Source organism: Trifolium pratense, linkage group LG3, assembly GCF_020283565.1.
Source record: "Trifolium pratense cultivar HEN17-A07 linkage group LG3, ARS_RC_1.1, whole genome shotgun sequence".
Classification (NCBI taxonomy): Eukaryota; Viridiplantae; Streptophyta; class Magnoliopsida; order Fabales; family Fabaceae; genus Trifolium; species Trifolium pratense.
The window spans coordinates 37,794,247-37,866,335 of record NC_060061.1 but is presented as its reverse complement, the minus strand read 5'-3'; the positions used below and the strand labels follow the sequence as shown (position 1 = coordinate 37,866,335).

Sequence of the window (72,089 nt, the reverse complement as noted above, 5' to 3'; positions counted from 1 at the left end):
TGGCTGACTCTTGTATTGTCCTGTTCTTCCTCTCAACAACACCATTTTGTTGAGGTGTGATTGGAGCTGAGAATTCATGCTTGATTCCTTCAGAGATGCAGAATTCAAGAAAGCTTGCATTCTCAAACTCTTTACCATGATCACTTCGTATCCTAACAATAGCAGAGTTCTTTTCTCTTTGGAGTTGAAGACAAAGTTCTTTGAATGCATCAAAACTTTCAGATTTGTCTTTTAGAAATTCAATCCATGTGAACCTTGAAAAATCATCTACCATGACAAACGCGTACCTTTTTCCTCCAAGGCTCTCTACTTGCATTGGCCCCATCAGGTCTATGTGCAGTAATTCTAGAACCCTTGTTGTGGTAAGATGTTGCAACTTTGGATGCGACATCTTTGTCTGCTTTCCTATTTGACATTCTCCACATATACTTCCTTCCTCAATTTTGAGTTTTGGAAGACCTCTGATTGCCTCTTTAGCTATTGCCTTCTTCATGCCTTTGAGGTGTAGGTGGCCAAGTTTTTGATGCCACAACTTTACCTCATCTTCTTTACTAATAAGACATGTTGGTACCTCTTCTTCTTTAGGAATCCAGAGATAGCAGTTGTCTCTTGACCTTACTCCTTTCATCAACAGCTCTCCTTGCTCGTTTGTAACTAGGCATTCAGCTTTTGTGAAGTTAACTTTCATGCCTTGATCACAAAGTTGACTTATGCTGATTAGATTTGCTTTTAGCCCTTTTACAAGCAGCACATTATCTAGCTTTGGTAAGCCATGGTTTGCAAGTTTACCAACTCCCTTGATCTCTCCTTTGGCTCCATCTCCAAAGGTTACAAAACTGGTAGCATATGACTTCAGGTCTTCAAGATAGTGTTCAACACCTGTCATGTGTCTAGAACAGCCACTATCAAAGTACCAGGTTTCTCTTGAAGAAGCTCTCAAGGATGTATGAGCTATTAGACCTGTGGTCTTCTTCTTTTCTCTCCATTCCTGTCTTGTTGTAACATTAGGAAAGACAGGAGTATAGAATTCTTGATGAACTCTCCTTGGATATCCGTGCAGCCTATAGCAAAAAGGCCTAATGTGTCCTTTCCTACCACAATGATGGCATGTCCAGTTATAGAACCTGGGCATAGGATGTTCCATCAGATGTCGCGACAATCCTCCTGACACAAATGTACTGCTGATTGGAGTATGTACAGTAGCATTGTTGAACTTCATCTGCTGCTTTATTCTTTCATGTTCAAAACCAATGGGCTTAGGTTTCCCATAGTTTTGTCTCTGTAACATTTCCTCAAAGGCATCAGTACCTTTGGTCATCATTTTAGCCACTTTAGTGACTTGATCTAAATCAGCATTTAATTTGGTTACTTCTTCATTCTGTTCAGCAACTTTACACAGGAGGTTAGATTTCTCCATTTCCAGCTGTTGAATTTGACTACTCTGATCTTCAACCTTAGCATTGAGATTATCAATGTTTATGAGTAAGTCATTTTTCTCAGCTTGTAGTTTACCATTGATCTTCTTTTGTTTCTCTAATGCTTTGCAAACTTCTATACTTCTAGTATGAAGATCTTTATAGGTAGCAGCTAGTTCCTCATAAGTTACCTCCTCATCACATGATTCTGAGTCAGATACACAAACTCCTGTTAAAGCATTAACAAATTTGGCAGATTCTTCCTCCTCTGAATCTGTATCAGACCATGAAACCACAAGACTTTTCTTTTGCCTTTTTAGAAAGGTTGGACATTCAGGTCTGATATGTCCAAAACCTTCACATTCATGACATTTCACTCCTCTTTCATCTTCATTGGTCTTTTTCTGAAAGCTGGACTGTTTGTTGTTGAGTCGACCATTTGGCTTGTGCCTTTGATCCACTTTCTTCATCAACTTGTTGAACTGTCTCCCAAGCATAGCCATAGATTCAACTAAGCTTTCTTCACCTTCAGATTCAATTTGTAAATCATCAGCAGCATTTTTTGAAGTAAAGGCTAGATTCTTATCTTTCTTTTCATTTCTCCTGTTTAGGCCAATTTCATAGGTCTGAAGTGATCCTATGAGTTCATCTAAATTTAGACTTGAAAGATCATGAGCCTCCTCAATAGCTGTCACCTTCATATCAAATCTTTTAGGCAAAGATCTGAGTATTTTTCCAACTAGCTCCTCATCTGAGATAGGTTTTCCAAGTGCATCAAACGAATTTGCAAAATCAAGCACATTCATCTGAAAGTCATGAATGGTTTCTTCCTCCTTCATTCTGAGATTCTCAAAATTGGTTTTGAGCATCTGAAGTTTAGATAGCTTAACTTTTGATGTTCCTTCATGAGCTTTTCTCAGAATTTCCCAGGCATGCTTAGCAGTAATACATCTCTTAACAAGCCTGAACATGTTTGCATCCACACCATTAAAAATAGCATACAAGGCTTTGGAGTTGCCAAGTGCCAGATCATCCTCATCTTTAGTCCATTCATCATTTGGCTTCTTGACATCAGTTTTATTGCCATCTTTGTCAAGAACCATTGGTGGTTCCCATCCACGTAGCACAGCCTTCCATGTCCTGCTGTCAATTGATTTTATGAAAGCCTCCATTTTAGACTTCCAATAATCATAGTTCTCAGGACCTGTCAGTAAGGGAGGTTTAGACACTGACCCTCCTTCTTTATCCATTGTACCAGAAAGTACTCTCCCTGGAGCTCACCCAAAATAACAGAACAGGGTGCCTGCTCTGATGCCAATTGAAATTCTGGTATCACTAGAATGATGTTGCCTAAGATGTCCCAACAACTACTTTATGATTAACGTTGCTTCTATTGTTGGCACATCTTAAATAACATATAAAAACTGACAGAAAATAAATAAATGACACAAGTAATTGTTAACCCAGTTCAGCCAACTGCCTACTCTGGGGGATACCAATCCAGGAAGGAAATCCACTAATAGCTCTAGTTACTAAGACCTCCAGCAAACCCTAGGATTTACGCCTTACACTAAGACCTCCAGCAAACCCCTGGTTTACGTCTTATAACCTCGACACTACTCATGCAACTTCTGCCTAGGAACTCCTAGACATGAGATCCCATCTCACTTCCACTCACACAACACAACCTGTGTTGATTATACAATGTTAAGAATGATGTGGCGACAACTTGCCAAGACAACACTTCACTTTTGCTTAAAAGCTTCAAGTGAATCACACACGGTAAACTCCGTACTTCAAAGCTTAGGAGTAACCTTAAAATAACAAACTTACTTCTTAACTCGTGTTATAGAATCCACAAGCAAGAATTACAATCAAACAATAAAAGACTCAACAAAGACTCAATATATGAACTAATATTTTTCCATGAGATATGTATTCTTGAGCTTGGTCTTCGTATATATAATGATTAGGCACGCTCCTCTTTCTTCACAAATGCTCAGACGCTCCTTGAGAATCATAAAGGATGATCTGATTCTCTTTTGATCTTCATTAAGAATGTATAGAAACTTTCCAAAAGTGTTTAAGGACTTTATAGGATAATTGTGATCATACCGTTGTACCATTAAGTCTTATCTTATCCTTAAAATACCTGATCAGATCAAATCTCCATTGAGCGTGCTCTTTAAGTGGATTTCCATAAATAGCAGATGCTCTCATAAATGCGCGAGATTTCCTTGAATAAATATGATGTTGTAACATGTTTTCCAACATCTTGTTAGTATATTTGTTTTAGCAAAATTAAGCCAATTCAAATATCCAACACAAATGTCAAGTCTTATTAGACCATAGAGAATCTATCTTATCTTTTATGGCCTCTTGCCATATATCAACCTTCAAGGAAGACAACGCTTCTTGAAAGCTAGTTAGATTCTCTTCTAATGTATAAACCATGTGACAAGGTTCACACTCTTTATCACTATTGCTATCTTACCTCTTCGAGGTTCCGTAACATCTTGTTCGATGTTCTCATAACTGCTTCTGATCACTGGAATGTGATCAGCTGCAATACCCCCACTAGTGCCCCCACTATTTCTCAATTTAAAGAGAAATTTGTTTTTATATAAATCAACTTCATTTGATTCTATCACCATTTTAGCATATAGGTCATAAACCCTATAAGCTTTACTATCAATTATATACTCAATGAGTACATATTCATAGGCTCTACTAGTGAGTTTAACTCTTTTGGTTTCTGGAATTTAAACATAGGCCAGATAAACCAAATTCTAAAATAAGACAACTTAGATTGTCTTTTCTTCAAAATTTCATAATTAGAAATTTTGTTCTTGTAATTAGGCACTCTATCTAGCACAAAACAATCGATTAATAAAATTTCTCACACTAATATAATGAGATGCAACATTGAAATTAAGCATGACTGCAACAATAACTAGCTCGGTAAAGGTTCTATAAATTTTTTTAAACTTTACCGTTCATCTCAAAAGAGTAAGGTGCAGTTGTTTCATGATAATTTCATACTCATTGAAAATGTGGGAATCATACTTTTGTGCCTCTATCAAAATCATTTGATTTTCTCATTGAATTACTTTTCAATTTCAGTTCCATATAATTGGAACATGTCAAAAACATCACTCATTTTTTTTTTTCATAAGATGTATGAAAATATAACTTGAACAGTCATCAATAAAAGTGATGATTTTTTTCTGTTTCTAATCAAAGTACCATCTAGAGTTTTAATTCACATTGTGTATCTGATTCTTGAATAATTTGGCAGTTGGCTTCAGACTTGTGAATTTCTTTCTAGTGTTGTTGTTCAAGACAACAAGCACTTTATTTTCTGATCTTGCTTTCTTGCTTCTTCTTCAATGCGAAGACATGTTATCAGACATTCGAGGGAATATTGTTTAGCCATTTATCCTTATAGCTTGTTAAATTTTTAAAGTAAAATTGGAATATCTTTCTTCAAAATAATAGCAACCCTGTTGTTATTATAACAACATAATTTTTGTTGCCAATATTTGAAGTGATTTCCTTCAAACCGAAATGGTTTGTTCTAGCCAGCAACATCATAATCTTAGCCAGTAATTTCTTCGGTAGACATGGCAGAAAAGAAACGTCTTAAAATTGTTGTTTCCGAGGTTCAAAAATCGTTAAAAATAATTTTCAGCCACCGAAGAGATTACTGGACTGAGTCGCGGGTGAATACGCTTTCTTTAAGACGTTTCGCGGCACTGCCCAAAATTGTGCAAGGCAAACGATCAACCACGAAGTCTCCAAGATAAAACAGCCCAGTTCTCTACTGATACCGATAAATACTGCACTGTAGATATCGGGCAAGAATTACACCCTCAAATATGGTACTAAAACCAGTGCGCTATGGTTTTAAGTCCATTCTAATATGGTACTGAGACCATTCTCATATGGTAACTAAGACCATTCAAATCATAGGGAATGTGACGCTATAACCATTCTTAAATTTGAAGGAACTGTGATACTATGATCACTCTTAAAACATAATAATAATACTAATATTACTGTTAGTATTCTAATGGCGCTTACCGATATAGATCAGTAACAGCCACTTGGTTTGATACAAAAATTAATAACAAGTGGTCATGATATCAATTAACAATATCCATTTAGTTATATTATGAATTGAATGCAATAAAACATGATTTCCACTTTACGACAAATATATGTACACTTGAAATAGAGAAAAGTTTTGTCTAACCAAATCAAGTATATATCACACACAATTAAATCAACCGATAATGATTATTCATAAATCATTTGCCAATATTAAAAGGATAAAAAAAAGGAATGAGAATACCAATTGCTAGTTGAATCAAACCATTACATGACAAGATGCCATAGTTGCTGTTAAGCTCGGCTTCTTCCCTCACAATATTAGCCATCGATTTTAGAACCAACCATCTCTGTAAACACTATCAGTGTTGATTGTAAAACTAATTCAAGTGCTCTAATAGCATGTGCGTGTATTTGAGACCAGATTCTCAACAACACCGTTTATGCTTTATATTTAGGGTTAGTTTCTAAAAACTAATTAACACCTTTTTTTTTTTTTTTGTAATTATTCCACTAACTTCCTTTTAAGATCATTCTGAGATTTAATAAAAATGGATGAGGTGGTCGTGAAAATAGGAACACATGCTCTGACTTTTTCTACTACTCTCCCTATTATTTAGTAACTCAAATAAGTTTCTACAACATTGTTTATTTTCATTATTTTTATTCTCAAAATACACACTAGTATATAATACATACTAGTATGCTCTAGTACCCGATGTGGGACTCAAACATTTTATTTTCAATTCACACATTATGTGCTCTTTGTTCCAACAATTTCTGTCTGTACACCCACCCAAACCAAGGGATATGGGGAAGGGCTAGATAAGTTGTCCAGACAAATGAGTCAATACTAGACAAAGGCTATGGTCAATGAAATATATATGGTTATTGACCTACCAATACCTACTTATATGCATAATACTGTAAGTGATTTTTCTTTTTTACCAAAATAGTATAACTGAGTTAAATACTTGTTCGAGAGAACCAAATTTTGGATTACTATGTACATTTTAAATTTTATAAATATGAATTTTATGTTGCATAAAATGCATTGATTGTGATAATTTCTAAGCATCAGCATGATTAACAAGAACTTCAAGTGATCTCAGAGGACTGTGATACCAAAAAGGTATGTAGTTGCTTAATCATTCTCAGATTTCTAATTTCAGTTTTAAATTAGGATGTTTTATCTTAATAGTTAATTTCACATGCTTTGGTTTGTAATAATATAGTATTTGTTATACAATTTGCATATATGCCTCCTTTTTCTTTTGAAGGTATTCCTCTTGTTTAACTATTTTTATTCAAACTGTAATGAATTTTGAAGCAGAATAGTCTGGAACTTATATTAGCTATTTGTGCTAATTAATATGTATTGTGTTAGTATTGGACCGTAGAAAGCTGATAGGAGCTTATTGCAATTTAAAGAAAAAAAAAATGCAGGGAAGAAGAGCAGCTTAAAAAAAAAAGAACATTGTTAGCCATGGTTACAACCGTAGCCAAACAATTTTTTTCATTCTCCTACCCACTATTTTGCCACGGTTGTAAGAGTGGTTATGTATAATGCATTAATTAGCCACGATTATAACCGTTGCCAAATGTGTATTATCCTAGTAACCACCCTTGTGTTGTTTTGTCACGGTGTTATCCCATATTTTAGCTTGAGCTAAAATATGTTTCATCTCTAATTCCAAAGACATTCATTACTAAAAAGTTTGTCAAATGGCTTTAATAGTGCCAGGTTTTAAATGTCTTCAAAAACAAGAGAGTTTAACTCTCTTATCTCATCATTTAATGAAGGTGAAGGGTAATGTCTTTAAGAATAAGAGAGTTCTGATGGAAAGTATTCTTTAGATAGCTTCATATGAGTCTGCAAGTTATGAAGAGTTGCTGCTTTTCAAGTAGAAGATTAATTCGATTGGAAGTAATAAATCGAAACACTCAAGATTGTGGACTTAGAGTTTTTCCATCCTTCAAATATGATTCGACTTCGACAGTTACAACGGTTCAAAGTCTTGGTTCATTTCAAATGCAAAAGGACGCGTGGCCAAAGTTTAGGAGTTTAACGTTAACGTAGATGTTATTTAGTTTTCTATAAATAGGAGTCTGTATAGTCGAAGTAGGGGTCACAATTCATTTACACAAATTCTCAAACACTCAAAGTACCCATGTTAAAGCGAGAAACGAGTTACTCGAAAAAGATGTATGAATCAGTGAACCATATCACTTTCTTTGTAATTTTTACATTCTAAATGCAAATTTACTTTCCATAAGTCTTTATTTTCTAAAGCATTTACAAATTCTGCATTTTATTGGTTCTCTCGTTCGAGTGAACTTACTTTTGTTCGCATTTAATTTATGTTTCAGAAACCAAACATATTGTTCTTTTGTAAAATAAGGATGTCTTTAATGATGAACATTCAAACTTCTTTTTCCATGCATGAACAATTGTCCCGAGATTTACCAGTTGATCTCTCAAGTAATTAATTTAAACTAGCGGTTGTTTACCAAAAATCAGTGTAAACACACGGTCAAACTGTGGCTAATTGATGAATAGCCGTGGTTGTAAAATTGTTACAACGCTTTATATTGTCGGCAAATACTAAATTTAACTGTGGCTAAATTTTGCAACGCCTCAATAGGTCACGATCAATTGCACTTTTAGCTACGGTTTTGACCGTGGCTAAAGAGCGTGTTTTTTGTAGTGTATGCAAATCAAATTTGACAAATTGTAACTAAAAATCAATTTTGATATTCTCTATCATAAGACTAACACCACATTTTAATTTGGCTTCATGTGGTATAAACAGGCAAGACAACCACGGTAAAAACAAGGTATGTTGTTGTACCAAAACAAAAAAAGGTATGTTGCTATGAATGAGAAAGTATCCAGAACTTGTTGTCGAAGGCGCCTCGACTGTAAAACAACGTTTAGAGATATGTAACAAGGCAGTAACACAAATGTTGAAGCTCCCAAATCTGCCTAAAGAATTGGGGTAGACCCATATCAAACATAACTCATGTTGTTTATGTTTCATCTAGTGAAGCTAGATTATCCGGCGGTGACTTATACTTATCAAAAGGACTAGGATTATAAAACCTAAAATTCAAAGAACCATGCTCTATTTTAAAGGAATTTAATTTTTCTCTTTTAGGAAAGTGGTGGTGGAGGATGTTAGTGGAGCAAGAGAGTTTTATGATATAAGGTGCTAGTTGCTAAGCATGGGGAAGAGGATGGGCGTGTTAAGGGAGGGGGAGCTAAGGCTGTTAGGACTGGTTAGCTTGTGCCTTAAGAAATGGCTGCAGCCTGAGCCAAGCCATGCCTGCTGGCCTGCAGATGGGCGCGCGCGTGCCAAGCCTGGCCTGCCTTGCCTTGCCTGCAGGCTTGCATAGCCAACTGGTTGGCTTGAGCTGCAAGCTAGTGTACTTTGCCTATAAAAGGCCTTATGATCAATGAAATAAACGAGCTGATTACCCCTAAAAACAACAATTGGTATCAGGTTCTCTCATCTAGGGACCTGAAGAGAGAGAAATTGCAATTTCCTAACCAAAATCAGTTACAACCGTTTTTGCAACCGTTTTCTGTTAGATTCATCTTCGTTCTTCCTCGTTCTTTCTCATCTGAAGCTTCCTCTCTTCGTCAATGGCGGAAGCAACGAAGTATAATCACACAAAAGTTCCTAAATTTGATGGCTATTACGAGCATTGGGCAATGCTAATGGAAAATCTCATACGATCGAAGGAACTTTGGAGTTTAATTGAACTCGGCATCACGGTGGCGCCACCTGATGCTACAGCTGATCAATTGCAAGCAATTGAAGCACTCAAATTGAAAGACTTGAAGGTAAAGAACTACCTCTTTCAATCTATTGATCGTTCCATTATGGAAACGATTCTTGTTCGAACCACATCCAAAGACATTTGGGATGCTATGAAACGCAAGTATCAAGGTTCTACGAAGGTGAAACATGCTCATCTCCAAGCATTGAAGCGTGAATTTGAGGTTCTTGAAATGAAAGATAATGAATCAGTGGAACAGTATTTCTCAAGAAATCTTGCAATTGCAAATCGCATGAGTGCACAGGTCAAACACTGCAAGAAGTTGAAGTTGTTGAAAAGATCTTGCGATCTATGTCCTCAAAATTCAATTATGTGGTTTGCTCCATAGAGGAATCCAATGATGTTACAGCTATGTCCATTGATAGCTTGCAGAGTAGTTTGATTGTGCAAGAACAAAGGATGAAGAGACAGATTGAAGTTACAGATGAGCAAGCTTTGAAGGTCTCCAATCCTGAGAAAGGTTATGGTAGAGGGAGAGGAAGAAACAATGGTGGTAGAGGTCGTGGCAGAGGAAGGCAAAACAAAGAGTTTGTTGAATGCTTCAAATGCCACAAGCTTGGACATTATCAGAGTGAATGCCCTGAGTATGAAGGTAATGTTCATTATGCTGAATATAATGGTGAAGAAGAAATGCTGCTTATGTCTAAAACTAGTCAAGAATCAAAGGTTAATGCAATTGAACCATGGTATCTTGACTCTGGCTGTAGTAATCACATGATAGGTCATCAAGATTGGTTTATTGATTTTGATGATAGCTATAGAGATTCAGTCAAACTTGGAGATGATTCAAGAATGGCTGTGATGGGAAAAGGTAGTGTTAGATTGAAGATTAATGATCTGGTCCATGTGATTACCAATGTATACTTTGTTCCTGGTTTAAAAACCAATCTTATTAGCATAGGACAATTGCAGCAGAAAAGAGTCACAGTTATCTTCAAAGATGATGTTTGCAAGATTTATCATGAAGAAAAGGGTTTGTTGTTCTCTACTGCTATGTCTAGCAATAGAATGTATGTGATTTCTGCAACTGTTATCAACTCTAGATGCTTGTTGTCTGCAAAACAAGAGTCAACTGTGCTGTGGCATGGAAGATATGGTCACTTGCATTTCAAGGGATTGAATACCCTATCTAAGAAGCAAATGGTTAGGGGACTACCAGAGCTTGAAGAAATAGAAGATAATTGTGTTGATTGCTTGGCTGGTAAGCAATCCAGAGACTCTATCCCAAAATAAGCTAATTGGAGAGCTTCTGCAAAGCTTGAACTGGTTCATTCAGATATCTGTGGCCCTATTACTCCTCAGTCAAATGGAGGAAGCAGGTACTTCATAACTTTCACAGATGATTTCAGTAGAAAGACCTGGATTTATGTGTTAAAAGAAAAGTCTCTTGCATTTGAATGTTTTCAATCTTTTAAGGCCCTTGTTGAGAAAGAAGCTAAGTGTGCTATACAATGTCTTAGGACAGATAGAGGTGGTGAATACACCTCTAATGCCTTTAGTGACTTTTGTAGTAAGGAAGGGATTAAAAGACAATTAACTGCAGCTTATACTCCTCAGCAGAATGGAGTTTCTGAGAGGAAAAATAGAACATTGCTGAACATTGTAAGAAGTATGATTCATGCAAGGAATGTGCCTAAGAGATTATGGCCTGAGGCAGTGAAATGGGCAACTTATGTGATGAATAGGAGTCCTACACTCAGTGTGAAAGATATGACACCAGAAGAAGCATGGAGTGGGAGGAAACCATCTGTGAATCACTTTAAAGTCTTTGGATGTGTGGCTCATGTTCATATTCATGACAGTCAAAGAAAGAAGTTGGATGATAAGAGCAAAAAGTGTGTTTTGCTTGGTGTTAGTGAAGAGTCTAAAGCATACAAGCTTTATGACCCTATTGAAAATAAGATCATAATCAGTAGAGATGTAATCTTTGAAGAATCAAAGAGCTGGAATTGGAGCAAGCCAAAGAAGCCAGCTAAAACTGATAATGAATGGGAAGAGATTGATTCAGCAGATGGAAGTAATGATGAGGATCCAGTGTGTACTAATGAGCAGGCTACAACTATCAACAATGAAAATGTGGTTAATGAGACATCTAGTGATAGTGAAGCTGAGAGAAGTTCACCACTTGGTCCAAGAATAAGAAAACCATCTGTAAGATTGAATGACTATGTAACTGGTCAAGCTGCAGAAGTTGATGAGGATGAGTTGGAACTGCACAATCTTGCAGTAATCAACACTAACAATGATCCAATTTCATACAGTGAAGCAGTGAAACATGAAGTTTGGAGACAAGCAATGGATGTTGAGATGGAGTCAATTAAGAGTTGTTGGCGTTGTTTGGTTGGCCTCATTTTGCTAAAACATGTGAGTTCTCTTGATGTGGAACTACACGCTTCCACCATCCTGTATAAGCAAGATGTTCGGTACAATGCTTCAACATTGGATACCACATCCAGTAGGCCGGGCCTGTGTATGTTGAGATCTCGCGCCTAAGTTCTAAATATGGAATCCACAATAAATGGTCGTTTGCGATAAGGAGCGTTGTCACGCATAATTATTAATGGATCTCGTGATCAAGTGTTGCTTGTTAATCAGATCTTCAAGTTAAGGAAACAATACATTTGAATTAAAGATTATTTCTTGAAAGGAACCATTAATCATGCTGAGCTATTGAAGCCTAATTGAAGACCTAGCCTGAGCTCGTAAAGGTTATTTAAAGAAGGTTGACTCCATTGTTCAAATAACTGAAACCAGAATTGAGTCTTACAAAGCGTGAGTTTAGGTTTTAGTATTGTGTTTATTGTGTTATAAGTCTTGTGTTGATTTTCCACTAGACTAGGAACTGTGTGTTTTTGCATTGTAATATCTCTGGAGCTTCTAAGCAAGGAGATAGTGTGTGTGAACCATTCCTAAGCTTTGAAGTACGGAATTGGTGTGTGTTTTATGAAGTGTGTCTTCACCTATTGAATCTAGAAGTGTACAATCACAGTGGCTGTGATTAAGAGGAGGTGAGCGGAGGTTCTCATACCTAGGTGTGTCTTAGGTAGGATATAGCACGGGTGGTGATTAGGTGAGAAGTCATAAACGGGAGGTTTATTGAGGGCTTCAAACTAATACTATCATAGTGGATTCACTCCTGGATTGGTATCCCCCAGAGTAGGCTTATGCTGAACTGGGTTAACAAATCACTGTGTTAATTTACTTTCAGTTTGTTTAGTTTATTATTCCTTGTGTATGCGCTGTTGGATGTTGGATCATTGATTCACGCATTAAAAGTGAACTAAAGTGGTGAAGCGTTGAGTACAACATCTTAATACTAGTGTGCCAGAATTTCAATTGGCATCAGAGCAGGCACCCTGCTCGAAACTCAGGGTGAGCTTCAGGGACGGAAATTTCTGGTGAGATGGACAAGGAAGGAGGAACGGTCTCTAAACCACCACTGCTAACTGGGCCTGAGAACTATGACTACTGGAAAGCTAAGATGATGGTGTTTCTTAAATCCATTGATAGCAGAACATGGAAAGCTGTAGAAAATGGATGGGAACCCCCTATGGTCATTGATAAGGATGGGAAGGTTACAGGTGAAATCAAACCTAATAAAGACTATTCCAAGGACGAGGATGACTTAGCTCTGGGAAACTCAAAAGCCTTGAATGCCATATTCAATGGGGTGGACATCAACATGTTCAGACTTGTTAAACGATGCACTGTAGCCAAACAGGCGTGGGAAATACTCAGGAAAGCACATGAAGGAACCAACAAAGTAAAGCTGTCCAAACTTCAGATGCTTCGCACAAACTTTGAAAATCTGAGTATGAAGGAAGAAGAGACTATTCATGACTTTCACATGAATATTTTAGAATTTGCAAATTCATTTGATTCCTTGGGAGAACCCATATCAGATGAAAAACTGGTGAGCAAAATTCTCAGATCTCTACCTAAGAGGTTTGACATGAAAGTAACAGCAATAGAAGAATCTCAGGATCTGGCCAACATTCAAGTAGATGAACTAATAGGCTCACTTCAAACCTATGAGATGAGCATAAACCAAAGAAAAGAAAAGAAAAACAAAAGTTTGGCTTTTACTTCTAATACTACAGAAGATGATGAGATAGATATGGAAAGTGATGAAAGTTTATCTGAAGCCATGGTGTTACTTGGAAGACAGTTCAACCGTATCATGAAGAGGATGGATAAAAGAAATAAATTCAATGGTCCAAGCACCAAATCTGACTTCAACAATAAGTTCAATGGTCCAAGCACCAAAACTGACTTCAACAAACCTGTGTCCAGTCAAAGAAGGACCAGAAGTGATGACAAAAGTACTTCATCTAGAGGAGTTCAGTGTCATGAGTGCGAAGGATTTGGTCATATCAAATCTGAATGCCCTACTTTTCTGAAGAAGAAGAAGAGTCTTGCTGTTACTTGGTCAGATGAGGATGATTCAGAAGAAGATGAAGGTGAATCTGCAAAACTTGTCAATGCATTGACAGGTGTCTATGAATCTGATGTTGAATCCTGCGATGAAACATCATATGAAGAACTTCTGGCTACCTATAAGGACTTATTCATCAGGAGCAATGAATTCTGCAAAGCCTTGGAAAAACAAAAGGAGACAAATTGTCAACTTCAGGCCGAGAAGAATGAATGTCTGGATATAATTAAGACTCTCAACAAAGAGATTGAAAAGCTGAATGAAGACTTGGAGCATGCTAGAAAACAAGTTAGGGTCTTTGCATCAGGAGAAGAAAAGTTTCAAGCCATGCTTCTAAAACAAAGTGCTGGTAAGAAACCTATTGGTTTTGATTACGAGATAGTGGATCAAGAAATGGGTTACAACAAAGCTACAATCACTACCCCCATTGATAAAACTTTTCCTGTTAGTGGTGGGTTACTACCTCCTCATCCTCCCACACATCAGGGAACTGACACATGGTTAAAACCCAAGCAGCATGTCCAGACTAACTCGATGCCTCAACACCCGCCTCACCATCGATATAACAGGTCAAGATCTAGGACTAAAAGAAGGAATTGGAGGTGTCATTATTGTGGTAGGAAAGGGCACATTAGACCTTATTGCTACAAGCTGTACGGATATCCACAGAATTCACTGCCACTTGAACCCAAATCTGAGAACGTGAATGTCAAGAAAGAGTGGAAGAAGAAGGAAGATGGTGTAAGCCTGATAGCTCATACTTCACTACGGGCATCATCTAGACAAGATTGGTATTTTGACAGTGGATGCTCTAGACACATGACTGGAGTGGAAGGGTATCTAGCCAACCTAAGGTCCTATGCCACAAGCTTTGTAACATTTGGAGATGGAGCTAAGGGAGAAATAAAGGGAATTGGGAACCTAATTGATAATGGGTTACCAAACTTAGACAATGTTCTGTTAGTAAAAGGACTTACAGCAAATTTGATCAGCATCAGTCAACTGTGTGACCAAGGCATGAAGGTGAACTTCACTCAATCAGAATGCCTTGTTACAGATGAAGAAGGAAGACTGATAATGAAGGGAGTAAGGTCCAAAGATAATTGTTACTTGTGGGTGTCTGAAGAAGGAAATTATATGTCTACCTGCCTCATAAGCAAAAATGAGGAAGTCAAACTCTGGCATCAAAAGTTGGGTCATCTACACCTGAGAGGAATGAAAAAGGCCATAGCTGAAGAAGCAATCAGAGGATTACCCAAGCTAAAGATAGACGAAGGAACAATATGTGGAGAATGTCAGATAGGCAAACAAACCAAGGTGGCGCACCCAAGGCTTCAACATCAATCTACTACCAGAACACTTGAATTGTTACACATGGATTTGATGGGACCTATGCAGACTGAAAGTCTTGGAGGAAAAAGGTATGCTTTTGTTATGGTGGATGATTTCTCTAGATTTACATGGATAGACTTCCTTAGAGAAAAATCAGATAGTTTTGAAACATTTAGAAACTTATGTGTACAACTTCAAAGAGAAAAGGGGTCTGTCATTATAAGGGTCAGAAGTGATCATGGAAAGGAATTTGAGAATAGCAAATTCTATGATTTCTGTGCAGCAGAAGGTATCCAACATGAATTCTCTGCTCCTATAACACCACAACAAAATGGTGTAGTAGAGAGAAAGAATAGAACCATTCAAGAGTCTGCTAGAGTAATGCTTCATGCCAAGGGTCTTCCATATCAGTTCTGGGCAGAGGCTATGAGTACAGCTTGCTACATACACAACCGTGTAACACTCAAAAAGGGAACATCTGTAACCTTGTATGAATTATGGAAGGGAAGAAAGCCAACTGTGAAACACTTTCACATTTTTGGGAGTAAATGCTACATCCTTGCTGACAGAGAACCAAGACGAAAACTTGATCCTAAAAGTGAAGAAGGTATATTTCTGGGATATTCCTTGAATAGCAGAGCCTACAGGGTCTATAACACAAAAACCAAAATCATTATGGAAACGATCAATGTTGTGATTGATGATGCACCATCCACTCAACCATCGGATGTGGAAACAGAGGTTGAACCATCTCCTGACAACTCTGATGAGATGACACAAAGTGAAAAGTCTGAACTAAAAGGTGATGAATCTGATCAAGACTCTGTACCTGCCCCAGCAAAAGCACCATCTATTAGGACACAGAAGAATCACCCTAAAGATTTAATCATAGGTGATCCAGACCAGGGTATTGCTACCAGAAGAAAGATTGATGCTATTACAAACACTTGCTTTGTATCAAAATTTGAGCCTAAAAACATAAAAGAGGCTCTTACTGATGAATTCTGGATTGAAGCAATGCAAGAGGAATTGAATCAATTCAAGAGAAATGAAGTCTGGGACCTTGTTCCAAGACCACATGGAGTAAATGTCATAGGCACTAAATGGATATACAAGAATAAGTCTGATGAGAAGGGTACAGTAACAAGGAATAAGGCAAGACTGGTAGCTCAAGGCTACACTCAGGTGGAGGGAATTGATTTTGATGAGACCTTTGCTCCCGTGGCAAGACTTGAATCCATAAGGCTACTTCTTGGTGTAGCTTGCATCCTCAAACTCAAACTCTACCAAATGGATGTCAAGAGCGCTTTTTTAAATGGGTATCTTCATGAAAAAGTGTTTGTTGAACAGCCCAAGGGGTTCATAGATCCAAATCATCCGGATCATGTCTATAAACTAAAAAAGGCCTTGTATGGCTTGAAACAAGCACCAAGGGCTTGGTATGAAAGGTTAACTGAATTCCTGATCAACCAAGGATACAAGAAAGGTGGAAATGACAAGACCTTATTTGTCAAAGAAATGGATGGAAACTTGTTGATAGCACAGATATATGTTGATGACATAGTCTTTGGAGGGATGGCGGAACCGATGGTCCAACACTTTGTGAGACAGATGCAATCTGAATTTGAGATGAGCTTGGTAGGTGAATTAACATATTTTCTTGGATTACAGGTAAAACAGATGGAAGACACAATATTTGTGTCTCAAAGTAAGTATGCTAAAAATATCATAAAGAAATTTGGCATGGAAAATGCTGCTCACAAAAGAACACCAGCTGCCACACATCTGAAATTAACCAGGGATGAGAAAGGTGTAGATGTAGACCAAAGCCTGTACAGAAGCATGATAGGGAGCCTATTGTACCTCACAGCAAGCAGGCCTGACATCACTTTTGCTGTTGGTGTATGTGCTAGGTACCAAGCTGAGCCAAAGATGAGCCATCTTACACAAGTAAAAAGAATCTTGAAGTATGTCAATGCAACTTCTGATTATGGAATAATGTATTCCCACACCAACAATGCTAGGTTGATGGGATATTGTGATGCAGATTGGGCTGGATGTGCTGATGACAGAAAAAGCACCTCTGGTGGATGTTTTTACCTAGGAGAAAATCTTATCTCATGGTTTAGCAAGAAACAAAACTGTGTTTCTCTATCCACTGCAGAGGCTGAGTACATTGCAGCTGGGAGTAGTTGCTCTCAATTATTGTGGATGAAGCAGATGCTTAAGGAATACAATGTTGAACAGGATGCTCTAACATTGTACTGTGACAATTTAAGCGCCATAAATATTTCAAAAAATCCTATTCAGCACAGTAGAACAAAGCATATTGACATTCGTCATCACTTCATCAGGGATTTGGTGGAAGAGAATATTGTGAAATTGGAGCATGTTGCAACTGAAGAACAGGTAGCTGATATTTTCACCAAAGCTTTAGATGCAAATCAGTTTGAAAGGCTTAGGGGCAAATTAGGAATTTGCCTATATGAGGAATTATAGCAGTTAAGGCATTATGTGCGCGCAACCGTTTTTTTCTCCAAATTTTGTCTATTGGCGCACGTAAATCAAGGGAAGACAAAAATAACTTTCCATAACTTCTCTATTACACGCTATCAACTCTCATATCATCATTATTCTTTTCCAAAACCTTCAACTTCCTCTGAACTCCTTGCTGCGACCTGCAAACACAAACCATCATCTCAAATCATCAAAAACTTCAAAAACTTCAACAAATTCTTTGAGAAAATGTCTCAATCTTCCGGTTCCGCTCAGATCAAAAACAAAATTGCTGATACTGTGAAAACAAGATCAAAGTCTAAAAAGGAAGGAACAACTGTTGTGGTAGATGCGATGCCTTTATCAAGTATTCCTGCAACTACTTCTAAGAAGAAGAAATCTGCAAAATCGTCTAAGAAAGTAAGTGAATCGTCTCCCTCTATTAAGTCTGATTCTATTAAGTCTAAGAAGAAGAAACCCCAATCTCCTGTAAAAAGGGGTTTAAGCATGTCTGATCTGTACTTAAGTAAGAACTTTTCTGAAACGGCGAATGTGGAATCGCATGATGTTGCCTCCGGCAAAAATGCGAATGTTGAATCGTCTGTTAAGTCTGTGTCTGAAAAGGTGAATCAAGAAAACCCTACTGTAGAGGAAAACCCTAGTTCTGTTGAAACCCTAGGAAAAACCCAAAATATTGCTGAGAATGTTGGTGTGAACAATAATCCGAGTGTTCCTGAGAATATGACAGTTCCCACGAATGTCATAACTGATGTTACTGAAAAATCTCAAGAAAAGGCTGTTGTAACCGATGCTCCAACCGGTGTTGAACCATCCTCTATACCAACTGATGCTGAGAAGGATGTTGAAGCATCCAAAGGAGGATCTAGCCCACATGCTAACACTGCCACTGGGTCGTTTGGCAGTGGATCTAATACTGAAGCTTCCACTGAAGAGGAAGTAAACAAAGAAAGTACCCCTGAGGATGTGGCTGATTCTGAGCCAGAGAATGAAGCTGGTGAGGACTCTGAGAAAACCACAAATGAAGAACAGGACATAGTGGATGTTGATGAAGTCCCCTCTGAAGAAGATCTGCAACCTCCACCTACTCAGAAAGGAATTGGGAGAAGACTGAGAAGCAGGACCACTACACCTGCACCTGTTGTTACCACTACCCCTGTTGTCACCAAGAACTCAAAGGACACTACTCTGAAGCCTGTCAAGTATGGTCCTAAGAAAGGATGGAGCAAGCCTATACCTCCTCCTGAAAAGAATAAGGGTGTGCTGAAAAGGAAGAGTGCACCATCAAGTGACTCTGAATTTGAAGCTGAAAAGGATGCCTCAAGCATCAAGCCTCCTGCTAAGAAGGCTATGTCTGCTAAGAAGGCCATGCCTCAATTTGTTGCTCCTGACATTGAAGACTTTCCTTGTGACAATGTTTCATTTCATCTTCCATCTTATGCTCAACGATGGGGAATCATTTGCAAAAGAAGATTGGCTCTGGAAAGGGAACTAGGCAAAGATATTCTGGAATGTGAAGAGATTGTAAGTTTGATCAATGATGCTGGATTGATCAAAACTGTGTGGGGCTTAGGCTCCTGCTATGAAAAGCTGGTTAGGGAGTTTGTTGTCAACATTCCTATAGGTTGTGACAATCCCTTGGATAAGGAGTTTCAGAAAGTCTTTGTTCGAGGAAAATGTGTTACTTTCTCCCCAAGTGTGATAAACAGGTTCCTGGGTAACTCTGATGAGCCACACCCTGATATAGATGTGTCTGATAATGTGGTCTGCAGAACCATCACAGCTGATAAAGTGAAAACCTGGCCCAAGAAGAAGAAGGTACCAGCTGTCAAGCTAACCCAAAAGTATGCCATCTTGAATCGCATTGCTTCTGTCAACTGGGTCCCTACTACACATGCATCCGACATTGCAACAAATCTGGGTAAGCTCATTTATATGATTGGTACTGGTACTAAGTTTAATGCTGGTCTATATATTTTCAATCAAGTTGTGCAGCATGCCAAGACCTCTGTCACCAAGCAACCCATTGCATTTCCAACCCTAATCTGTGACATCATCTTGTCCCAACATCCGAATATAAGGCATGAGGATGAGTCTGCTAAGAAAAGGGCAACTCCTCTGGCCATTCATCAGAAGCTGTACAGTAAACAGCATGCTCCAGATATTGTTGGACCATCAAATGCTGCTGCTGACACTCCTATGACAAGGAAGGAGATGATTGCTATGCTGGAAGCAAACTGTAAGGAGCTAGATGAAAAGAAGTTGCAGTTTGAAAGGATGATACATGCTCTCAGGGTTGAAGAGGCTGCAGCTCAAGCAGCTGATGCAGATGATGATGGCTCTAGTGGTGAAGAAGAAGCTGACACAGATGTTGAAGGAGAAGAAAATGATTCATCTCCAAGTGCTTCTGTGTAATTTTGATGTTTCCTTGTTTGGATTTTTTTTTGTTTTGCATGTCTGTGGGCTGAGTCCTGAATTTAGCACCTAGTGTGCATGGTTTGTATTATTTTGTCTGCACTTTCTGTTCTGCTACTATCTGCACTGCTCTTGGATACTATTTTATGCAGTTCCCATTTTGTCTATTTTGTGGCTAAAAAGGGGGAGTAGTTATTATGTCATAATAGGTTGCTGAGGTTGATGTGCCACCAGATGCTGGATCATCTGAATAATCCCTATGCATGAATTAAGGGGGAGTAAGATGAACTTGATACTCGATTCTACTTTTGAGGGGGAGCAATATTTCTTTTCTGCTTAGCACACAATGTGCTACTGCATGTTGAAGCATCATCTGTTCCTGAGAATTTATTTTTCTCAGCTTTGAGGGAATTTATTTTTCCCCAGTGTTTCTTTTATGAGAATCTTATACTCTCTACTGGCAAATTCCTGTGAGGCAAGTTGTGTTCACTATTCCGCTGTTGCATGCCTCTGAAGTTCTAAATTGATACATATTAAATATGCTATTTTTATATGAGGGGTTATTAAAACAAGCATGTTAAATTGATCTACTTTACTTCATGACTGTGTGCCTACGTTGAGTTGAAGAAAGGTAGCTTGTGTATCTCTCTAGAAAGGTTGAATTAATCTTAGGATGTTTTAGCCAAAAATTGCCAAAGGGGGAGATTGTTGGCGTTGTTTGGTTGGCCTCATTTTGCTAAAACATGTGAGTTCTCTTGATGTGGAACTACACGCTTCCACCATCCTGTATAAGCAAGATGTTCGGTACAATGCTTCAACATTGGATACCACATCCAGTAGGCCGGGCCTGTGTATGTTGAGATCTCGCGCCTAAGTTCTAAATATGGAATCCACAATAAATGGTCGTTTGCGATAAGGAGCGTTGTCACGCATAATTATTAATGGATCTCGTGATCAAGTGTTGCTTGTTAATCAGATCTTCAAGTTAAGGAAACAATACATTTGAATTAAAGATTATTTCTTGAAAGGAACCATTAATCATGCTGAGCTATTGAAGCCTAATTGAAGACCTAGCCTGAGCTCGTAAAGGTTATTTAAAGAAGGTTGACTCCATTGTTCAAATAACTGAAACCAGAATTGAGTCTTACAAAGCGTGAGTTTAGGTTTTAGTATTGTGTTTATTGTGTTCTAAGTCTTGTGTTGATTTTCCACTAGACTAGGAACTGTGTGTTTTTGCATTGTAATATCTCTGGAGCTTCTAAGCAAGGAGATAGTGTGTGTGAACCATTCCTAAGCTTTGAAGTACGGAATTGGTGTGTGTTTTATGAAGTGTGTCTTCACCTATTGAATCTAGAAGTGTACAATCACAGTGGCTGTGATTAAGAGGAGGTGAGCGGAGGTTCTCATACCTAGGTGTGTCTTAGGTAGGATATAGCACGGGTGGTGATTAGGTGAGAAGTCATAAACGGGAGGTTTATTGAGGGCTTCAAACTAATACTATCATAGTGGATTCACTCCTGGATTGGTATCCCCCAGAGTAGGCTTATGCTGAACTGGGTTAACAAATCACTGTGTTAATTTACTTTCAGTTTGTTTAGTTTATTATTCCTTGTGTATGCGCTGTTGGATGTTGGATCATTGATTCACGCATTAAAAGTGAACTAAAGTGGTGAAGCGTTGAGTACAACATCTTAATACTAGTGTGCCAGAATTTCAAGAGTAATGATACTTGGGAGCTCACTACTCTACCAGCTGGTTGTAACTCCATTGGTGTGAAATGGATATATAAAACAAAGTTTAATGAAAAGGGAGAAGTAGATAAGTACAAGGCAAGATTAGTAGCTAAGGGCTACACACAGAAGCATGGCATAGACTATCATGAAGTTTTTGCACCAGTGGCAAGATGGGACACTATCAGATCCATTCTAGCAGTTGCAGCTAATAATGGATGGAAGATATTCCAACTGGATGTTAAATCTGCTTTCTTACATGGTGAACTGTCAGAAAATATCTATGTAAGTCAGCCTTTAGGGTATATCAGCAAAGATAAGTCCATGGTGTATAGATTGAAGAAGGCCTTGTATGGATTAAAGCAAGCTCCAAGGGCTTGGTATAGTAAAATTGAATCTTACTTCAGTGCAGAGAAGTTTGAAAAATGTCCATATGAGCATACCCTATTTGTCAAATATGGTATGAAGAATGAAATTTTGTTGGTAAGTTTGTATGTAGATGATTTGATCTACACTGGAAACAATCAAGGATTGATGGATGAATTTAAGTCATCTATGAAAAAGAAGTTTGCTATGACTGATTTAGGGAAGATGAGATTCTTCCTTGGTGTAGAAGTTAATCAAAGTAGCAATGGAATCTTCATTACTCAGCAGAAGTATGCAGCAGAAGTCTTGTCTAGGTTTGGCATGGAACACTGTAATCAAGTAAGCAGCCCAATAGTCCCTGGTTGCAAGCTTGTTAGAGATGAAACTGAGCAAGGAACAGATGTAACTGTCTATAAGCAAATGGTAGGGTGTCTAATGTATCTGCTTGCCACAAGGCCTGACTTGGCCTATTCAGTTTGTTTGGTGGCAAGATTCATGGAAAGGCCAACTGAGATGCATGTCATTGCTGTGAAGAGAATTATGAGGTATCTGAAAGGTACTTTAGGGTTTGGAATTTTGTACAAGTCTAAATCCAATTCAGGTTTGTGTTTGAAAGGGTGGTGTGACTCAGATTATGCTGGTGATTTGGATGATAGGAAAAGCACTACTGGTTTTGTGTTCATGTTGGGAGGTGGTGCTATTTCTTGGTCTTCAAAAAAACAGCCAATTGTGACTTTGTCAACCACTGAAGCAGAATATGTGTCAGCTGCAGCTTGTGCTTGTCAAGGAATTTGGTTGAAGAATGTGCTGAATTACTTAAAGATGAAGCAGTCTGAGTGTACTTTGATCTATTGTGACAACAGCTCCTCAATTAAACTTTCAAAGAATCCAATTATGCATGGAAGATCAAAGCACATTGATGTTAGGTTTCATTTCCTTAGAGATCTCACTAAGGATGGAACTATTGAATTGGTTCACTGCAGAAGTGAAGAGCAGCTAGCAGACCTGCTCACTAAGCCCTTGAAGTTGGAGTCCTTTTGCAAGTTAAGGGAGGGCTTAGGCATGTGTGATGTTAATAGCTTAGTATATTGAACATTTGTTTTGTTTTTGCTGTGTTTGTTTAGTGTTTGTATATGTTCAATTAAGGGAGGGTATGTTAGGACTGGTTAGCTTGTGCCTTAAGAAATGGCTGCAGCCTGAGCCAAGCCATGCCTGCTGGCCTGCAGATGGGCGCGCGCGTGCCAAGCCTGGCCTGCCTTGCCTTGCCTGCAGGCTTGCATAGCCAACTGGTTGGCTTGAGCTGCAAGCTAGTGTACTTTGCCTATAAAAGGCCTTATGATCAATGAAATAAACGAGCTGATTACCCCTAAAAACAACAAAGGCTTCAATGTGGATTTGGTAGGAGTCACTGAGTCAGGGATGGGAAGGTGAATTGATGATAATATTAGTAGAAAAGTAGGTAATGGGGAGAAGACGTTGTTTTGGAAGGATGATTGGTTTGAGAGTGGTGCTCTTCGATATAGATTCCCTATGTTGGTTGAGCTATCTTTAGGCAAAGATATGTCGGTGGCTGAGATATGGAGGTTAAGGTGGGGTGTGGGAGGAGGCGGATGGCATGTGGTCGTACAATTTTTGTGTGAGAAGAAGGGTTGGTTGAGGATTGTAGGCTTTTGTTGGCCAATGTTGTTTTTCAGGTTAATGAGGTGGATAAATAGAGGTGGATAATATTACGTATATAATTTTACAATAAACAAAAAGTGATCAAATTAGCAACAAAGGCAAGCCAAACGTACACATTACGTAAAAGGTGAATTTTGATCCTATCTATGGTCATCTTTAGTAGGGTTTTACATTTATGAAATCTAAATTTTTCATACTAAGGTAGCAATGTCGTATAATTCATTGTCGACACATTTTGGAAATTCTAACCAAGTTGCCAATAAGAAAATACAAGAATGTGTATAATCTATCTCACATGTTCAAATTTATTGTTTTTTTTTAAGATGTGAAGTGAAGTCCAATATAAGTCGGTTACAATGATTACCCATCAAGAGGATTGAACACTTGCCCGATAAAGAGTATTTTTTCAGAAAAATCTTCCCTTATGAGAAACAAAAAAGGATGGTCAGCTACAAAGTCTGTCTGAGGCGGAATGAAAGCCTTCAACGAACATCCATTTGATACTACACCAAAAGTTATTGCAGCAGCTTCAGTACCTTCTTCTTTTACTTCAATGAAAGACTTGTGAAATATTTTAGAAACAGAAAGATGTTTATCCATATGAGAGTCCACCATTTTTGTCAAACTTCCAGGGTAGAAAGGTAGATCCACTCCCAGTTCCTTCAGCACATCTGAAGTTTCAAGCTCAAATGAAATTTTGAATTTGGGAATCCTGAAGTGACCTACTTCCACTTTTTTATTAGGAAACTTGTCATCTAGGAACTTAGATTCAGAAGCCAACTTCTTAATCAAAAGTGGGAGACCATCTTTTGTATCAGGAAGGAAAAAATACATAGAAAATTGACGTTTATCTTTGTCTTGTTTGTAAGGAAGGCTAAGAAGTTTTCTGAAAGTATCAAAACCACTAATTAACCCATTGCCTTGTTTATAAGGAAGACCAAGAACTTTGAAACCATCAAAAACACTAATAAATTGATCTTTTGTGCTAGTTATGAAGGGAACCTTGACTGAGTTGCCATTGTAAATATGAAAATCATAATCTTTTGTTTTCCAAGCATCAAACTTCTCATCCCATGTTCCTTTGAAGTACAATGCATTTGCAAAGATGAGTTTGGTTTCGTCATTTACTGATCCACGCGGAACCATAGTTTTAATAAGACCATTTGTCTTTTTATTTCCCCACAAATTTACTTCTTCAATCACTTCACCAGCCTTTAAATATAAAATGCAAAAATATCAATTTCATGAGCATTTCAATTGAAGAATTGAACTCTTTGCTAGTCTAAATAATATATTCACATATTCTGTTCCTAAAACAGGGTTGGATACAAATACATATACGAGACACTAATGAGGATAGACTTTTTTTTTTAATGACAAATATATTATAGAATTATTGTAAAAAAAAATATATATAAAATTAATAGGACAAAAGATCAATATTTTTTTTTGACAGAAAGGGAAAAAGATCAATTTTTTGAGCATTTCAATTGAAGAATTGAACTCTTTGCTAAATCAGGTGTATACAAACACATAGTATGAAATATCATTAAAGAAGACAATAACGAGGAAAGGCCGACAGTTTCAAAACATACCATCTACTCCTTTGGAAAGACATCAATTGATTATTACATAGAATTTGTCACAAACATTTTAGTTTTATTTTATTTTTGGTTTTCACCACTAGTCGGCCCAATGGACCGCCTAATCTGGTTTGAGATTCAGTTCTGACATCAGCCCTCTCCCGATCTCAGTTGTGGGGATATAGAACATTTTAGTTTTTAATTGTACGCTAATCGATTGGGCAAGCTACTTTCTTTAGTAGCTCTATGAAGTTTGTAATTGGCTTTCAATTCAAACTTTGCAGAATCAATGGTTCTGTACTGTATCAAGCAATTACAAAACTATACATCTTGATTTTAGTTCTCATATTTCAAATTTTGATGGTCAATTACACACAAATTAGGGGATACATTACATACCTTAGTTAGGAAATCAGCGGAAGCCAAATTGGCCTTATAATATGTGGTGAGAGTTTTTTTGAATGAAGGTTGAAGAGAAAGGGATCGTTCAACCCACAGACCATTGACAAAAGAAAGGCTAGGCCCGCCAAAGCGAGAAGCATCCGACAGCGTAGAAGAAATAAGTTGAGAGGAAAAGGAATTGAGATGATCAGTTGAGTTGGCTTGGAGAAAGGAGAGAAGCTGTTGTTTTGCTGGTCCCTCAGATCCGACAGCGATGATACTGAGTACGGTGAAAAGCGAGAGTGGTGAGAATACGATGTTCTGGTTCTGAAATTCTGGCTTTGTAAACAAATGTGCTGTAATGTTGAGGGAAACATCGGTTTGGTAACCGACTGGTTGATAAAAATCCATTCTTCTTCTCCTTCTTCTTCGGATTATGAATGAAAAGATTGACAGAGAACGATGATCACTATTTTTTATAGTAATATTTTTCTTTCTCTTTCTTTGAGAATTAAATTACTTTCCATTTCCTGTCAAAAAAAAATTAAATTACTTTCCATTTATGTTTTATTGGAAATTAATAATAACGTGTGCAGAAATTAATAATTACTTTCCATTTCCTGATCAAGATAATTATGCACAAAATTTAAAAAGATTGTTCAAAAAATAAAATAAAACTCTATAAAAAAAAAAAAGAATTATTTATACATGAATTTTATGCACTAATTTATATACTTCAAAAATAATATGGCTTTTATAAAAATAAAAGAAATATGTTCCATAAGTCCTAATTCAATTGATAAAAATGCTGAAATTATTAGGACGGACGGCGTGACCCGGATTCGAACCCAATATCTTACAATTATATGTGAGTTTAATTTCAATGGATTACCACTTCATCTAAGACAAAAATAAAAAATAAAAGAAATAAATAATGTGGTTCAATTTAGATACTTTATTTTATACATTAATATTTATATAATTGATTTTATGCATATTAATAATACTTTAAAAAGTAAACAAACCCTTAATAAGGTGAATTCTTCGGTACACATATTATGTGGATGTGTACCGGTACATCGCTGAGGTGGTTAACAAGTGGCAAATATTTAATGCAGATTTTGTTTCTTTATTAAGCTTTCTATATTAAATCTTATTTTTAATATTTGCAAATGCATCCTTCACATAAATGTAATCACTAATCATGTCCCACAATAAATCAAAGCATGCATCACATCTTTCGATCTAGATTTTAATTTTTTTTAACAAGATTCAAATATTTTAATATTATTTAATATCCCTTTAAAAAAATATTATTTAATATCCTATAAAATAATATGATTTTAGTATTTTTAACAACATTTGATATTTTTTCTTTAAAAAAAACGTATGATTTTAATAACTTTTTTTTATTATTATTTCCTTTCAATTTTTTTAATATTAGTAGTGTATAAAGTTTAATATTTATTTACTGTTTAACAATTAATACATATAATTATTAAATACAATTATTTTCTTGTAAAAAAAACTTATAATTTTTAATATGTTTAAATATTTTATTGTAATTCTGTTATTTTTTAGTGATTGGTAATATTTGATAGGGTTAAATAAGTTTTTTGCCTCTGCAAAATTACTAAATTTAATTTTTCGCATGTAATTTTAGTCATGTTGTTAAGTTGATGTGTATTTATGATGATTTTGCAAATATGTATAGAGCGTTATAAAAAGTTTGTCAAAAAATAAGGATCTCAAAATATGATTTTTATGTCAGAACATTCGTTACTATTATCTTGATATTTTGATCTAGAAAATTCATATTTTATTCATCTCATTTTGGAAAATACTAAAGTTTTGTAAATATTGTTCTAGATATGCTTGAATGTCGAAATTTAAATTCATAAGTTATTGTTAGTCCAATTAGGTGATATTGAACGACTTGATTGAGAAAATTTGAATTCATTAATGAAAGTAAGTATAATTAGCTAGGTTTACATATGAACTATGTTTCAAGTTGAAGTGTTTGATCTATAAATTTTTATTTCTTGAGTCACATTTGACATTATTGGTTGAGACTTAACAATAATTTCATATAAACTAGGTTTCTTAAGTCATAGTTAATCTAACTAGTTGAGGTTTAACTATTTGTTGATTGTCAAAATTTGAATTCTTAAGTGTTTCTCATTCCAATTTGGTCAAGTTGAATAGTCAGATTGAGAATACATGATCTCCTTAGTCCCTTTCAATCTGGCTACGTGGATGTGACTTAGCAATCCTTTCATAATTTAAGGTTTCTTGAGCATTAGTTATTAGTCCAACAATTTGAACCGTTAGATTGTTGAAATTCAACTTCTTAAGTGTTTATTATTCTAATTAGGTCAAGTTGAACAAACTGAATGAGATGGATTGATTCCCATGGTCATAATTGAGAAAATTAGTTGAGACTTATTTCATATGAACTAGGTTTCTTGAGCCATAGCTAATCTAATTAGTTGAGAGTTATGATTTTTGAAATTAGTAGGTTAGTAGGGTTAAATATGATTTAATAAGGATAAAATTTATGCGCAGTTGAATTGACTTAGTTTTAAGCTTAGACAAATAAATAAGCTCTTATGTATTATTCATAAGCTTGTCAAAGAATTTATGAAAACAATAGCTTATGAAAATACAATTTTCGCTAGGTAGAAGTTATAAATTAATATTTTTTTGGAGCAACTAATAAACTAATATAAAAGTTTATTATTTGTATAAAATGTTTTTTATAAGCTCAAAAATAAAAAGCAAAATAAAATTTGGTCCATGATGAATTTTTAAGTATTGTTAGTTCAGTTCGTTGAGATTTAACAATTATTTATTTGCATAAGTCATTTTTTATAAGCTTAAAAATAAGTTAATACAAACAAACCTATTTTTTTGTAACAGCTACTACTTTTTTTTTTTTTTTACAATTGAGCTGAAAAGCGAATTATGACCTCAAATGTACAACTCAAACTCCTCACCACTAGACCAAACGATCATACTTTTGTAGACAATTTTTTTTTTCTCAAAAAAATAGTAAAATAAAATTTGGCCCATGATGGACTAGAATTAGAACCCATACTATACGTTAACAACACATATAACTTACCAACAAGACAAATAATCATCTTGTTAATCGAACCTATTTGTTATTATGGGCCCGATTGAATTTAGCTTATTTTTTAGTTTATGAAAATAACTTATTCAAATAAATAAAATTTATGTTATTTTGATAAGTTTTCACCAACAAGAATTGTATTTTTATAAGTTATTTTCTCATAAACTACCTTGAAAAACTTACATAATATTGCATAAAAATCTTATTTGTTTGTATTGTTAGATTGATTAGGGTTGTTCTACCTTGTTTGTTTGATCACGTTGTATTCCCGTTTAGGTTTTTGGCAGGCCAGGTTTAATGTCCTCCGGTCTCTGTATTTTTTATTTTTACTTAATATATTTTTCCTTTTGTCTAAAAAATCATTTGACCTAAAAATCAAATATTGTGCTCTTTATTTTTGGACAAACTTTTTATAATACTCTATACATATTTGTAAAATTATCATAAATACACGTCAACTTAACACCATGACTCTATCTGCATGCATAAACAGTTTAAAGAGATGAAAACATAATTTTTTTATGTATACAAAAAATTTAATTTAGTTGTATTTAACCCACTAAAATATTATGAAACACTAAAAATTAACAGTATTGCTTATATATATATATATATATATATATATATGGGGGCTGCTAACTTAGACCCAGTTGGGTCTAAGTTAGCAAAGTGCACTTTTCAGTTGGACAAAAATACCCATTCTTTTTAATTAATTAACCAAATTACCATCAATGGACGCGGATCCAGTGTCGCGCGCGTACCGCAGGACCATGGTTACAAACCGTTGATTTCCATCAGACAGCCAAGATCTGATCTCATCAAGACTGTCTGATCAATCAGACAGCCCAGATCATCCGAATCCATCAGATTCCAGCGCGTGCACCACACTGGATTACACCCTGGAGAGAGAAGAATCTACTTTTTAAAAGCAGGACACGTGTCGCTGTCTGATCGGCTGGGCGTGATTTTTTTCCATTTAATACTTTGAACTCAATTATTTCGTTGTAAATTAATTTTTTTTTTTTTTTTATACCAAAATTCATAATTTTTTTTTCTCTACAAATAGAGACTTGGTTCGTTTGATTTGGACACAGAAAAAAAAAACTCAATTTTTCACTACCTTAATCTCATTTTTCACTACCTTACATCAACTCACTGAAACCATTCTACCAGCAAAATGGTTTCAGATTACAACTCTCTGAAACCATTGTATCAGATAAATGGTTTCAGAAGCAAACACAATTAATAAATTACTCACTGAAACCATTCTACCAGTAAAATGGTTTCAGAATACAACTATGTGCAACCATTCTACAAGCTAAATGGTTTCAGAAGCAAATAACTAATAATCAACTTACTGAAACCATTCTACCAGCAAAATGGTTTCAGATTACAACTCTCTGAAACCATTGTACCAGATAAATGGTTTCAGAAGCAAACACAATTAATAAATTACTCATTGAAACCATTCTACCAGTAAAATGGTTTCAGAATACAACTATGTGCAACCATTCTACCAGTAAAATGGTTTCAGAAGCAAACACTAGTTTTTAATTACCGTTTTATCTCATTTAATTAACTAAAAATAGTTTCAGGTCTCCAAAAATTTCATAAAATATACCAAAAGTTCCAGAATATTATCTACTATTTTCTTGGTATAATGGTTTCAGTGAGTTGGTTGAGTGGTGCGTGTTAAATTACAACACACAAGTAACGTATTTAGTAGACAAAAAATGAGATTAAGGTAGTGAAAAATTGCATTTTTTTTTCGGTGTCCAAATCAAACGAACCAAGTCTCTATTTGTAGAGAAAAAAAATTATGAATTTTGGTATAAAAAAAAAATTAAAAAATTAATTTACAACGAAATAATTGAGTTCAAAGTATTAAATGAACAAAAATCACGTCCAGCCAACCATTGTGTGACACGTGTCCTACTTTTAAAAAGCAAATTTTTCTCTCTCCAGGGTGTAATCCAGTGTGGCGCACGCGCTGGAATCTGATGGATCAGGATGATCTGGGCTGTCGGATTGATCAGACAGTCTTGATAAGATCAGATCTTGGCTGTCTGATGGAAATCAATGGTCTGTAACCATGGTCCTTCGGTACGCGCGCGACACTGGATCCGGGTCCATTAATGGGTATTTTGGTTAATTAATTAAAAAGAATGGGTATTTTGGTCCAATTGAAAAGGCGCACCTTGCTAACTTAGACCTAACTAGGGTCTAAGTTAGAAAACCCCTATATATATATATATATATATATAGACGAGGGATCCATTGACTCTAGGAGTAAGTCCTCATTGACTTACTCCGCTTAATAACTCGATATCGCCATTATATTTCTTCAATCAAACCGTTGAATTCAAAGATCTTATTGAGTAGATCAACTCCACAAATTTTTATAAAAATTCAAAATATGTAGTTATGTATTCAGACCATTGAAATTCAACAGTTTTTTTTAAAAGTTTATCGTAAAGTTGTCAAAAAAAGTATCAAACAGTTTTGAATTTTTTAAAAAAATTTGTGAAGTTGATCTACTCAATGAGATATTTGAATTCAACGGTTGAATTGAAGAAATATAATGCCGATGTCGAGTTATTAAGCGGAGTAAGTTAGAGTCAATATATATATATATATATACACACACTAAGAATTATAAGTTTTTTTTACATAAAATAATATATAATTATATCTATTAATGGTTCAAAGGTAAATAAATATTAAACATTACAAACTAATGATATTAAAAAAATGGAAATATAAATAATATTGAAATATTAAAATCTTCGTTGGATGCAATAATAATAATAATAATAATAATAATAAATATTATCAAAAATAATATAAATTTATCCGTTGTTTTTTTAAAGAAAATACCAGATGTTCTTAAATAATAAAAAATCATATATTTTACAGGATATATAATAATATTATAATATTTGAATCTTGTAAAAAGAAAATATTTGTTTAAAAAAAAGTTGAAAATTTAAGTTGAAAGATTTGATGCATACTTTGATTTATTGTGGGACATGATTAGTGATTACATTTATGTAAAAGATACATTTGCAAATATTAAAAAGTAGGGTTTAATATAGAAAACTTAATAAAGAAACAAAATCTGCATTAAATATTTGCCACTTGTTAACCACCTCAGCCGTGTACCGGTACACATCCACATAATATGTGTACCGAAGTGTTCACCCCTTAATAATACTAGACAAGGTCTTTAGTAAAACAAAATAAAATAATAGAGAAGGTCATTCACGGTGTAGCACTCCGGTACACATCTTATGTGACGTGTACCGGTACACTGTTAAGGTGTATAATTTTAATTGGTCCACATGTAATAATAATTTAACATGTCATTTCAAGACTTCTTTAAATAGAAATTTCCTAAATTACTCTTTTAATTTACAAAAATTTTAAAATGGAAATTAAAGAAATTTCCTAAATTGCCTTTTGTCAAAATAAAGAGATGTTTTGTAAAAAAAAAAAAAAAAAGAGAGAGATGAGATGTTTTAGATGAGATGAGATTTTTAATTTACAAAAATTTCAAAATGGTTTTTTTTTGTGAAATTGACAAAAGGGTTTTAATATGTGTGTTTTTTTGCTTTTCGTCAATTTTTTATTATTTTTTATACTAATAGCACCACTCGTTTTGAAGCATTTCTTTCAATTTTTCGTAAAGTTCATATTTTTATTTCATATATGCAATTTCGAGGTTTTTCAATTTCCTGCGGTTGGATTTTTTGTTGTTTTAGGTTGTGGGTATCATTCTTCTCTTTCTTGCATCAAAAAATTCTTACTAGATACTCCCTCCGATCCTTTATATAAGAAAAAGTTTATTTTTAAATTCAATGTAAAGTTGATGTATCTAGACTATAATGTTATCTAGATACATCAATTTTACAATGAATCTAAAAAATAAATTTTTTCTTATATATAGGATCGGGTGAAGTAACATTTTCATTTAGGGTATGTTGGTTCGAAGTAGATGGAGGGAAGTGGAGGTGAGGAAATATTTGTAATAAAGGGTAATTTTGGTAGAAACTCTCAAATATCTCAAATGTTATATATTTTTTAAAAAACTCTATCAAATATTATATATACGGTACTTTTTTTTTTTGTAGAAACTCTCAAATATTTTTTTTGTACAATATTTGAGATATTTGAGAGTTTCTATCAAAATTACCCTTTTTTAAAAATATTCCTTCAAATTTTTTTATTTTTTAATCAAACAAACTTAACGTCTTTCATTAACTAGTAAATGTTCAATTGGTAGTGGGAATGGATTGAACATGTACTTGAACCCAAGGGTACATGGTTCGATTCCCATGGAAGGCAAAAACTCCACTAGAGAGGGGGGTGGAGAATGTCGTGAGGTAAAGCACCGGGATCGCCAAGATGGGGCCCGGGGGCTGTTACAAAAAAAAGCTCAATTGGTAGTGGGAATGGATTGAACATGTACTTGAACCCAGGGTACATGGTTCGATTCCCACGGAAGGCAAAAACTCCACTAGAGAGGGGGGTGGAGAAGGTCGTGAGGTAAAGCACCGGGATCGCCAAGATGAGGCCCGAGGGCTGTTACACTTAAGCCCTCAACAAGTTTTATTAGAAAATTGAGGTTTTCATGTAGTGTGTGATTCTTAAAAAAAATAAAAAAAGAGAGTAATTCTACCAACTATGATTAAGGGTGCGTTTGATCTGCTAAAACTTAAGGGACTTTAAAGGACAACTTCAGTTGTATTCTACGAGTTTGATTTTAATTTTTTTTTTCTCAAACAATTCAATACCACCTAATTGGAACGAGACACATGACATTTAAATTTTTAGCAATATAACATTTCGATGTCAACTAATTGGATTACCTGTGAATCAAAAACCTAGTTATCAGAAAAGGATTATTAAGTTGCTACCAATTCTACCGATAAGAACTAAAAAAAATAAATTGACCAAATTGAAATGTAAAACTCTTAAGAATTTACATGTCGACAATGTAACAGTTCAACATCAACTAGTTAGATTAACTATGACTTAAAAAAACATAGTTCAAATGAAATGACTATTAAGTCTCGACTAATAATGTCAATTGTGTCAACAAAAATAAAAAAAATTTAGATCAAACCCTTCAACTTGAAACATAGTTTCATATGTAAACTTATCTAATTATACATACTTTATTAAGGAATTCAATTTTTCTCAATCAAGTCGTTCAATATCACTTAATTGGACTAACAATAACTTATGAATTTAAATTTTGACAATCAAGCATGTCTTGAACAATATCAAAAGTTCATTTACAAAACTTTAGTATTTTTTAATATGAGACGAATTAAATATGAATTTTCTAAATCAAAATATCAAGATAAAAGTAACGAATATTTTGACGTATAAATCAAGTTTTGTGCTCCTTACTTTTGGACAAACTTTTTATAATACGCTATACATATTTGCAAAATCATCCGAAATATACATCAACTTTACAACATGACCAGAATTGCATGCATAAACATTTTGTGGGGATCAAAACATGACATTTTCTTATGAAGATGAAAAATTAAATTTAGTAATTTTGTATCGATAACAAACTTATTTAACCCTATAAAATATAACGAATCACTAAAAATTAACAATATTACAATAAAATGTATAAACAATAAAATATATAAACATATTAAAAAATTTAAGTTTTTTATACTAAAAAATAAATATTTTTTAATAATTATATGCACTAATGATTAGGTGGTAAATGAATATTAATCTTTATAAACTAATAATATTAAAAAAAAATTGAAAGGTAATAATATTGAAATATTAAAATCGTAGTTATCAATCATATTAATAATTTTAATAGTTTTTTTTGTTTGAATAATTAAAAAAGTTATTAAAATCATATTTTAATTTTTAAGAAAATACAAAATACTAAAATAATATTATTTATAAGATATTAAAATATTTGAATTTGTTGAAAATCATATATAAGTTGAAAGATATGATGCATGATTTGATTTATTGTGGAAGGATACATTTACCAATATTAAAAAGTAGTGTTTAATATAAAAAACTTAATAAAGAAACAAAATCTGCATTAATTTTTTTTTTGACAAATCTGCATTAATTACTATATTACTTGTTAACCACATCAGCGGTGTACCGGTACACATCCACATAATATGTGTACCGAAGAATTCACCAAATAAAAAATAAAAGAAATAAATAATGTGGTTCAATTTAGATACTTTATTTTATACATTAATATTTATATAATTGATTTTATGCATATTAATAATACTTTAAAAATTAAACAAACCCTTAATAATACTAGACAAGGTCTTTAGTAAAACAAAATAAAATAATAGACAAGGTCATTCACGGTGTAGTTTTTAAGGATTTCTAAAATAAAGTGTATATAAAAAATTATCTATAATTATTATTCCCTCCGTTTCAAATTACTTGTCGTTTTAGAAAAAAAATTGTTTCAAATTACTTGTCGTTTTGATAATTTAAGGTTATATTTTGTCTAAATATAAATTCCAAATATTTAGAGTAGCTGTTGAAATCATAAAAGATTTAATATATATTTGAAAAACTAAGGTTTTATTCAAAAAAAATTTGGTACATAACATATTAATTTTTTTTTGTACATAATATATTAAATTTATTGGAAAGAGAAAGTACATAATATGAAAATAGGGTTTTGTTAACATGTGCCCTCAAGGCACATGTTAAGATATCCCAATATAGAATATCAGCATTTAATGATACAAGAAATTAAATGATTTAAAAGTTATAATGCACAAATTAGCATTTAATAATTTCTATTTTTGCTTTCTTAACATGTGTCTTAAGGTGCAAAAATACCCTTATCTTAATTTCTTGTTTTTTTTTTCTTTCTAAAACGACAAGTAATTTGAAACGAAAGGAGTATGTTTTTATCCAGTTTCTATTAGAAATTGGTATGAATTTCAATTTATCTATGGGTTTTTTTTTCTTTTACTTTTGGGTTATGTGGTTTTATCTAACGAGCTGAACCAAGTTATTCGTAAATTTAAATGAGCTGAGATTGTGCTAGAAAAGAAGATTAAGTCAAACTATTGAATTGAGTTTTCAGCTGAAAAAAAATTGAACCTAACAAGCTCAACCAAACTTTTTGTGAACTTGAAACGAGCCGAACTTGTGCTAAAAAGAAGTTCGTACTTTTTTTCTTCTGTTTTTTATTTATTTTTTATTTTAAATATGTAAGTCGTATTTGCATTGACGACTTTCTCTTCTTTTAGTTTTTTTTACAAACTTAATCAAAAGGTGCAAATTGCACACAATTCAAATATTACACACGGTTTACATTTAAAATGAAAGAAATTTCATTACACAAATTCAGGGGAGTGCTGAGTTTCAAATTCAGTAGTTGGAGGCAAGGTTTTAAATAAAGGTCCGTTACCGCGAAAACAGCCGCGACAAAAAGGTATTGGGGCCTAGCATTACCGTTTTTCACCGTTTTTATATGGTGAAAAAAAATCACGCTGAAACGCCGTTACGGCCGCGACGAAACACCGATACAGCCGCAAAGAAACGCAATACGGCCGCGACAAAATGCTAATAGATAGAGATTTCTATTTTTTCCAATAGAAATGCATAAAAATCACATTTTTAATACAAATATGAACATAAATTATAAGGTGTTATATCTTTTTAACTCTTTCCAAGTTCAAAACTTTACATTTATCTCATATTTAAGTTGTTATACATATATCATAGTACAAATAATTTTAATAAGATTTGTGCGATATTGTGATTTATTCACACCACGACGACCGTATTTCATAACGCAACAGCCGTAACAGCCGAAATCGCGAAATCCTTGACGCGACCGCGATCGTGACCGCGACCGCTATTTAAAACCTTGGTTGGAGGTGACCGTGGAGAATCCCAATTAAACACTCAGATACTCGTGACTGTGGATAATTTTATGACTTTGCTTAAAAGTTGAAAAAAAAATGGAATTGGCGGGTAAGTCGTATCTGACGGTGACGACTTTTCCCGTTTTGGTAAATAATTTAAAAAATGCACATATTTGATAATAAGCTCTCAAAAGTACATTCTAATCAAGTTGCCAATAAGTAAATACAAGAATCTGGGACAGAAGGTGTATAATTTATCTCACCTGTTCAAAATTATTGTGTTTTTTTAAAGACGTGAAGTCCAATATAAGTCGGTTACAATTACCCATCAAGAGGATTGAACACTTGCCCAATAAAGAGTATTTGTTCAGAAAAATCTTCCCTTATGAGAAACAAAAAAGGATGATCAGCAACAAAGTCTATCTGAGGCGGAGTGAAACCACCCCACGAAGACCCAGCCATTGTACCAACTGTTGTTGCGGCAGCTTCAGTGCCTTCTTCTTTTACTTCAATGAAAGACTTGTGAAATATTTTAGAAACATAAAGGTCTTTATCCATAGGAGAGTCCACCATTTTTGTTACACTTCCAGGGTAGAAAGGTAGATCCACTCCTAGTTCCTTCAACACATTTGAAGTTTCAAGCTCAAATGATATTTTAAATTTGGGAATCCTGAAGTCACCTACTTCCACTTTTTTATTAGGAAGCTTGCTTTCTAGGAACTTAGATTCAGAAGCCAACTTCTTAATCAAAAGTGGGAGACCATCCTTTGTATCAGGAAGGAAAAAATACATAGAAAATCGACGTTTATCTTTGTCTTGTTTATAAGGAAGGCCAAGAACTTTGAAACCATCGAAAACACTAATAAACTGATCTTTCGTGCTAGTTATGAAGGGAACCTTAACTGAGTTGTCATCGTGAATATGAAAATCATATTCTTTCGTTTCCAAAGCATCAAACTTCTCATCCCATGTTCCTTTGAAGTACAATGCATTTGCAAAGATGAGTTTGGTTGTGCTATCTACTGCTCCACGTGGAACCATAGTTTCAATAAGACCATTTGTCTTCTTTTTCCCCCACAAATTTAGTTCTTCAATCACTTTACCAGCCTTTAACACAATATAAAATACCAAAAGATCAATTTAATGAGCATTTCAATTGAAGAATTGAACTCTTTGCTAGTCTAACTATTATATTCACATATTCTGTTCCTAAAACAGTTGGATACAAATACATATACGAGACACTAATGAGGATAGACTTTTTTTTTAATAACAAATATATTATATATGAAAAGTAAAATGAACAATAGAAAATTCAGAATACAAAAAAAGGGTACAAAGCCAACACACCGAAAGCTAAACATTTCTACCCAGCATAACAAGAAGATCCAAGGACCCCTCAGAAGAGAGAAAGAGAGACAGGATCAACCACCAAAAAAGATAGACCAATAGTTGTTAGTCGAATGCTAAATGATTGGGTAAGTTACTTACAAAGTTTGTAGTTGGCTTTCTATTCAAATTTTGCAGAACCAAAAGTTCTATACTGTAGCAAGCAATTATAAAAGCTACACATCTTGTATCCTCAATTTTACACATTGTTACAAAACCTAATTTTTCACTCATCAAAATATTGTCATTTTTGTCTATAAAAATTGTGATTTTTTGCCCTAATTTCAAATCTACATAGAAAATACAACTTTGTTTATCACCTTTGGGGACAAAAATCACCACTTTTTTAGTCCTGAAACTAGATTAAGACCAAAACAGCAATAATGTGTGAAACTGATCAGAACCCAAAAACCTAGATTTTTTAACTAGGGAGATTGAAATCCTGTTTTTTAATTACAAAATAGGAGACAAAAATATATTTAATTTAACTTAAGAAATCAAAAGTAAATAGAAAGAAAGAAAATCCATGACTGATACATACCTTGGTTTTGAAATCAACGTAAGCCAAATCAGCCTTATAATCTGTAGTGACAGATTTTTTGAATGAAGGTTGAAGAGAAAGAGATTGTTCAACCCACACACCATTAACAAAAGAAAGGTGAGGTCCGCCAAAGCGAGATGCATCCGAGAGTGTAGAAGAAATAAGATGAGAGGAAAAGGAATTGAGATGATCAGTTGAGTTGGCTTTGAGGAATGTGAGAAGCTGTTGTTGTGTTGGTCCCTCGGATCCGACAGCCATGATGCTGAGTATGGTGAAGAGTGACAGGGGTGAGAATACTATGTTGTTATTCTGAAATTCTGGATTTGTAAATAAATGTGATGTCAAGTTGAGTGAAACATCGGTTTGGTAATTACCGACTGCTTCACAAAAATCCATTCTTCTTCTTCTTTGGATTATGAATGAATCTTAAGTATGTTTTTGCAGCTACAAGAATTAATTTTGATACTTTTAAACGGGGTTTTACAGCTTTTAGCCTAGAAAAGATTGACAGAGGAAAAAAAAAAATTGAAACGAATAAATTGTTGTTGAAATCAATTGGTGTGAGTGAGTAAGTAGTACGGATTAGATTTATATTTATATATAAGAGTCGGCAACAACTTGACTACCCATTTCATAAAATTTGGTCAAGTGTCATCACACATCCTACATGTCTTATTATTAGCGGTTGAGAATAGTGTCACTTATAATATTATGAAAATATAATTAATTTTTAACTGTGGCAATACATTAATTAAGGTCGGAGGCAGTATTTGGCCTTAAAACTTATTTAGATACATTGGATAAATAATATATTTGACCTTAATTATAGATCAGATAAATTAGCTATTTAATGAATCTATAAAGTGAAAATTTGCCTATAATTAAGACCTAAATATATTTGAAATTTTTCAATTTTTTTAAAACTTATTTATTGATTAAAAACAGATTTATTAATTTTTTAAAAACAAAAGTTTACTTTTGTCTAAAAAAAAAAAGTTTACTTTAATTTTATGAATGGATTGGTTTATATTTTATAATCAACCCAATATTTTTGTTTAACTAAGCTCAAAAATATTTTTTAATTGGCCCAAAATATCTTTTATGCACCTTCTTTTTATTAAAAACTTTAAAATATCTAATAAATATATATTTAAATATAGTGGAGATTTTTATCACTGTCACACGATTTAATCTAATGGCTACAAATTATTCTTTTCATTCTCATATAAATATATTATTCTCGTAAGATATCTCCCCATATATATATATATATATTACCAACAATGAATTGATAAGGGAATTGACCCCTTTAAGATAAGCAAAACACATCAAGTCCAAAAACACAAATTCGAACTCTATTTTTCGAAATGCAGAATCCGACCCACATAAAAACATACTTCGCATTTTATTTTTCGAAGTAAAAAATTTCAGATTCTATTTTCCGATTTTCTTCTTCTTTTATTTATTTTTTGCATTTTTCAATGAATTAAAATTTGACATTGAAGTTGTATTGGTCAAAGCAATAAATACTTTCTGTTGCAGTTGTATTTCTCTGTGTAACAGGGTTTAGGCTCAATGTTCTATCTCAGTAAGATCGAGCATAAATTGACCCTGCCTCCTTATCTTCTTGCCCTTCCCATTCGAGAAGCCATACTCTCGGAGCTTGAAAGGCTTTTCTTGGATAAGGTTTACTAACATTTTCAATTTACTTTACGACTCATTATATGTAGTTTATTTGATTTATTTCAGCTGGCTTCATTTTATGTTTCTTTAATCATGTTAGGTTATTGCAAAATTGGGCCTTTGCATATTTGTTTATGATATCATATATTCATATCCATTAAAGGAGGGTCTGTCTTCCCCGGTGATGGTGCTCCAACCTACCTGGTATGAGTTTATGGGTTGGTTTTGAACTTTTCGTCATATGATTGGACTTGAATTCTATATAATGGGACTATGAAGTTGAATGTTGGTTTTTAGGTCTAGTGAACTATTTTTCTACTTTGAAGTGAATTGTTTAGCTTTATTTTTCTACTTTGAAGTGAACTATTCAAATTTGTACTCATATAAAAAGCTCAGTTGTTTACTCGCTGAATCTACTATTAAACTCATTTACCTGATAATCTACGATAAAATTAAATAAATCTACATGATAATGATCCTTAAGTGTTGCAAAATCATTTTAATGATGAGATCATTCTAAATCATAGAAAGTTAATTGTGTAAGGCCCAACATATTTTGTCAGAAAAGAATCAATATGCAATATCATGTGAAGTTCATAAAATAGATCCCAAAATTTCTAACATATTAGTATTTTTTTTTTGGTTATCCTTTAACTCTATCCTTGATAGATAGATAGATTTAGAAAAAGTCGCCAAATTTTAATTGTGGTTGAGGAGTTCTAAAAAGTTGCAAGTTAATACTGTTGTCAACATAAACAACTATGAATTTTAGCTTGGTATTATGAGTTGTCTAACAATAAAATGTTGACCTCTCAGAACATCTGACATTAAAATCACTGTTACAAAATTGTATAATTACTCATAGAAATGTTAGTATATGTTTTTCACATAAAGTTTTATTTTTTATTTTATAAAACATAAATATCTAAATCTATTAATAGTTTAGCTTATGGGAGAATAGTGCAATTATGGAGCAATTTTTGATAGAATATATGGTCTATTTGAAATGGTGAATTAGTGCTTGCCTGCATCAATGATGGATTGAAAATCAGTTATTTAAATGTTGAAATTCCTACTAACATTATAGGTGCAAAAGTCTCAGAACTGGTGGATGAAAATTACTGAAGTTAATTGTGCTTTTCAAGCTTGTTTAGGAAATTCCTTCTGTCATATTGGTGAAAATTCTTACTAACATTTGGATGAAAACAAGCTTAAAATTACTCTGTCATACTAATTTACATTATGTTATGAGTATGAGAAGTTGTATTTTGAAAAATATTAGATGGTGGCCCCCCTGAGGTCGATTTAGTTCACCTCAATATAGATTCTGCTATTAAAGGTGGAATAAATGCAAGGTGTGGTGGTGTGCTTAGAGGAGATAATGTCGAATATGGCTAATGGTTGTGCGAATGCAATGGCGAATATGGCTTGTGAAGGTGGTATCACTTTGATTTTGTATGAGCACTGTCCTTCTCAAATTAGTTCTGTTTTTACCTGACTTTAGTGATATTTCGGCTCCGCGAGTTGTAATGCGGTACCTTGACTCTTTTCCTGATCAGCTTCAACCTTCTTGTTATTCCAAAAATAAATAAGTAAATTAGACTATGTTTTGAAATCCCAAATTTGGAGTTTATAACTTATAAGCTCTTTTTTTTTTTTTGAAAAAAAAAAAACTGTTTGGTAAGTTTTTTTTTTTCTTTTCACGAGCTTATTATTTTTATAAGCTAAATCCAATTATGTTATAGCTTATTTTGATAAGCTTTCAATTATAACTTATTTTGATAAGCTAATTCAATTATGTTATAGCTTAAAGCTTATCGCTTATTATGTTTTCTTACAATTGTACTCATGTCATCTTATTTGTAAATATTAAATATTAATTAATTTTTTTTATGTTATTTCACATCTATAATCTAGTTAACCGTAAATTTTACTACTACAAATTCAATTCACTAGCTTATTAACCATAAACTTTAAATCAATTCATTATAAACTAATTTATCAACTTTCCGTTATTGTTTGGCAAATAGAACCTTAATACTTTGATTTTTATAAAAACTCTTATAGGGAAAATGAACGCGAGAGAAATACCATAATAATAATAATCCTTATTATCACAAAGTCGTTAATTAAGGGTTAAATTAGTAAACAGACGAAATTATCCCATCAGCTGGAATAGCTCAGTTGGTTAGAGCGTGTGGCTGTTAACCACAGGTCGGAGGTTCAACCCCTCCTTCTAGCGAATCTTTTTCGTTTTCCTTGGCCCAATTTTATATGCGAAATTACTATAACACCCCTAGTATTTTAAGAAAATTACAAGTTTATCCCACCCTCTTCTCAATTCTTGAAATCCTAGATAATATGATTTTTTCTACTCACACCCCAAAAAAATCTTGGTAAACTGCCATCTACGTCGCCGTCGCTTAAACCGCCATTGTCGTTCTCCGTCGCATTCATCTCCATCTACATTTCTGAAACTCAATTTGAAAGGTAAGTTTTTGAGTTACCAATTCATGATTCTGTGATTTCTTTGAGTTCGATTGTGAATCTGCTGCAAGTTCCTCATGAAATTAGGTTGATTTTGAGTTTCATCTATCAATTTTGATTTGTGTTTGATTTTCTGGGTTTGAAGTGGTTAACGTGAATTCATTTCACGTACAGACGTAATTACTGGGTTTGCTTGTGTACATATGTAAACTGAGTTTGCGTATTATATATGTGAACTAAGTTTGTACGTTCAAATTATTCAATTTTTGTTCTGCTCAAATTAACTTGGTTATGCATGTAATTTGTTGGAGTCAGACTAAATCCAAATCCTTCCCAATTGATGTCAGCTTGATTATTTTCACCTATACCATTGCATTTACTTACAAAAATGGGTGATCAATGAATTGAAAATTGATAGTAATAACTTCTAAAAGAAAAATTGTACCTTTCAAATTTATTTACTCTGTTTCAATGGTTTTAGATTGGCAAAAATAAAAAAAGTAAGGAATGGTTTTATATTTGTTCCGCACACAACTTTGTGGACAATTTAGAACTGAAGGAACAATCACATAATTAATAATGTGAGAAAAAATCCTAATGAAATAGTGAGAGGAAATAAAATTAATAACTTGATTCCCTGGTGATTGTTTTCAACAATAACGAAAGAAGTTTTTCTGCTGGAGCTGTCGGTACAGTGTTGGCGTTGAGTTTTTTTTTTTGTTCCCTGTTGGCTGTGTTTCGCTGTGTTATTATCGAATAGGGGCCTGGCTTGCTGTTTGTGCGGGTTTGTTACTTGGTTTAGGAAGGACTATATGGTTTTTGTCTGATGTTTCATGTTTCTTAGCTTGGTGGCTTGTATGTTGCAATGTCTGGTAGGATATAGGAGATGTTATTAGCTTTTGTGTTGGCAAGTCATCGTTAGGTGATGTTATATTCTCTTTAACGTTTTGTTTCAATTCCCTGTAAGCCTCTAGGCAGCTTGTATACTCTCTCCAACTTAGGCATATCTTGTGCTTTTAGTTGTGTTTTATAAATGTATTTTGCTGTTTAAAAAAAAAACCTTAATTTTGTAACTTTGAAAGACAAAGTAAATAAATCACACATCCAACGACCAATACTATGTCCTTGCACACTTTGCATTCTCTCAATTTACCTTCAATTATGTTAGATTGTTAGCTCCTTAGGAAGATGACATTCGTGTTACCTCCATTGTATTGAGAGTGAACAATCTGACTAATGCAAAAATGGCGTGGACCAATTGAATTGTGCATTTTGAGGTTCCACTTCATCTCTAGGTGCGTCATCATTTTCATTTTTCATGTCCATTTACTACAGAAAGAAAAAGGAAAAGAAAATTAAATTGATTGAAAATCATGTGTAAGTTGTAGAAATCTATACTATAAGTAATGAGAGTGTACATAGATAAAATAAAAAATAAAAATAAATGTAAGTGTGAACTGAGTTTAGATAATATTATGTGAAGTGAGTTTACTTAGGTTATGTAAACTCAGTTTACACGTTCTTACGTAAACTAATTTATTTAAGTTTACTAAAATTAATTAATTGACCGATGTAAGTGTGAACTGAGTTTACATAAGGTAAATGTGAATTGAGTTTACATAATGTAAGTGTGAAATGAGTTTACGTAAACTTAATTAACGTAAACCCTTAAACTACCGATGTAAGTGTGAATTAAGTTTACTTAAGATTATGTGAATTGAGTTTACATAAGTTATGTAAACTCAGTTTACAATTTAGCATTAGTTGTTTATCGTGCAAAAAAACTCAATTTACATTCACTAACCTAAGCAATAAAACATGAAATTTACTATGTTACGAGTTCATCGTGCAAGAAAACATGAAATTTAGACTTATACCACTACAAGAAAAGTGTGTTTTAGCTTCAAACTTTTTAGCGTCGGCCACGACACGGACGCTAATAGCGTCACAAATACGTCTGTTAGGTGGACACTAGAGCTTTTCTGCATTTAATTTTAAATTTTAAATGATCATTACATATAGTGTCCGCTCTGGCAGACGCTAAGTCAATGCTAAACAAAAATCAAATATTCATTAAGTCATAACGTCTGATTTGTTAGACTCAAATATTAAATAATTTTAAATTTTATTAAATTAATTTAGTAGCATCAGCTTTCACGGACGCTAGAGACTAAATTAATATTTTAATCTGATATTTTAACTTTAATTTTTAACCGGGAAAACTTTTTATCTCCCACACTTTTGATTTTCGCCAAATGTTTTGTTTTTATTTTTATTTTTATTTCCCTCTTTCTTTTTCTCCCAACATCTCAAATACACTCTTTTTCCCTTTCTGAATTGTAAATCTCATGGAACCCTATTCCTTTTCTCAACCCTACAAAACCTTAATCTCACATGAACAGTTCCTCAATCTCACCGAACTCCTTAGCAATTTATCAATCTCAATCGAACCCATTTTCATCTAGGGTTCACCGCTCAATCGAACCCATTCACCAATCTTGCTCTATCTCAGAATGTGCCGCTCAATCAACATCGTGTGATTCTCTCGCTCTCACAGAATCCGCCGTTTCAAGGTTTGTCCCTCTCTCGTTCAGCTTTTGGTACCAAGGCTTTATATTTGTTAGCAAACTTTGTTTTTATTATCGTTTTTGGTTTGTTGGTTACAGGAAGGAAGGAAGAAGTTTACAAGGTTCTTATGCGCCGTAACTCTGTCTATGTTACCTTCATCATCGCTGGCGCTTTCCTCGCAGAACGGGTTTGTCAATATTCCCCTTTTCATTTTCTTCTTATTCTACAAATATGTTTTTGTCATGGAAGCAAGCTTATGAAAGATTGTAATTATTAAAGCAAGCTTTCAAGTTTCAATTCAGGGTAAGAGTTCATGAACACATTTGTAATTCCATCTATATGTAATTCTTATTTGTTTTTAAATATTGTGCTCTCTAATTGACTGAGGTGGAATCTGTTCATTCAACCTGGTCTTGTCTTAGGTAGTTGAGTATATATAACTTGCATAAACTATAGGACCTGTCCTGACCTAAAAGCAGGACATGGGTGGAAGAAACTCAAGGACATATGGAAACCCATTTGAAGGCATATTTGTTTTCTAGTTCTTCTCTTGTTTGAAATTTTGTGATGATTGTTAGTTGAAGATGTTACAAGTGTTATCTAATCTACTACAAAGACACTTCATGTCCCTAATATTTTTGTGGTCTTAAACTTAAGGAATATTATTATGATTTGGTAGTTTATTTATGATTCTTGTTAACTTACGATTGGGATTTGAATGAGGAGTTAAATTTACTAGATAACTTTTTTTTTTCTATATCTTTAGATGAAAATTGAAACCATCTACAAAAATGGCCTTATTCTGATTTGGTAAAAGCAATTGCACCACCGTGAATATAGTACATATGCTACACATGATTTTGAATTAATCATGATCATATATGTGTGTTTCTAGAGTATGTGTATATGACTCTCTTTTGTTTGATGATAAATCCGTCACAATTATTTGTTTTGAGATTTGGCTTTGTCATTTGGTTATGAAGAAGGTATTGTTATGCTCTATGGTTTTTTCTGAAATTGGGTATTGATATGCCAATCTCTAAAGTTGTTAATTTTCCTTCTCTTCACTGCTATAAAAAGAAGAGGCAGATTAATCCTTTTTTTTCTCTCTTAAACAACTTTGTTGTTTTCAATGTTATGTCGCAAGCCTTTATTGAATACTAATAAATCACGTGTAGTATTGTTGATGAATTTACTCTATGATGATTAATCTATTTTGCAATGTGCAGAGGCTGCTCTAGGTAGTAGAGAAAAGGATTCAATCGAAGCTATTTATAAGGTAAAAATTTGCTCCCTTTAAAAATGGTATGATCACAAATGAATTTGTTTTGAAAGATGTATCTATTTTCTTGAGCTTTGTGTTGTTCTACTTTGGTACTTCAAACTTTGTCAATTCTTTCAAATTTAATTTTTATATAGTATATATATATATATATATATATATATATATATATATATATATATATATATACACATGCATTTACCTTATGTATTTTGTCTAGATTAGGCGGATTGATGGTTGATGTTTGATTTCCTTTGTGTTTATATTGATTTTTTGTTTGTTTTTAAGTGTTTCTATTTGTGTGTGGAATGACTAATGAGATGTGTGCAGCATGCTGAACTTGCATAAGCCTTTACTTCTCTACAAGTGTGATTGGGAAATCGGTCCTTATGAGCTCCACTTTTTAAATCATTCGCGAATTGGAAAGGTATTACCTCATGCATTTTAATGAGTGTGATCATGTTGTACCATATGAAAGACTGCCATATTTATTAAAAGTCTGACTCGAGGACCTAATTGGTTTTGGATCACATATTTCACTCTTTTGAGCATGTTTTTATGTCATTTTCCTTAACCTTCTTCCAAACATACTTCTGTACTGGTGCTTTCTGACTACCACCCATCTCTTCGTCCTTGCCCTGGTTGGCCCACTGTTATTTCCTACTACTCTTTTTTCTCTTGTTTCTCTCTCACCCTAGTATATATGATATGATGGTTCTTTTGACCCTGTGACTTGTTCGTCCGAGTTGTGTGGCTTAGTTGCAGGTGCTGATTTGGTTTGGGTGGTATATATATATATATATATATATATAGGTTGTATTTTCCTTTTTTCTACCCTACCTATATCATGAACTGTTGTATTTCATTGAGAATTACTTTGGCTGTATTCCCTTGAGTTTGAAATTTGTTTTTACTCTTTGAATTGCCTCATGATTAATTTAGCCACTTTTGTGTATAATTTCCATGTTGTTACTGATGATTTGGAAGTGCTTAAAAGTACAAGTGTCTATTATGGTACTCTTTGCAACCTTCAATTTTAATAATATACCATATTAATTATTGCTCCAATACAAACTGTGATTGATAACATCTTAAGAAATTTGATAGTAAAATGGGTAGTTGCTTTATGTAGAACACGGTAATTAGTAGATCAAGAAACCGTTAATGTCCATTGAATATATGGAAGTTTGAGTTGAACATAATAAAGTTAATTTATTTGAGTAACTTATAATGATGTTATAGGGGTATACTTGTGTTCAATGACAGGAAAGGAAGATCAAAAGAAATGCAACTTGTAAAAGGGATGCTTCGTAAGTTATCCAGACATGTAGTAATCAACACTATGCAAACGTCGTCGTCATGAGAGAATTTATGTTTGCCACAATTTTGTCTTACAAATTATGTTTGGTTTTGATAGTTTTATGGTGTAGACTTTACTTTCGATTTGTTAGACATATACTTGGTTTTTTTTTCTTAGTGTTGTTGTATGACATAATGGTTGTCACTTTTAAGATTCTCAAAATTCAGTTTCACACTACGTTTAATTTGTTTGTGGGTTGAGATATTGTGGTTGTCACTTTGTATATATATGACCATGACTATTGTTTTATGGATCTTTGTGGTGGGAGAGAATTTTACTGAAAAAAATATATATATTTATTTTAATAATAAAATAGCGTCCGCCAAACAGACTCTATAGGCAACATTGAATAAAACCAAACCATTTGTATAGCGTCACACAAAAATGGATGCTACTAGCGTGTGCCGTATACTATGATTGTAGCTTCGGCTTAGCGTCTCCTCAGACGGATGCCAAATAGCGTCTACTGGACGCAATTGTCTTGCTTCGGGCATTTAAGCGTCTATTGCGTGATGGACGCTAAGCTGACGCTAAATACCTTGTAGCGTCCGCTTTTGGCCATTTAGCGTCTCATTTTGGCCGACGCTCCAAAGCAGTTTTCTAGTAGTAGGTTATGTAAACTCAATTTATATTTACTAACCTAAGCAATTGTTGCAGGAAAACATCATGAAATTTCCCATAAAAATAAATAAATAATATCATAGAATTGAATGAGTATAAACTCACTAACCTCTTAATGAAATACCTTCAAATTCGATCTTTAATTGAAATTAATGACACATCAATGGGATTTGTGAGAGAGAAAGGTTTATGTGAGAGAGAATAGTGAAGCAGAAGCATTAGAAATAGGGCTACTTATAACGTGAAAGAGTGAGACAAGTGGTCTGTTTTTAAAAGCTTATATAATGAAGGGAAGTTTTGGTTAAATTTTGATGAAATTTGGGTGTAACTAATTTTTTTTGGGGTGTGAGTAGAAAAAAGGAAAATGCTATTTTACAAGTTTAACTGACTTGCTCTTTTTTGGTACAAAACAACCTAATGAATTCAATTAGTTTTCTTTCTCTACTGCTAGCAAATATGTATTTATCATCTTCTTTATTTATTGCCGCTTCATAATCAACCATGAATTCACGGCAGTTGCTATCACCGACAACCATTCTTAGAGATAAGTTTGGTTATATACTTTCGCAGTTGTTTCTAATTTTGCAAATTCTCCACCAATACTAATAGCTATGGTTCAGAGAAATAAGTGTTTGAAATTAGATTTTATGTTTTTGAATAGATGATTTTGATCCAGATTTTCCTGGAATAAAAAGTAAAAATCCCTATGTTGACTAGGTATGGGTAATATAAAATTTAAGGTACGAGTAATATAAAATATTAGAAAAAATTTTTTTAAATGAATTATTATCACCATGCTTTGAAGATTTAATTTTGTTTAGTTCACGTCTCAACTATTTTCATAAAAAATGATAGATAATTGAAATATAATAAAAAATTATAATATTTTAAGAGATTTTTTAATAACCAATATGTTTATTCCGTATTCATCGTTATAAATCAACCAAATAAAAATGGATACTGAATCAGTGCGTATCATACGGATACGGGTATCATGGAGTATCCGGTCCTGGTACTTATCCAATACGGATACTTCACCATTTTAGGAGTACCCATGTTACATAAAAAAATCATTTGGAAGGAGTTCAGGTTCCCTCCATTTATTGTATCCTCCATTTAGCCTATTAATTGCATAGATTTATGACATGTGTAAAAAAAAGATCTAAGGGCTGAGATCAAAACTTTACAAAATTTCCTTGTTACTTTTCCCTTCCACATTGATTACAGAACTCCGTATTCCTTTCATCGCCGCCTGCCGCCGCTTCCTCTGTCCATCTAGCGCACCAGAAATTGCGTTGCATCTTCCTCTTCACCGTCGAGTGAACCCTTTTGATTTACTCCTCTTTTGATTTACTCCTCTTCCTCTTCGTCACCGCTCTGTTTCAATGTGTCATCCTCAATGACGTTTTCCCATTCTCAGTCTCTACTTCTTGCAATTCATTCTTCTCTCTGATTCATGACTCATTCTGAAATTTGAGTCATTGCTAAGCTTATAACACTTCTTCTAGGAAATTTAATTTTGTTAGGTCACAATGATGTAATTGGCTTGTATTTGCTGAGTTTGATTCTACGGTTGTTCAAATTTATTTCAATTTTGTTGTGGTTTGTCCCAAGTATAGTGAAACAAAGAACAATTCCATCATACAGTGGCCTCTAGGATGGACGGCGGCGGCGGAGATAAGAGAAAGAGGGAGTTCGGTACAAGTGAAGGGAAAATTGAAAAGTCACATATCAGAGTAGATGCATTCTTCTACGGAGTACTAGTTTTGTGAAGTTTTGATCTCAATTCTTAAATCATTTTTTTACACGTGTCATGTATCCATGCAATTAATAGGCTAAATGGAGGACACACTAAATGGAGGAACCTGAACTCATTTGGAAGGTGTTTACAAGAAACATGGCGGTGGTTCTTTTTGGTTGTTTGTTGTTCTTCCTATTTTCTTTTTAATTTTTATTGAAAAAAAAAATATAAAAGCTAGATCTATTTTTTTTTTCCGGGACATATAGCATTTCTCTAGAAAAAATCCAGATAGTATACCCGCTCCGCTTCTCCTCCCACTCTAGTGTGTGTAACTGCCGGCTACGCTTGTCTCACCGGTGATGGCGAAGCTTTCTCCCTCTCTGAAACGCTCCGGCGACCGGTATGCTTTGTCGCTCTCTGTCTGATTGTTTTGTTGGTTGAAGGAGTGATTGTACATTCCCCTTTTGTTTGGATTGTTTTGTTGATTGAATGAGTGATTGCACAATGTTGATTGTTGATTTTGTTCCTATCGAAATTCAGTGATTTTTTTTTTTTGTTGACTGTGTTCTGTTCTTGTTCCGTTTTTCTGTTCTTCTTATCGTTGTTAGTTAGCTTATGCTTTCCCTTTTTCTTTGTGCTTTGGATTGAGAGGTATTATATATCAATTTTGTGCTTATTACGACTTAAATTTTGTATGCAATATAATTCTTGTATCTAATTTATAGATTTATTGTTTTTCATGGCTCCGCCACTGGTGTTTGATAATTGGTATAAGTTCTGAAATATGATTCACTTGTATAATGGTAGATAGTGGATATCATATTGGTGGTATCTTTATTACTTATGTTGTCTAAATGTCTAATTTATCACCAATTTATTATTTTGTTATGCTAAATTCGTAAAGAATATCGGCTTCTTTGGTTTTGGTTTGTGTTTGATTTCTATGTTTCCAAATGTTGATTGCTCAAATTGGGGGAACTGTTTTTTATTTTGGCTATTTTTATGAAGGTGTTTAGGGTAAGAATCTAAGAGTTTTGATATGGAATTAACTCATTTTTTTGTTATTGGTTTCAATCATTTTAAGGGCTTTCCGTATTTTCATGAATAAACAAAAACGGTTGCTACATCTAAGAGTCAATAACATTTTATTTTTTTTTAGTTTATATTTATTGTCTCTAACTGCAATCTCGGTCGTGCCACGATGTCTCTAGTTCATATATTTCCCACTTTTAATCCTCTGCTAAAAGTAACTTTTTTGTGCAGCACAACAGCAACTATATTAGAATCAGAAGAATTTGTATCTCACTTTGACATTGAAGTTGTATTGGTCAAAGCAATAAATACTTTCTGTTGCAGTTGTATTTCTCGGTGTCTTTCTAGCTCTCTGTAACAGGGTTTAGGCTCAATGTTCTATCTCAGTAAGATCGAGCATAAATTGACCCTGCCTCCTTATCTTCTTACCCTTCCCATTCGAGAAGCCATACTCTCGGAGCTTGAAAGGCTTTTCTTGGATAAGGTTTTTAGCTACTAACATTTTCAATTTACTTTACGACTCATTATATGTAGTTTATTTGACTTATTTCAGCTGGCTTCATTTTATGTTTCTTTAATCATGTTAGGTTATTGCAAAATTGGGCCTTTGCATATCTGTTTATGATATCATATCCATTAAAGGAGGGTCCGTCTTCCCCGGTGATGGTGCTCCAACCTACCTGGTATGAGTTTATGGGTTGGTTTTGAACTTTTCGTCATATGATTGGACTTGAATTCTATATAATGGGACTATGAAGTTGAATGTTGGTTTTTAGGTCTAGTGAACTATTTTTCTACTTTGAAGTGAATTGTTTAGCTTTATTTTTAACTTCGTTAGATGAAAAATCTCCTACATAAAATTCAGTCCTTAAATTTTGTTTTATGGGCACAAATTTGATGCCATACTATTATGTTATAATAACAAGTTATTTACTGGAAGTTTTGGACCTACAAAAATCAATTGCTTTCATTTCTAAATTCTTTACTCGTTACAATTTTCTGATGTACATGGCAATGTTTTGTAGTTTGATGGCAGAAGGTTTTGTGATTGTTTTTGAGTATGCAGTAACTGTATTCTGGCATTTCTTGCAGGCGGTATTTAATTTGATTATGTTTCGTCCATTTACGGGGGATATTATTACTGCAAAACTAATTAGATCTGATGCTAATGGCTTACGCTGTATGTATTCAATTTTCAGCCGGTTCCTTGATTGTAATTATCTCTTGACATATGTAATTTTGCTCCATATATAAGATTGTTAAGATTTTACATCATCAGTTTATTGAGCCCATCTTTTTGACACCAAACTTAAGTTTTCTTTCATACTATTTGTTAGGTATCCATTTTTAATTTAGTTTCTGATGAGGAAAATAAAATTTTTGGTTTGTACTTAGCCCACATTCTATTGCTGTTTTGGTTTTTAGCCAATTTTTATTGGAATACGGGTTTCATTCAAAACTTAATTTGAACCAATGTTAAATATTTTAACTCAAATCCTATCCAGAATTTCCATAGAGATTAGTGAGTGTGTGACCCTGCAAGTTGAATTGTCATCAATCTAATATTTATATTCATGTTGTGACACTGACAATAACCTACTATTTGCATCATGTTACAGTGCTATTCAATATTTGCATCCTCCAAAAATATCACTGATTATCAATTTTTGTTGTATTTAAAGATATTCCCTGCTTAGTAATTATGAATTTGTGATTGACAGTATCCCTTGGATTCTTTGATGACATTTATATTCCTAAACATCACATGCCCGACCCAAGCCACTATGTATCAACAACTAGGTAACGCTACCTCTATCCAATTTTACTTTTGGGTGAACTATAAACATAATACAAAGCATATCCACATAAGATATTTTTCTCTCTGTACATATTCCCTCTGCTAAAACATCATGATTATATGTTGGTCAAATTTGCAGTACCAGTAAAACAGGCACATGGTATTGGGATTACGGCGAAGAATCATTTGCTATTGGTGATTCTGAAGAGGTTAGACTCCTTTTTCTTTTATCTCAACTGTATGCTTGGACAATAAAGCTGAAATGAAGTTTTGGTTACCAATGTGGCAGATCAAATTCGCAGTTTAAAGTGTGAGTTACCCACCTATTCCAGTTGAGCAACCAAAAGACTCAAAGCCATTTGCCCCAATGGTGGTTAATGTAAGTAGTTATTATTCCCCATTTGTGGCCTCTACTTTCTTCATTACATTGGTTCATGCATTTCTATGATTATTTTAAATTACATGATATATATGGCTTTTTGAATTGTACAGACCGATCGTATTTATGTGCCATGAATCATGATGTTCATGTTATGAAAATAAATACGATGGGGGAATTTGTAATCATTATGAAATCGGGTGCTAAGAGTTTTATTGATTATTTTACTATCAATTAATCATTATGGTTCTCCAGGTCACAAATTTACTATAATTATAATTTTTGTTTTATTATAATCTGATTCAGATGTCATTTGTGTTGTCCTTCAATTAATAATTGACGATGAATTGTTGACTTGTGATCTTCCATGCACACAGAAATTTTCACTCTTTTCTTTTGTGTTTACCACGAATATTTGCCGTGGTGGGTGGGCGTGGATCCTTTCTTGTAGTAAAAAACACGGGTGGTCATATTTTTAATCCCCACCATTCGATCTCTCTATTCTCCATTTTTTAAACACACTCTTTCAGATATATTAGGTGAGGGCTTGATATTTAACATGAGAAAAAATAACATGAAGGGATCCATTCCCTTGCCCCGGTGGATGATTCAAACCCTAATATATGTATGCCATGTTTTAAAGTAGTTGTAATATGATCACATATCTTGATTGTGAGCCAAAATCTCATCGGTTGCATCATTGAACAAACTATTTTAAAAAAATGTGTTTGAACTACTTGCCGTATCAATATATTTTGTAGAAGATAGATTAAAAACCTAATAAACAAGCATTTTATCAAAACTAAATAAGCATTGCACATTGATGGAGGATTGATTAAATGTCTATTTTACAGGGATCATTAAATCAGGATGGTCTGGGCCCTATTGCTTGGTGGTAATGAATTCCTTCCCAGGTTTTATTCATTTTCAAGATTACAATTAGAAGAGATCAGTCCTTTGGATCGAAGAAATGTGGTCGTTATTTAATGGTTTGCTCATGTCCCTGTGGACAACCATGGAATGCGATTTGATGAATTTCATTTTTCGGTTGCTTTGTAGAGTATTTAGTTTAATTGGATTTTAATTTTATTGGGAACTCATACATCCTGGATAGCTACTACCATGTTGTAAGAAAGATAGTTGGTACCCATACTTATGTTTTTCTTTCGAAGGAACCCATACTTTTATTATTTCGTGGATGTAATTAATTAGTTACCATTGACAAAAATCTATTGTGAGAAGTAATGGTATTTTCCACACAAAAAAAGGTAATAATATAAGAGTGTAATAAAGATGAAATGTAAAATAGTTTTACACTGACGTCCAATAAAAGTTCATGATATTAACACGAGCTGATTTTGTAACTACAATTAAAAATAAATGTAGAATGTTCAATTCTCGTTAGATGTTAGTGTAAAGTATTTGATATGGAGTTGATTTTCTCCTGTGGACAAAAAATGGAGGAAAAAATGTGAAGAAATTTGGGCTCTCAATTTCTTTTCTCAATAAATCAATGGCTGAAATTAAAGCACAAAAAACACTGTTGTTTTAATTAGTATTTTTTAAGCTTCTATCTCTTCCCGATTCTCCCTTTGCTTCAACCATGAAAATTTTTCCTTCAAGCACCACAAAATACTGAGTGATGCAGGAAAAGAAATCGCAACCCTTTTACCTACTACATATTAAATGATGCAGAAAAAATCTTCAATTGCAGATTGTTGTTTTTTTTCTTCTTATAAATGAAACAGTTTATTATAATTTTACATTATTGAACATTACCAAGTACATAAAATAGAAATCTTAAACCCATCTTTAACCTTACTTACAATCACAACGCCTCTATTTCCAACTATCTTCAAGATCATCTTCTTGTGAACGACAACATCCTCCTACTACTAGCTTCTTTCTCATTAAAGAGAAAAAAAAGTTGATATTTCTTCACATTATTTTCTCCTGTATTTGTCCATGGGAGATAATCCGCTCCCATTTGATATCTTGCAAAAAGACGCATCTAACAATTCGTATTGAAGAGGTTAAAGAGGCTCTTTTTGCTAGGGTGCTTGTAAGGCTCCTGGTCCATACGGTTTCCCTACTGGTGTCTATCAAAAGGGTAGGGAAATCTTGGCAAGTAGTGTTTGTGAGTTTGCAAGGTCATATTGGATTTATCCGGAAGAGATAGTTGTTGTTAATTTCACGAATATTTGTCTCATCCCAAAAGTGAGTAAGCTTGAATTTGTGAGTCAATTTAGACCTATCTCTCTTTGTAATGTCTCTTATAAAATTCTTACAAAGATTGTGGTGAATAGATTGAAGCACGTTATCCCGTTTGTTGTCTCGCCATACCAAATCGGCTTTGTTATTAAAGTGGATCTTGCAAAAGCTTATGATCAGATCAAATGAGCTTTCATTCATAAGGTTTTGGTTGATGTAGGTTTTGGTTGATGTAGATTTCCCCGACCCTTTGGAATGGTAGCTGCTCTAAATATTTTGTTCGTCAGTGTGGAATCAGACAAGGAGACCTATGTTGCCCTATTTGTTTGTTCTTGAAATGGATAAGTTGACCCATATGAGAGCGGGGAGGAATGGTCCAATGATTGTACATTTAATGTTTGCGAACGACCTTCTTCTCTTTGGACAAGCTACACAAGACAATATTATGACCCTTATGCAAGTGTTGAATACGTTTTGTGCGATGTCAGGGCAACAAGTTAATCATTCTAAATCCTCCATATTTTTCTCTCGTAATGTGAATGAAATGATCAAAGATTATTGGTAGAATTATCTAGTTTTAATGAGGCGACCATTCTGGCAAATTATCTTGGTGTGTCGACACTAGGACATGCACCAAAAATAAGAGATTTTGCCTACCTGGTTTAGAAGATTAAGTCCAAGCTTGGAAAGCGCAACAACTGTCCTTGGCTGGAAAAATTACTCTTACGAAATCTGTTATCCAAGCAGTGCCAATATATCCGATGATGGTTATGTCAATGTCAATCCCCCGTGGTTGCCTCAATGAAATTGAAAAAATACAGAGAGATTTTATTTGGGGAGATAGTGATGAGAAGAAACGTGTTTATATGGTGGGGTGGGAAATGCTTTGTCTACCGAAAAACCAGTGTGGTTTAGGCTTGTGTAAACTCAATGATATGAATGATGCTTGTTTTTGTTGAAAATGGGATGGTCCCTGTTGGCGTTGGAGCAATTGGAATCAAGTAATGTGGGGAAAATATGGGAATGATAACAATGATAATGAGACTGTAACTGCTAGTCCTCATGATTCGTCACTGTGGAAAGCTTTAACTCGTCTCTGGCCCAAGCTTCAACATACAGTTCAAATATTGGGCAGTTGGATATGGTAATACAATTAGTTTTTGGGATGATTTTGCAGAACCGAACTGTATTACCATATCCAACTAGCAACTTACTAATGCTAGAATAGCTAGGTGGAATTTTGCAGAACCGAACTGTAGTCATAGCGGTCAGATTGAGGAAACATTGCTTCATGTATTGAGAGATTGTCCCTTAGCAACTTTTGTGTAGCAGCATCTTGTTGATTATGAGCATCATGGCTGGTAACTCAAAGTAGTTGGTTTGCAATGTATTTGCAGGAACATATAAGATATAATAATAGAGTTTAGGGTGCTTCATGGACTTCAACTTTATATGGAGGTGGAGGAATCAAAGGCTTCATGATTTTAACATTATTAGTCCAAGCAAGTCATGGTTACATGTGTGTAATTTCCTAAGAGATTATAATCATTATATGGAGGCATATCATAGTGTCCATGTGGTTCCTAAACATTACATTAAGTAGCTTGTACAACTCCTACACAAGGATGGAAGTCCCTTAATACTGATGGTGCTGCAAAAGCTGACACTCAAATAGCTGGTTGTGGAAGTGTCATACTAGATGAGCCTGGAAATTGGATATAGCAGGTTTTGCAAAGCATATTGGCCGAAAATACCTCGAGTGAGGTGGGTAAAATTTAATTATGACAAAGTTCATAAATAAACGTGACTTTTAGGATGCGGTCTTTTAGGAAATTTAAATGGATAGATGATTGAAAAACTACTTGTGCATGATTTGAGCAAGTGATGTCCTTAATGAAGAGATGTGGACATATTTTTAGATATGAATCTTCATATGAGAAGTGACTCCAAAAATCTAATTGACATGATAACAAAGAGTGTAAAGAACAATGATATTCTCCCCAATCCCATATTGGTAAATAGATACAAAGAGCCTAGCAAATACATAACCATGCTTAATAAAGTAAAAATGAGCACTAACTGACCATCTAATCTCAATATATCTTGAAATTCTTTTGAAACAAAGGTGGAAAGTCCAAAGTGGCCAACCTCTAAAAATATAATATAAAAAGGAGAGAGATATATAGGAGGGTGAAACAAACCAACCTTCCCCAAGAAAAATGAAAATTAAGAAGATCAAACCGATTACTATCAAGATCACTCCTAAATACAATATAATAACTATCAAACAATAAGCTATCATTAATGCAAGGTCCTAAATTAGCTAACTTATCTACAACATAGTTCCCTACCCTATAGATATGAGAAACTAGAAAATTCATATTTCTCACCAAAAACAAGCAATTGCTCCAACGTTTCCTTAGCTTCCAAGGAATGGCTAGCTGAGACTTGAATGCTTAAGAGTGTTTACGTAGCTATGTAATTCTATTTTCTTCTTAGTCCTTCACTTTTTTGTTTTAAAAAAAAATTATTTAATTAAGTGGTCAAAGTGGTTATCAAACTTTCGTTAACGTTGAACGACTTAAAAGAATCCGAATTGAATCCTAAGTCAAACAATATTTGTTCAAACATAACCTTCCTTTCGATCAAACTCTAAATTGCCAATTTTTCTCTTCAAAATTAAAAGATTGAGGACCGAAGCTCTCAATGTGGAACAAACAACCTTCAAAGCTGTTTAAACAAAACTATAACCATTCAAAATAACTAAAGAGAACAAAGTGTTGAAGAAGTTCTTATCGAAGCAATTCTCGTAGCAACAACAGCAGTAGCGTAGCCACTGCATTTCATTTCATCATCATTGCAAATCCAGATCCAATCTGAAACAACAAACAATGGAAGATTATCCAGAAGAATTACGAACTCCACCCATAACACTAACCTCTATATGGTAGGTTGTTCCGATCTTCACCCTCTAATCTCAACCTACCTATTATCACAACAACCTCCAATCAACACCTTAGCACTTCCAGATTTATCCAAAATCAATCTTTTCAACAAGAAAAAACCCGATCCCGATTCCATTATCAATTCCTCTTCACCTCATTTCATTGTTAACGGTATTTTCAAACGTGACTGACTTCTCAAACACCTTACCAAAATGCAAAATCCCTTCCGTTCTTGCCGCGCTTTTTCCGACTAATCATGTTTTCGGTGATCCTTCTCAGTGGCTTCAAGTTTGCTCCGATCTCGATTCCATCAAGTAACTTTCAATTCTCTTTTTTGAATTATGTTCATTTTTACCTATTTTTTTAACCTTTTCTCAAAATTGTTGAAACTTTCACCAATAACCAAAAGTTGGATTATTTCATTCCTTTTTATTAACACTAAATATGTCACCTCATCTCTTCACATCGGATCACATTCACCACTCTCCAAATCGAAAACCAAATCTAAAACCACTCTCCACTCTCCAATGTCTTCTGTATCATACGAAAATGCAAAGTCCGCTTTGATTGTTTCTTTCCTGTTCATTGTCATGAACGGAGAACTGCTCACCACCCATTTGGCGGCTTTGACCGCCCCGGCGGCTGCCGCAGCTCCTCCGGCGGCCCCACCAACCCACACAATGAATGAACTTTTTGACAAACACAAAAAGGTTCTTGAAGCATTGGGATATTTATTAAATTCACTTGCTTTCATGTTTCTCTTGAACCTCTCCATAAAAAATAGGTCAGAACTTCTTCTCAGCTTCCTTGTTACCGCTTTGGACGGAGTTATTGCAGCATGTATGGCTGCAATATACTCACTGGGATTTGCCAAAGGATTGGGGATCCTTTGTGGCTGTATTTGCTTTATAATGATGTTGTTACAGTCGAGGAACTTTAGGGGTACTGTGAATGGATTACAACCCTGCTTTTGATCATCCTTCGTTGGAATGACAATATTTGTTAATAAACAATGGAAGATTATCCAGAAGAATTACGAACTCCACCCATGACACTAACCCCTATATGGTAGGTTGTTCCAATCTTCATCCTCTAATCTCAACCTACCTATTATCACAACAACCTCCAATCAACACCTTAGCACTTCCAGATTTATCCAAAATCAATCTTTTCAACAAGAAAAAACCCGATCCTGATTCCATTATCAATTCCTCTTCACCTCCTTTCATTGTTAACGGTATTTTCAAACGTGATTGGCTTCTCAAACACCGTACCAAAATGCAAAATCCCTTCCGTTCTTGCCGCGCTTTTTCCGACTAATCATGTTTTCGGTGATCCTTCTCAGTGGCTTCAAGTTTGCTCCGATCTCGATTCCATCAAGTAACTTTCAATTCTCTTTTATGAATTATGTTCATTTTTACCTATTTTTTATGTTTTTATTAACAATTTTTGTTTTTGTTTTTGTTTTTGCAGAAGTGTTATTCGTGCAAGGAATATTAAATTAGTTGTTGTACTTGTTCACACCAATGCAAATGGTTTGTTTTATTTATCAAACTTCAATTTTTGTTCAATTTTTTTTTTTTTTTCAAGTAGCCTAGTGGGTAGAAATTGCACCGTGAATTAGGGCACGTTTGAATTGGCTTATTTTTTAGCTTATGCGAAACAACTTATGTAAATAAATAAATTTTTATGCATTATTACAAGCTTTTCAAGATAATTTATGAGAAAACAACTTATAAAGATACAATTTTTGTTAGTGAAAACTTATGAATTAACATAAAATTTTATTTATTTGCATAAACTATTTTCATAAGCTAAATCCAAACGGGCCCTTAGTGGAGTGTCTGGGTTCGAATCTCGTACATGTATATATAATGTGATGTCTCTATAGTGTGTGGTTTTTTAATATTTTATTTATTAAGTTATAGTGTGTGGTTTTTATTGTTTGATTGTAGATGTGGTTACACTACTAGAAAAAAGACTTTTGGATAAGGGATTCCACTACTGATATATATAAATACCAGAAGTGAAATACAATTGAGCAAATGATTCAACTACGGATATTTGAATACCATTAGTAAAAATTTCACAGGCAAGGGATTTCACTACTGTTTTTCTTAAAGCAGTAGTGAAAAGTAAACACGGTGGCAGTGTTGTAATTACGTTAAAATTTTGTTTTAAAGGATTTCACTACGGCTTTTGTTTCCACGGAAGTGAATTCCCTTATAGAAAGGTTTTCTTTATTAATTCAATATTACTGAAACATGAAACGCATACCCTTTTCTTTCTCTCTCAAATTTGTTTGCACCATGAATCTTGTGCCCTGCTTTTCCTTCCAGTGGGCCTCGCCTCCCTTTCGTTAATGGTGTATGGATTGATCAATCATTTTCTCTTCGACCTTCCTTCGAAAAAATTGTGTCTAATGATTATAAGGTCACTTTATCTTCAGTTGATTTCATAACCAAGGTATGTTTCCATATCTCCTTCTTTTCACTTATGCCCTGCTTTTATTTTCTGTTAATTCATCGATTAATGCATCTACCTTCACAAACAAATAGTCTATTCTATATTTTATTTTGGCTTAATTAGTAAGATGGTCCCTTAAAGACATTTTTTGTTTCACATTGGTCCCTTAAAGAAAAAAAGGGCCGAATAGGTCCCTTAAAGAAAAAAAGGTCTGAATAGGTCCCTTAAAGACATCTCCGTTAATCAGTTTGGTCCCTTAAAGACATCTCCGTTAATCAGTTTGGTCCTCGAAAAAATGGATGTAAAGGACCAAACTGATTAACGGAAATGTCTTTAAGGGACCTATTCGAACCTTTTTTTTCTTTAAAGGACCTATTCAAACCTTTTTTTCTTTAAGGGACCAATGTGAAACTAAAAATGTCTTTAAGGGACTATTTTACTAATTAAGCCTTTTATTTTATTTCATTACTTAATTTAGAACAAGCAACCGAGGAAAGTTTTGATAGGCATGAAAGTATGTCAAATGCTGATTCATGTGGTGCTAACTGGATTTGGAATTTGTCTTTACAATAATTATGAATTTCGACAAAACAATTAAAATAAACTTCGAATTAAAGATAATAAATTGCGGGAGGGGGCTTCAAATTGTTTGAATTAAAACGAAAAAAATAAATTCTCGAGAATTTAGTTCAGTTGGTTTGAATTAATGTGATTATTTTTTTTAATCACCTTAATAGGAAAAATGTAAATCAAAATTAAATTATAGAATGTAACATTAATAATTATAATTATTTCTACTTATGACAATATTGTTGTACCCAAAAAAATCACAACAATGCCCCGACCCGATACTTTTTGAATTTTGTGTTTTTTTATTAAGAGTTCATTTCCAATATTCCTGTAGACCTAGTCAGAGTCAGTCATGTAAATAATACGATCTCACTTGTTAAAATTTTTTAATCCGTCCATGTAAGCACGTATATTATGCCATTAATATTATAAGTTCGAAAACAAAAAAAAATAGAAGTTCAAAAGCAATTGTTAGTGGGATGAAAAATAAAACCGATTTATTTAAAAAGACTAAAAATTATTTAACTCTTTATGATATGTAGTACTATGCTTGTTCAAAAATATGTAGTACTATATATATGTGGCTGATTCATCCACACCCTATTTACTTAAATAAAATAAAATTGATTAGCCACATGAAATTGATTTCATGCCCTGGTTTGTTTGTTCATGTCTTATAAAATAGATTAGCCTCCTGTTTGTAAAAAATGAACGAGCCACATAAAATTGATTTCATGTCATGCTTCGACCGTTAATGACTTTTGATTTTTCAAAGTAAATGCAATTTACATTTCCCACAAGTACCATTCACCATATCATTAAATGCAAATTGGGTAAACATGCAAATATGAGAAACATACCGGAAAATCTGCAAAACAAAGTTATAATTGTGACATGAATAGTGGATTCCACATGGCTATTTTTCATTAGTGCCACATCAAGGTGTGCTAATTGCACACATCTTTCAAAAGGCAACCTAGCACACACCAATATTATACATGATAAGTCACTAAATTTGGTCTAGTGGTAAAGGGTTTGAATAGTATGTTATAGGTCATGAGTTCGATTCTCAGCTCATTGTAAAGCAAAAAAAAAAAATATATATATATATATATATATATATATATATATATATATATATATATATCATACATGATGTGTTAGTATATTATTGGGTGCATGTGTAAAATAACTTTACATTGACGGTTCATATAAATTAAATTCATAAAGGAACGAACAAAATCAATGCCATATTTTAGTAGTATTTTATTCAATGCCCTATTTTATTAGTATTTTATTTTTGTATATATCTATTAAAATATATCTCTAAATTTTGTATGAGTAAAGAAGATCTCCTTGACTTCAAAAAAAAAATCCTTGATTTTTTTATAAACAAAAGGTAAACGGGCAATGTTCTGGTGAACACTCAAAGGGGGTTGTATTATTGATATTGGATTGAATAATGTTACGTAAGCTTAGACCAAAGAAAAGGTCCATATGCTTTAGAGTAAAAAAAGTGTATATCCATGACCATGAATGATCAATGATATTTATAGAGTCTCTTTCCTTCTTATCCAAGCTCCACTACCCTGTTTTTCGGCCACCTCTTCTTCCTCCGTGAATGGCGCTCTTGGGGGTGGTTATTTTTCTCCTTATCCTCTGTCACGGTGGATCATGGTGGGTGGTTGATATCTTCTTCCTCAAGAGTCATCAGAGTGGAAAATCATGGGGGAGGTGATATTTTCCTCTGTTTAACGCCACAATTTCAAAATATTGGCGCCATCACAGTTTGTCCCGCCTTGCATTATTTGAAATTGTGGACCGGACGTGGATATGACGCAGTACGGAAGCGCTAGGTTAGCAAAACGCTAAACCTAATGGATAAAGACAAGCCGCAAACACAAACTTGTCAAAATAGGGTTTCGGAGTCCACCGAAAGAGTAATTTGGAGTCCACCAAATTTGAGAAAATTCTCTATAATTTTATTGAATGAAAAAGTTGCCTTCAAGGCTACAATAGTTTACCTTAAATAGTAGTGAAAAATAAAAATAACAAATCTTCTAAAAGATTGTAAAAATAAAAATAACAAACCTAGCTAAATAAAAATAACAAATCTACCTAAAATATAAAAATAACTAATCTAGGTGAAATATAAAAATAAGAAATCTACCTAAAATATAATAAAACTAAATCTAACTAAAATAATAAAATACTGAAGAAATCCTCCTACATCAGTCTCCTCTACCTCAAAAGAACTCGACCCCGAGTTCTCATCTTGATAAGGAGCTTCCCTTGCAAGTTGATTCCTCCAATGAACAAGAGACCACCCTCCTGGATCCCATTGAGTGAAGTGAGAGGACCCGTCTTGTGCCAACCCATCCAAATTACCACCGGGGTCCCATTCCTCAAAGATGGCATACAAAGTTGGAAATTTATCACAGAAGGATGTTTGACCCACCTTAGTTAACATGTATGAGTTAGTGTCACTAACATCAAGTTCACTAATTAGGTAATAATAATGGTGCTGAATGAGGGAAGTTTGAGAACTCCAAGTATCAACTTCAAGTGGCTCATTCTCACTTATTTGAGTCTCGGTTGCTGCATCCATGATCCTTTCAAACGCAACCATTGATTCATTGTGATATTTAGACGCCGGTACTATGCAATCTGTGACTGGCGTCGCCTCTGTTTGGACACAGATTAAAGGAGCAGATTGCACATTGGGATTGATGACGTTTGAAACCATAGCTGATTTGGTGTTATCGATTTCAAAATCCACGACTTCATCGTGTTGGGAATCTCTAATAACATCGTGAACTTGCTCGACTTCATCGGCCTCTTTATTTTCATCTTTGGATTCTTCACCTTCAACTGAAACATCTGGTTCAACAACTACTTCAGTTTCTTTCGGTTTGGATTTATCAGCAGAATCGTCAAGTTTCTCGGGATGAGATGGTTGGTTATCATCTAGGGTTTCATTAGCTATGTGACGTAGTTGAAAATTGTTGGCATGATTGTTGTTGTTGGAATTATTGATGAGGCTCCATGCTTCATCGAATTTAACCTTAACATACCAATTAATATACGTTATCAAAACAGAATGTTTAGCAATATCTTTAATCGTCTTACGCAAGTTACCTGACATTCTGTAAGCATGTCTCAAAAGGTCGGACAAGGAGTAATCTTTGTTGCAACAAAACGGACAACGATATGTCGAATCAGAGATTTTAAACGTGTAGTAATCATCCTTCAACCTTTTGTAGTATCTACGCTCATAGTATTCCAAATCAGATTCACCACGCGTATGTTCTGATTTTATGTAGGTAACAATAGTTTGGTTGTTATTACGAACCCTAATAACCGGAATTCGTTCTCCTCCCCTATTCGGATTGATTCTGTTGTTGTTAACGTTGTTGGATAACGTCGTCATCTGTGTTGTCAGAGCGGTGATGGCCCCGGTTAAACCCGCTATGGCACCATCAAACTCTGTTTTCGTCACCGGTTGATCTCCCATCTGATCACGTTAGGAAAAGAACAGGAGAAACCTGCTCTGATACCAACTGACGCAGTACGGAAGCGCTAGGTTAGCAAAACGCTAAACCTAATGGATAAAGACAAGCCGCAAACACAAACTTGTCAAAATAGGGTTTCGGAGTCCACCGAAAGAGTAATTTGGAGTCCACCAAATTTGAGAAAATTCTCTATAATTTTATTGAATGAAAAAGTTGCCTTCAAGGCTACAATAGTTTACCTTAAATAGTTGTGAAAAATAAAAATAACAAATCTTCTAAAAGATTGTAAAAATAAAAATAACAAACCTAGCTAAATAAAAATAACAAATCTACCTAAAATATAAAAATAACAAATCTAGGTGAAATATAAAAATAAGAAATCTACCTAAAATATAATAAAACTAAATCTAACTAAAATAATAAAATACTGAAGAAATCCTCCTACATCAGGATATAAAGATTTTACCAAGGCCCAACAAGAAGTGGCCCAATATGTTGCGCCGTTATGGTAACTGCTGCAATAAGCTGCGTCGTTAATTTTTTTTTTAATAGCAAAGAAATTTTGATTTATATTAAAATTGGAATTAGGACAGGAGGTACTTAAACCACAAATGATAAAGAGTACATAGCGTACTCCACCCAAAGAACCAAAACAACCACCAAGAATCTAAAAACATGTATAACCTAGGTGGCACTAATAACGGAGTATACAATCAAAAGGAAGAACACACCACTGATAAAATAAACACGGTGATTTAACCTTTTTTGATAAAAGTCATTTATAAGAAACTAGTTGTATTCTTTCAAAAATCTCTAGCGGCTCTCTAATCTTAGCCTCAAAGAATTTTTCATTCCGCGACTTCCAAAGTACCCAAATGGTAGAAAAAACAGAAGATCTCCATATTGTACCAATAAAAGAAGAAGATTTCCTTGATGCATTGAGAGAGTAGAATTTAGAGTTTTTGTTTTGCTATTTTGGTTTTCTTAGTCAATGTACCATAAAAAAACTCCTTAATCTCAGAAAGAAAAAGATCTCACTGTTTAAGTCTTCTTTTTTCTTTTTTTTTACAAACTATCCATACTATATTTTTTTTTAAAGGCAAACTATTCATACTATCAATTTTTGTCGGTCTTTTTTTTATTTTTTTTTGTTATATAGGAACGTGACATCCTAAGTTTACTATTCAAATCAAATCTCTTATTACAAATCTAGTGAATTTACCTTTTTTTTCTTCTTCTTTAAATCCATTAATAAAAATATCAAATCAAATATTAACAATAATTAAATTTAGAGTTCTAGACAATTTTTAAAAAATAAATAAAATTTAGAGTGAGAAGTGATGTCCGATTAAGGAGACTTCCCTAATGGGTGATTTTGACGTAATTGTTTATTTATTTATTGATTAAGGAGACTTCCCTATTTGGTGGTTCCAATTCGAACTAGAAACAAAAAGGCAATACAGTAGAAATAAAACACCGTCGAAATAAATATCCGAAGTACTAAAAAATCAAATAAAATACAACGCACCATACACACCATAACTTGGCTACCATAACAATATATGGGCACCGAAAACATACTTAACCTCGAAAACCGACAAAATGAAAAAACAACATGCACACCCTTATTATGTCTATTATTTATTGTTGTCACAAGTGTCGCTATAATGTCTTAAAAATTTAAAATCTTATGTTGACAATAAGTGAATTGAGCCAAATTTACTATTACTTGTAACACACGCTATGAGTAGTTTAGTTATGAGTAGTTTAGTTAGTTGTAACTGATTTGTCTAGTTAGTTATGATCATTAGCTTGTCTATAAAGTGTAACATAGAGATTGTAACCATTGAGTTGTTCAATACAATTTTCCTTCCTTTTCATCGAGCACGGCTTGCGCCTATGCAAATCTTCTTCATCCTGTACCTTGCAGGATCTTATTCATGGCATACATAGCTCACAATGCTTGCTCTTTATAATGGCAAAACGTTTCACATGTTACTGGAACATTCATTAAAGATGAATAGCAAAATAAGGAAAAGTAGCTAGCAGGTTTATGGTACATTAACTGTCTATTTATTCTCTTATTTTGAAACTACTTGGTAATTATACTTTGTAGTAAACAAAGTATAATACTCATGCCTCTGTTAAATTGTTGAAATCAATAAGTTCTAAAATAAATTAGAAAACAGCTTTTCAAGATAGTTTATGAGAAAACAACTTATACAGATACAATTTTTGTTAGTGAAAACTTATGAATTAACATAAAATTTTATTTATTTGCATAAGCTATTTTCATAAGCTAAATCCAAACGGGCCCTTAGTGGAGTGTCTGAGTTCGAATCTCGGCCATGTATATATAATGCGATGTCTCTATAGTGTGTGGTTTTTTAATATTTTATTTATTAAGTTATAGTGTGTGGTTTTTATTGTTTTATTGTAGATGTGGTTAGTGAAGATAGAATGATTGCGTTACGGAAACGAGCTGAATTAGAAGCGAAGTATGTTGTTATATTGATGAATCCTAATGATGAATCGGCAATGCAATTGTCTCTTAGGTATGGAATGGTTTATTGGTAAGTTTAATTGGTGTGTGTGTGTGTGTGTTTATTGGGTTTATGATTGGGAATGTTGTTGGTTTGGGTTTATGATTGGGAGTTTATGATTGGGAATGTTGTTGGAAGTCTCATATTTGCTTAGGTTCTCGGAACGTGAAGTATATAAATATGTGAGGGCAACCTCACCATATGAGATCCAAGCATATTTAACATGGTATTAGAGTCAGGTTAAAGACTGCAATATGGGCATTTGACCCAGGACCACGCTAGGCGTGAGGGTGTATGTTGAATATGTTGTTGTGTTGTTGAGGTTTGTCGGAAGTCTCACATTGCTTAAGTTCCCGGAATGTGAAGTGTATAAATATGTGATGACAACCTCACCCAATGAGGTAGCTTTTGGGAATAAGATTCGAGCATATTTAAAAGTTTCCGCATATAGCATAACCATTTTTTAATCAAACTACCATTTTAGTGATACATAAGACAGTATAAACCATTTTATAATTTATTAGTTTTTTGAGCAAACTTAATTTAAGAATTCCTTATGCGTGGTTAAAATAATACGCAAGAAATTAATTGATTGAATTCAATTGATTAATAAGTTTTAACTAAGGATAAAATATTTAATAAAATTCAAATTCAACTACACACAAGCCTGTTTATTATTAACATATTTCCGACTAATATTCAATAATTTTATCATTAATAAATAACCAAAACAATAATCAATAATCTTATCATCTGAAAAGTAGAAGTGCAGCAAACTAATTGACCAACACATAAATTATTGGATTCCTATATGGACATTTAAGATCACCTAGCAAGAGGATCGACTACTTGTCCAACAAAGAGTATTGTACCAGATAAATCTTCTCTAATCATAAATAGAAAAGGATGGTCAGCTACAAAGTCTATTGGGACCGGTTTTGAAGAACGCCGAGCACAACCAAAAAACCTGGAAAAAGTGACTGCGGCAGCTTCGGTGCCCTCTTCATTTACTTTAATGAACGACTTTTGAAGTATATCAGAAACCCAAGTTGGAGAGTTTGGAGTGTCTACCATTTTTGTCACACCTGCACTTGGACAGAAAGGTAAAACCACTCCTAACTCTTTCAAAGCATCCGAAGCTTCAAGTCCAAAGGAAATTTCAAATTTTGGAATCCTAAAGTCACCCACTTCTACTCTATTATTAGGAAGATTGTGTTCTAGGAACTCCGAATCAGAAGCCATTTTCTCAATCAAAGTTAACAATCCATCTTTTGCATCGGGAAGAAAAAGATACATAGAAAATTGACGTTGATCTACACCTCGCTCATAAGGAAGACAAAGAACTTTGAAACCATCAAAAGCACCAACAAACTGGTTCTTGTTGCTAGTCATGAAGGGAACCTTGACTGAGCTGTCATTGAGAAGGTAAAAATCATATTGTTTCGTTTTTGAAGGATGAAATGGCTGATCCCATGCTCCTTTAAAGTATAGTGCGTTCGCAAACATGAGTCTGGTAAGGCTATCAATTGGAGGTGAAATAACTTGCCTAATAAGTCCCTTTGTCTGCTTTTCAGCCCATAAATTCACTTTCTTGGCAGCTTCATCAGCCTTCAGGTCAGGACAACATCAAATATACATACATATAAACTTAATTAATAATGAAAAACTATTACTTGAATTAATTCTTTCCACTAGAAATTAACTTGTTGCTATATATTCACATATTTTCTTTTAATAGCTAATAAGGGGCTTGCTTTTTAGTTCTAAAGAAGAAAAGGAAAGTAAAGTAAAATTTTTACGTACCTCGTTTATGAAATCGTGTGATTCGAGAGATGCCATATAATCTGTAGTAACCATTTGTTTGAAAGAAGGATAAATAGAAAGCGATTTTTCGACCCAAATAGAGTTGGCGAAAGTGAGACTAGGGCCTCCGAAAGGGGATGCATCACGGAGCAAAGAGGAGACGAGTTGAGATGACAAGGTGTTGAGATTGGTGATAGATTCTGATCCGAGGAAGGAGAGAAGCTGACGCTGTGTGGGACCCTCGGTACCAGCAGCGATGATGCTGAGCACAGTTTGAAGCGACAAGGGAGAAATCAGGGCGTTCTTTTCCTTGAATTCTGGCTTGGATAACAGATGCTTGGTGATGGTCATGGAATTTTGGGTTAGGTTGCCGACTGATTTTCTGAGAAAATTCATTCTTCTTTTTTTGAACTTTCTCCACACGCCAACTTCAACAACAATCTATTCTAGACAACAGAGTCAATTGAAGACCTAAAAGACAGAGTAGGTTTTATTTATATATAAACAAGATTAGGTCAAAAAAATAAAATAATAAAGAATGTCTTGCTAATCAAGTCATGCAAAAGAATCCAATAAATTTATTTTCAATGTTATCGAAAAAAATATATATTTTCAATCATGTGCGACCAAATCTCCAACAAATAACTCATAAAATAAAATAAAAAAACTCATTCAGGATAGTTTCAGATTTTTAGCAAGTTGAATTGTTTCAATATGAGTTGTCTTGCTAGTCAAGTTGTTGATTTTATTTTTGTACTGTACTGTACTGTTTTTATTGTTGGCTTGAGCACATTAAAACTACTTACAGGCACTCAATTATCTTTGTGATACTAATTATGAGGTTTTACGAATTTCCTTTTTTTAAAAAAGAAAAATAAAATTAAATAAAGCCCCTTTACTATACTAACATTAAAAAAAATCCTTTCAAAAAAAAAAAACATTAAAAAAAATTGTAAAAAATTACCAATATTTTTTTAATGAAAGAATAAATTAATCAAAAAAAAATAAATTAGCAAGCAAAATCAAACTCTAAAACTCAGTAAGTAGAAGCATAGCAAAAATAGTTACTAAAATTAAGTTCTAACGGTGTCTGGCTATACAAAATCCCTATATTGAATAAGCAAAAAGTAAATGACAACTTTGAGCAGGAGGTTGCTCATAAATAATCACCTTGCAACCACTACTGCAATATGGGTTACCTTAAAATTTGGGCCTAACTATTTTTTATTTTTTTTGGTACAATTTGGGTCTAACTATTAAATAGTATAAAAAAATTGAATTGCTAATAAACATTGAATTTTTTATTTAATATCAAAATACTCATACAAAACACATAAAAAAAAAAATAAATAAGAGAAATTGCATACCTACTGGTAATACGAGAGGCAGTTTGAAAAAAAAAAAAACTTGATTGTTGATGCGAGAGGCAATTATTCACGACTCTGTTTCTCTATTTATAGAGCTAAATTGTAATAAATACATATTTCTAAATCATATATATTTATAAAAGAAGCAAATCATAAAAAATTCTAAAGAAAAATATTTTTTCGATAAAATTCAAAACAAAAATATAAACTATAATTTCTAACAATTTATTATTGTAAATATAATTGTAACATATATTTGAATTTAAAATCTTCACTAGATATTTAGACATATTATTTAGGCATATCACAAGAGTTTTGATATTTATTTATTTTATATTATTGACATATGTAATAATATATATCCCTAATTTTTTTTTTGGATATTTTGGGGTTTAGGGCCGTCGCCCTCCTCGCCTCTTAGATACAGAGTGACTGCATCCCATTGTTGCTAACATATAGGGACATGACTTAGCTTCTCTGTACGTTTGACATACTTTTACCTCATAGACTAGCTCTAACAGTATCAATCGTTAATTGGTTCAATAGTGATTGACGTTGAATTTGATATGGATGACCACGGTTCGATCCCATTCCCCGCAACTGCGATCGGGAGGGGGCTGGAACCACTTGATGCTAGAACTGTCCCCCGAACCAAATTAAACTGCTGGCAAAAGCAAAAAAAAAAATTAAATAGCTCTAACAGTAGACGAATTTGATAGACTATATATATATATATATTGTTTTTTGCGCAAGTAGATATAGGACCCGTTTATATTTGACTTATTTTTGAGCTTATGAAAATAGTTTATGTAAATAAATAAACTTTTGTATTAATTCATAAGTTATTTGCTAATGTAAGAGTGTGTTTGGATGAGGGAATTTTTTGAGGTAAAGTAATGTTTTGAGGGAATTCAAATGATTTGAGATGAATTCCATTGTTTGGATGAAAATTTGAA

At 33.8% G+C, this 72,089-nt stretch overlaps 4 protein-coding genes, 2 long non-coding RNA genes and 1 other non-coding gene across 12 annotated transcripts; 4 read left to right on the top strand and 3 right to left on the bottom strand.

Annotated features, from left to right (window-relative positions):
* Window positions 1-23,990: 23,990 nt before the first annotated feature.
* On the bottom strand, window positions 23,991-26,285 carry LOC123916377 (serpin-ZX-like). Its single transcript, XM_045967827.1, has 2 exons — window positions 25,823-26,285; window positions 23,991-25,052 (listed from the first exon to the last, which is right to left on the bottom strand). The coding sequence occupies exons 1-2, from the start codon at window positions 26,213-26,215 to the stop codon at window positions 24,201-24,203; spliced, it is 1,245 nt and encodes a 414-aa protein (XP_045823783.1). The 5' UTR covers window positions 26,216-26,285; the 3' UTR covers window positions 23,991-24,200.
* A 10,767-nt stretch (window positions 26,286-37,052) lies between these two features.
* On the bottom strand, window positions 37,053-39,200 carry LOC123916820 (serpin-ZX-like). Its single transcript, XM_045968382.1, has 2 exons — window positions 38,766-39,200; window positions 37,053-37,942 (listed from the first exon to the last, which is right to left on the bottom strand). Exons 1-2 carry the CDS (start codon window positions 39,159-39,161, stop codon window positions 37,157-37,159), a joined length of 1,182 nt encoding a protein of 393 aa, XP_045824338.1. The 5' UTR covers window positions 39,162-39,200; the 3' UTR covers window positions 37,053-37,156.
* Window positions 39,201-40,320: 1,120 nt separating this feature from the next.
* LOC123916818 (DNA-directed RNA polymerase III subunit RPC8-like) lies at window positions 40,321-54,868 on the top strand. 5 transcript variants are annotated; one of them, XM_045968379.1, is made up of 8 exons: window positions 42,795-42,938; window positions 51,771-52,023; window positions 52,127-52,222; window positions 52,632-52,719; window positions 53,261-53,339; window positions 53,477-53,546; window positions 53,627-53,716; window positions 54,571-54,868. In XM_045968379.1, the coding sequence occupies exons 2-7, from the start codon at window positions 51,913-51,915 to the stop codon at window positions 53,642-53,644; spliced, it is 462 nt and encodes a 153-aa protein (XP_045824335.1). In that variant the 5' UTR covers window positions 42,795-42,938; window positions 51,771-51,912; the 3' UTR covers window positions 53,645-53,716; window positions 54,571-54,868. The 5 variants fall into 5 exon arrangements, with proteins under 5 accessions (XP_045824336.1, XP_045824335.1, XP_045824333.1 ...); XM_045968378.1 differs by lacking the exon at window positions 42,795-42,938 and adding an exon at window positions 49,986-50,907; XM_045968380.1 differs by lacking the exons at window positions 42,795-42,938; window positions 51,771-52,023 and adding an exon at window positions 40,321-40,451.
* TRNAN-GUU lies at window positions 42,618-42,690 on the top strand. Its single transcript has one exon. It is a non-coding gene; the product is annotated as a tRNA-Asn (tRNA).
* On the top strand, window positions 45,764-48,347 carry LOC123916821. 2 transcript variants are annotated; one of them, XR_006812263.1, is made up of 4 exons: window positions 45,764-45,806; window positions 46,733-46,782; window positions 47,116-47,212; window positions 48,052-48,347. It is a non-coding gene; the product is annotated as an uncharacterized LOC123916821 (long non-coding RNA). The 2 variants fall into 2 exon arrangements; XR_006812262.1 differs by lacking the exon at window positions 45,764-45,806 and having other exon boundaries at window positions 46,602-46,782.
* A 4,507-nt stretch (window positions 54,869-59,375) lies between the features above and the next one.
* Window positions 59,376-67,968, top strand: LOC123912708. The gene is made up of 3 exons (XR_006811453.1): window positions 59,376-60,252; window positions 60,346-60,407; window positions 67,861-67,968. It is a non-coding gene; the product is annotated as an uncharacterized LOC123912708 (long non-coding RNA).
* Window positions 67,969-68,617: 649 nt separating this feature from the next.
* LOC123919067 (serpin-ZX-like) lies at window positions 68,618-70,231 on the bottom strand. The gene is made up of 2 exons (XM_045971289.1): window positions 69,767-70,231; window positions 68,618-69,571 (listed from the first exon to the last, which is right to left on the bottom strand). The coding sequence occupies exons 1-2, from the start codon at window positions 70,160-70,162 to the stop codon at window positions 68,789-68,791; spliced, it is 1,179 nt and encodes a 392-aa protein (XP_045827245.1). The 5' UTR covers window positions 70,163-70,231; the 3' UTR covers window positions 68,618-68,788.
* Between the last annotated feature and the right edge of the window lie 1,858 nt (window positions 70,232-72,089).

Coding starts and splice junctions, on each gene's coding strand:
- LOC123916377 (XM_045967827.1), bottom strand. CDS start 26,215: ATGGATTTTTATCAACCAGTCGGTTACCAAACCGATGTTTCCCTCAAC. Junction 25,053..25,822: donor CCGCTGATTTCCTAACTAAG/GTATGTAATGTA, acceptor TTATATTTAAAG/GCTGGTGAAGTGATTGAAGA.
- LOC123916820 (XM_045968382.1), bottom strand. CDS start 39,161: ATGGATTTTTGTGAAGCAGTCGGTAATTACCAAACCGATGTTTCACTC. Junction 37,943..38,765: donor ACGTTGATTTCAAAACCAAG/GTATGTATCAGT, acceptor ATTGTGTTAAAG/GCTGGTAAAGTGATTGAAGA.
- LOC123916818 (XM_045968377.1), top strand. CDS start 51,913: ATGTTCTATCTCAGTAAGATCGAGCATAAATTGACCCTGCCTCCTTAT. Junction 52,024..52,126: donor AAAGGCTTTTCTTGGATAAG/GTTTTTAGCTAC, acceptor TAATCATGTTAG/GTTATTGCAAAATTGGGCCT. Junction 52,223..52,631: donor ATGGTGCTCCAACCTACCTG/GTATGAGTTTAT, acceptor CATTTCTTGCAG/GCGGTATTTAATTTGATTAT.
- LOC123919067 (XM_045971289.1), bottom strand. CDS start 70,162: ATGAATTTTCTCAGAAAATCAGTCGGCAACCTAACCCAAAATTCCATG. Junction 69,572..69,766: donor CACACGATTTCATAAACGAG/GTACGTAAAAAT, acceptor CCTGACCTGAAG/GCTGATGAAGCTGCCAAGAA.